Genomic DNA, 71893 nt, shown 5'->3' with positions numbered 1-71893 from the left:
ATAAACATTCTGACCAATTTTCATGCAGATCCCATGAAAAATATGACCTCCAGAGAGGTCACAAGGATTTTCTATTATTTAACCTACTGACCTAGTTTTTGATGGCACGTGACCCAGTTTCGAATCTGACCTAGATATCATCAAAGTGAACATTCAGACCAACTTTCATGAAGATCTTTTGAAAAATATGGCCTCTAGAGAGGCCACAAAGCTTTTCTATTTTTAGACCTACTGACCTAGTTTTTGACGGCACGTGATCCAGTTTCAAACTTGGCCTAGATATCATCAAGGTGAACATTCTGACCAACTTTCATAAAGATCCTCTCTATTGTTCTATCAGTCGCATAAAAAGAAAAAGGTCACATAAACAGAACGGAATGAATGACATCAAAGAGAAAGTACCGTTATGAAGTCACTTAACCATCATTTCGCGGGCACGGACGCACGCAGGCACGGACGACGGGCGACGGAAGCAGCGCGATCACAAAGGCTCACCTTGTCACTTTGTGACAGGTGAGCTAAAAAGGCACCTATAGTAACAAATCCAACGTTAGTAATTCGAAGGCAAAGAATAATTCCAGATAATGATTACATCATTACTGATTCAAACAACTTAGCAAGGATACCACCACAGAGTCTGGTGACCAAGCTGAGTGCAGAATTACTGCCCATGAAAAATTATGTATTGGTATGGGGTGGCTACGACATTTTCAATTGGAATGCGTTAAGTTCACTCAACAGTTTGTACGAAGAGCAAAATATATAGCGGCTAAGGAGGTGGAAAAAGAGTTTTTCTGGATAAGGAACCACAGTGTGAAGACAACAGCAATAAAACAGTTTATGTTCAAGGTGTGGCATGATACAGTCTCCAACAAAGACAGAGTCGATTCTGTGTAACAGATTACTGACAGATAGACTAATTCAAGAAGTACTGGATATTTGTAATGAGAAAACCAAAGCAGGTTATAGAAACCAGTTTATTATTCTTTGGAACACAGTACTGTGAAACGAAGGACAGAGTAATAATCGTCACAGGCAACGACTCAAATGTATATGTAACTCCTTTGACGGAAAAGTGTAGTCATTGGATTTACCTTTTTATAAACTGTGAAACAAATACCAAAAAAAAGTACAGCCATTTATCTTGGATGGGATATCCCAGCAGAGGAATATCAGTTCAGGCGTTGCATAAACCAGGTCAGTAATTATTGAAACATCAGTGTCCTGCAAACTGTAGCAACTATGCACCATTTCAGACCTGTGGACTTGTCTGCGGTTTTTCTGTACTCAGTCTGTGTATACTTAGTTTTAATCAAGTCTTGTGGGAGAAAACCAGTAAAAAATGAAAACTGTGAAATGTCTGACAAAAGCGTATTTTGTTTGATAAGTAATCCAGCAAGATTTTCCGATGAGCTCCGGATGACTATAATGTATTATCTTGAGCGAAAGGATATAGCTTTGGATGTTTTAACAGAATTTGCCGAAAATACGTCAACAAACTCCAGAAAACAAGTTCTGAGAAACCCTAGTTAACTATTATCCGAAACAATGTAAAAGAAGACTCAGGAAAGGAAGCATTAAAATTGATATGAAAGACCTAATACAGAGTGCATTAAAGCGTAAGTATGCTAAAGACAGTCATGAAAAGGAAAAGAAAGCAAAAATACGCCGAAGAAACAAAAAGTTACAAAAACTTTGCATGAAATTCCGAAAATGATGAAAACATCATAACACTTTCAAGAAATGAATACAGAATGCACTGACAGAAGAGTGAATTCAAAAGGAAACAATACAGACTCAGCTGAAGATAAATTAGAATATCCTGAAAAGTGTATTCATGAGACGTTCAAAGTAAATATATATGGAAAGGGCCAGCATGGAATTGTAAACTTACAAAAACTGAAAAGCAACAGAACTGAAAATAACAACCACACTATTGAAAAAGCAAACTGCATTAAATTAGTTTGAATAAAAGCTGTTAAAAGTTTTAAAGAGAAAGAAGGACAAGAAATGGCGACAAACTCCAAAAAAAAGGTAGAAAATTAAATCAAACTATAATTCTCTCTTTTTGTAAAGATGAAGGATTCTAAGGTGACATCTGTATCAGGCAAGAAAGATGCTGAACCAGTTACGGGCTTTGTGTACACGTAAGGATTGACTTTCAAGGGTATCTTTAAATGTTGTACATGAATACAGGGAGAAACCAAGGTAAAAATATTAAAAGAAATACAATCTGTATAAACAATCCCATTATTGAAGATGAAGGAAAAGTTGTTGAGTTCAGAAGGGTATCTAAATATACATACACTATCAGTGTTAAGTAGAGAAACAATAAGTCAGGTGGAGGAATTTATCGATGAAAATTACCGGCTTATTAACACTCACATAAGATGTGACTTTTGTTAGTCATTAAAAGAATTCAAGGCAAGACTTATGTCAAGTGAACTGATAGAGAAGCTAGACAAATATATAAAGAACAAATATACAAATGTATATAAATGGAACTGGCTACATAACCAATAGTCAACATGAAAATCTGTTGCCTATTATGAAACAGTTAGAGGATTTAAATCCCTCTGATACACATATAATAAAAGGGTTGATGGCCGACATAACTCATTCTGATTTCATGGCAAAATTAGAAGTCAGAACTCCAGTCAGGATACGTGAAAAGTACATATATTTTGAACTTAAATGTATTAAATACAAACAAATTGAACGATCCAGTCTTGTACGTAGTGCGAAATGATATAACAAACAACAGTCAGCATATTCAAAACGCCTTGTATGAGAAAGGCAAGAAGAGTTAAAAACGGTATTCGAAGGCAGAGGACGACTTCTTAAAAGTTAACAGTTCCCTGATCTGGCCGCGGACCTTGAATACTGCTTTAGTGAAATGAACATTAGAAATGCAGGCGGACTAGAATGCCATCCACGCTTTACAGATGGTGTTCTGTACAGAAGTTGTGAGAACAGTGCAACATTGAAGCAAGCAAGAAAAATTGTGATGACCGTTGCTCTAGACGACTTTAGAATTTCTCTTTCAACATGTTAAAATTACACAAAAAATTACCGTGCCAGAAGCCATCAAGCTACACAACATCATGCTGGGAAAAATGTCAATGCACAGAATTCTTTGAGTGCACCACCAACAAATGGCGTGACACAATTTGTTGTTAATTTGCACTGGTCAACAGCAAATGTAAATCTTATACTTGACGAGTCTCAAGAAAATCAGAGAACACATTTGTCGATTCCAAAGACTCAACATCAATTGTGTGTGACAATGTTGCACCAGTGCAGAAACCTGGAAAAAACTAGAAAGAGAAGGAATATCTTCATTATGACTGGGATCAAAGCAGAACGTACGCTTTCACTCCAAAGACTCATTTGATTTTAAAAATCTACAAAAAATGCTGAAGTAACATCAGGATCCACTGTTATTAGAACAAAAAGAACCGGAACTTGAATTTTTATACTCATTTTATTTTTCTTTGAGTCTGGAATTGCTTTCAAAAATCTCAGTGAAATATACCTGATGCTAATAAATCTTCTTCCGAAACTCAGTTACTGGTGAACTTAAGTAAACCTTTGTTTTTGTTGTTGACAATATTATGGGCCCTCTACTGTCCCAAACAAAAATTTAGTGAAATGTTTCTTCTATGTCTCTTCTTATTCTTGAACCTGAACAGTTTGTGCCATGAATCCTATATAGAATACCACAGTAAACGCAATCCTGTAGAGCCTGTCCATGCTGAAGAAAACAAAGCAATATCTAGGCATGGACCATTTGAAGTTGATACAAAACTTACGAAGATGGGGTCCACCGGCCATGAGACGGAAGTGGAAGATTTTTTTTATCTGGATTTAACGCCGTTATTCGACAGTATTTCAGAAAATGGAAGAGATGCTACAGGAAGTATCTAACTGTATTAGGTTTGGACAATGTAATAATCTTAATTACTTGAATCAGTCACCTCGACCAAATACCTTGGCGAGGATATGCCAAATAATCTGTCGTGGGACGCCAAAGAAAGCAAATCAAACGTTAGGGTTTGCGCAGAAACATTAAGGTAAAATCTTAACCTCTTAAGTCCATGGCTTACCAGACACGTGTTGGACCCCTGCTGGTATTTTTTAAATTTCAACACTTAACAAAATTATATACTTACAAACAACGCAAACCTCTCTAATGACATAAAACGACATTTTTCAGGTTATAACTTGCAGCTCATTCAACTGTTTTTAGATCCTTGTAAAAACTGATCTTTCAGTCTTGTTTTAACAACTGATTTGAAACTGTTGGTGCAACCAACAGACTGATTTAACCAGTTGTTAGACAAACCAATACACCTATTACTTAGATTATTGTATCACTAAGACCAGTCGTTAGACAAACCTATACACTTATTACTTAGATTATTGTATCACTAAGATTATAGGTAGTATATATTATATGATACCTTGCAACTTGCCTCCTTTTTTGCCTTCAACAATCTGTGCTTCAGTGTGAAAGAATTCTACACTTCGTTTGCATTGAAAACAGGGCAACCCCACGTTCACCGCAAACCATGCAACTTGCCGTACTTTTCTAAAGTTTACGAATAATCTTACACACATTACAGCAGGTATCACAATTTAAGAGTTGAAAGACAAATTATTTATTTCATCATAAAAGACAAATGTTGGTTATAAGAATAGAAATAATATCAATTCAACAATTAGTTAAATGAATAACAAAGAAAAGCAAGCACATGCACAGGAAATACCTGGAGTGGATAAAAGACTTAAATATAATACGTAGGAACTACCATTGCATTAAACATGTAGCAGTAGATCTAAAGGAAGCAACATTGTCCTTGCATATTTTTGATAACTGAAAATATAGCCTTCTCGGACTGTTTGTTTATTTGTTGATTGAAGAATATGTAATTGTACAGAATACATGTATTTGTAAATTCACAGACTATCTGTAAATATACCACTGTCTTAGACCTGAAAATGGCAGACAGAAATTATTTATATGGCGTCTCCTATGATATTATGCAGGGGTCTAACACGTGTCTGGTCAGCCATAGACTTAAGGGGTTCAGATTTGACCTTGATGTAAAATGTAAATGTATAGATAATGTTTTAAATGCCCCATCTGCATGGAAGTTGATTCATCCTATGTGTCAAAAGCTAGAAAATGTCCCTTAAAATCCTACATAACAAAGAAAAAAAAGTTAGACGATTCTACGGAAACTGCATGTGCCTTTGTAGCATTTACAAATATACCAGGTCCAGTTTAATTTACTTATAAAAAATATTTCTATTCAGATGTAGTGGAACCAGGTGGAGAGTATGGGAGAAGTAAAAAAAGGCACCTATAATAACAGATCCAACGTTAGTATTCCGAAAGCAAAGAATAATTCCAGATAATGATTACATCATCACTGATACAAACAACTTTGCAAGGATACCAGCACAGAATCTGGTGACAAAGCTAAGGGCATGAAAAGTCATACGTTGGTATGGGGTGGCTACTGCATTTTCGATTGGAATGCGTTAATATAAGCTCACCCAACAGTTTGTACGAAGAGCAAAATAGTGGCTAAGGAGGTGGAAAAAGAGTTTTTCAGGATAAGGAACCAAAGTATGGAGACAATAGCAATCAAACTCCAACACAGTGTTACTTCCCCTTATCGGTTCAGTAGATTGTTTGCCAATATTCCTGCGCGGAGTTTGATTGATTGTTTGATAATATTCCTGCGCGGAGGTTGAACAGCAATAAATCAGATTATGTTCAAGATGTGGCATGAAACAGTCTCCAACAAAGACAGATAGTCAATTCTGTGTAACAGACTACTGCCAGATGGACTTATTCAAGAAGTCCTGGATACTTGTAATGAGACAAGCAAAAATGCAGATGACAGAAACCAGTTTCATGTTCTGAACAATTTGAGAGATAGTATTGTGAAATGAAGGACAAAGTAATAAACATAACACGCAACGACTCAAATGTATAATACTAGTATGATACTCATGTGACGGAAAAGTGTAGTCATTGGACTAAACTTTGTATAAACTGTGAAACAAATACAGCCATTTATAATGATTCTCTTGAATGGAATTTCCCAGTGGACTTCAAAAAGAATATCAGGTATTATTAGTGGTGTCAGAGGAATGTCAATTACGGCGCTGAATGAACCAAGTCCATGTAGGTTCTGCAAACTGCAGCAAGTACGCACCATTTCAGACCTGTGGTAGGCATTTACCTACAGCATTTCATTTTCAAGGGAAATAATTGTGGTCTGACTGTATTATTTTGAAAATCACATTTGAGTTTTTTACGTGCGCTCCCGAGCAATTTTGTTAGGAAGCGAAAGTTGGTGGAAAATTGTGTCCTTCTAGAAACAAGAGCTGTCGGAGGACAGCAACGCTCGACTATTCAACAGCCTTGTCAATTGAATGAATACAAAAGTTGAAAAAGGGGCATAATTTTGTAAAATGCAAAGTAGAGGTATTGAACCTCTGTACTGCATGTCATATCATGACAGTGAACAAGTGTGTGAAGTTTCAATCCTTTCCAATTTGTGGATACTGAGATACCAGCTTACATACAAAAACTTAACAAAAAACTGCTAAGTCAAAGGGGCATAATTTTGTAAAAATGCCAAGTAGAGTTATGGGACCTTCACAGTGCATGTTAGATCATGACAGTGAACAAGTGTGTGAAGTTTCAATTCATTCTAATTAGTGGATACTGAGATATCAGATTACATACAAAAATTTAACCAAAAACTGCTAAGTCGAAAAAGGGGCATAATTTTGAAAAAAAAAGAGAGTAGAGTTATGGGACTTGCTTAGTGCATGTCAGATCATGATAGTGAACAAGTATGTGAAGTTTCAATCCATTCCCATTAGTAAGTACTGAGATACCAGCTTACATACAAAACCTTAACCAAAAATTTCTAAGTCAAAAAAGGGCATAATTTTGTAAAAAAGCAAAACAGAGTTATGGAACCTGTGCAATGTAGATCAGTTCATCACAGTGAATAAGTGTGTGAAGTTTCAATCCATTCCCACAAGTGGTTACTGAGTTACCAGCTTACATACAAAACCTTAACCAAAAATTTCTAAGTCGAAAAAGGGACATAATTTTGTAAAAAAGCAAAATAGAGTTATGGAACCTGTGCAATGTAAGTCAGTTTGTCACAGTGAATAAGTGTGTGAAGTTTCAATCCATTCCCACAAGTGGTTACTGAGATACCAGCTTACATACAAAACCTTAACCAAAATCGGGACGCGGACGCGGACGCAGACGCCGACGCCGACGCCGACGCCGACGCATGGGCGAGTGCAATAGCTCACTATTCTATGAATAGTCGAGCTAAAAAGGTAAGTTGACAGTTTTTGTTGAAATTTATATGTGATAGCTGACACAGGAAAATGTTTGGGTTTATATTTATCGTACAGATTTTGTGAAAATAAAGAGAAAGAGGGGGAATTCTGTAAATTTCTTCTTATATGCAAATGAGCTGAAAATGTCTTGAAATGACTAGGTCAGAAGTGTGTGCCTTTCCAGTAAGTTTTTCCCTACCTTTGACGATAGTTATTAAATAGTATAGGCAGCAACCTCTCTGCTGATATCAGTACCTGCAATTTTCAGTCTGTGATTAGCTGTGGAAATTTGGGACTTCCTTTTTTTAAAGATAAAAATAGATCTAAGCTATATTCAGACTAAAGTTTGTTTTAATATAACAGCAGCTAGGGAATCCTTACATACAGTCAAATATTCTTTAAATTGCAGGGAAATATAATGCATTTTCAAGTGCTTGTTGTTTCTTATGTTGTGCATACTTGATATAGGTCATTGTCAACTATCATTATACTGAGATTTGAAGGGTTTTTGTTTTGAAAAAATTACCTCCTTTTTTATATATTTTTTTCTTCATTTTTTTAATTTAATAATTACTTGCCTTTACTTTTTAGCAATAATATACCAGGTTGCATTTAATTAACTCCCTTTTTTTAACATGTAAAATTCTTTCTGTAATGATTATAAATGTTTATATATTTTACTTTCAGTTTCTGATACATGCAGTTGCAGCCTTTGGAAGCTGTTGAAATATCCACAAAGAGGCTACATTGATATAGTGGTATATTTTGTTATATTTCAAGTTCATGTTGGCATTCATGATTTCATTGAAGTGTTATAACATCTGAACAGTTACTATGTGACTATTTCATAATCAGGTTCATGATATTTTTAATGTATACAATAATTGCAGTCTTTTTAAATATTAAATGCAGTTTTCATGTTCATTAATGATTATAATATGAAACAAATTTCATTCATTTTATTATTTAAGGTTAATTAATGTAAAAATTCTATATCATATTATATAGTATATAAAATGTATGGTCCATCTTTTAGTGCAAAAATAAAGCAAGAAATGAATATTTTTAGTTTTTGTGATCGCTGGAGCCTCGTTACCGCCTAAACAGTTACCTTCCAGGCCGGAAATATCCATCTGCACCTATAACCAGTGAAAGAATCTTATAATCTTTATATCAAGAAAATAAAAGCAATTATATTTAAATGCTTTAATGTTGATTACCTAGAAAGTGTGTGAATTAATGTTTTACAATATTTCAGAACTTGTAGACAATAGTTAGTGGATTGAAGATAAAAGTAACAGATATAATAAAGGTAAGTTATAGTGTTGAAAAAACATTGCCAGTTTTGCACATCACAAAGGCAACATTTATATTTAAGTGTGCAACTTTTGTGTACTGTAAAGCTGATTTTGAAATATATAATTATGAAATGATGAGAAACAATTTTTTTTACTTTGATCATTTTTCACATAATTTCTTCAAGACTGACAATTTGTTCTTTGGTATAAAATGGTTAAAAGCGGTATTGTATTACATGAAAATATGTCTGCATAGTTGCCTAAAATTAAATGTAAAATTATGAACAAAGAAATTTAAAATAACATTGAAGTGACTTATTTTAAATTGACTATGGAGAAGTGTTTGTGTAGTTATAAGAAGCTGAATGTGTATATGATACTCTAGAATAGTGATGTTTGTTTCCTTCATAAAACAATAGTGTTTCTGTGTGAGCTTTGTCACATGCATTCTAGTTGTTTTGGTGGAGATTTACCCAGTTATTGAGAACTTATACTGTCTGTGAGTCATTTTTGTATGTTATAAATTTCATAATAATGCAAAATATATCAAGATTATGGTTAGGTGAAGTTATTTATAAAATGTAGATTAATGTTAAAGTTTTGACCACAACTTCATTGATATTTCATTCAAACAGATTTGGCACATTTGTTATCTCAAAGAACATTTACTTAATGTAGTGAAATCTAATCTAGAATGATGTTCCACAATTTTTCATTTATATTTTATATTGTTTGATGTCTCAGCATATAATAACTAACATCAACAAAACTTTAGTATTTTACAATTTGGTTGGTATAATGTTTGTTTAGTTTATATGTTTTGTTTATTTCTACCCAGAGTAATAAAGAAATTTACATTTTAAATTACCTCATTATTTAAAATAAGTACACTACATAATAAAAAAAATTAAGAAAATTCATGTTGATGGATTTTTTTGTATCAACATTTCAAAAAAACAACAAAAAAACTTGATGTATAGTCTTTGTAGTATTTACTTCTTTGGATATGTTTAAATGAGATGAGAATAACAAAATAATTTAATTTTTCTGTTTTCATAAACTGATATGGAAATCATTAACTTGAAAAAGATTTTATCTCACTGTTATGCCATCTAAGCTTTAATATTTTGAACATTGGCAACAAGGCTCAACATTATAATTGTGTATACCTTGCATTCATGTGTGATAAATGTTCTTTATGGTATTCTTAACTATAGTATATGTTTTTCATCTTACTTTGGATTAAAAGATATACATATTTATCTTTCTGAAAATAAAGGTCAACATACTGACAGATTAAAATGCAATCTGAGAAAGCTTAAGTGATAAGAAGAGAGGTAATTCCGTTATAAAATTGTGTTGACTATATATGGTACATATAATGAAGGTAGGTAATAAAATAGTGTGAAGTTCGTTGTCTTCATTTCTTTGATGAGTTAATTAATTGTTTTACTTGTTTATTTGTTACATATAATGATGACTTAAAATGTGTACCCATCTTGAAGAAACATAAAAACAGACGCTTGATATGCTTGTACTGTTAAGTACTTTCTGGATTTGTTTACATTCCATGTCTGTATGAAATAAAGAAACAGACTTTAAAGAGGGTATACCGGGAAAATACCCAAGTTTATTTTTATTTCAACAAATTTGATGAGATAGTCATTCAGGAGTTGTCTATCCTATTTCCAAAAATGTTATGGGGACCAAATTTTTCGGAGTAAATATCTCTCTTAAAAATAACACACAACATTTTTATATTGTGATTATATTATTTGATGCACTTAGCAGTATATATTTGGAGGCTAAATATTAAAAAATGCAGTTTCAATTTTTCAGTTACAGGGTCTACCTGTGGTAATGTCTGTGGTGCCTATTATGAAACAGTTAGAGGATATAACTCACAGCGAAGACACAGAAAATACAAAACTTGGAAGCATATATAGAATGCAACCAAAAAAAAAAAAAAAAGAATAATAGCAGACTCGGTTTGATTGAGCTGTTCATGAGAGGTAATAAAATGTGCAACAAGAATGGTGTTGAACCAGAAACGTTTACATTTGTTTTGGGTTTAACGCCGTTTTTCAACAGTATTTCAGTCATGTAATGGCGTGAGAAACGTTTACAGACTTTGTGTACATGAAAGGATTGACTTTCAAGGGTATCTCGAAAACGTTTTACATCATTATTGGCAGAAACATAGATAAAAGTATTAAAAGTAACACAAACCGTGTAAATAATCCCATTATTGATGGAGAAGAAGGAAAAGTTGTTGGACTGAAAAGACCGAGTTCAGAAGGGTAAATAAATATACATACACAATCAGTGTTAAGCAGAGAAACATAAAGTCAGGAATAGGAATTTATTAATGAAAATTGCCCACGTATGAAGACTCAAAGTGTATGTAACTTTTATCAGTCATTAAAAGAATCCAAGGCAAGACCTGTGTCAAATGAACTAATAGAGAAGCTTGGTAAATGCATGAATATTAAACAAATGTGTGTAAATGGAACTGGATTCATTAATAATGAATCATTATCAATGATCAACACAAAAAAACAGGATTTAACTCACAGCAAAATCAAGGATAATATGAAACATTTGATTGAAAACAAAATAAAAGACACATATGCAAATGCCCTAAGTTCTTTGAAAAATCCCTATGACATAAAAAACAAAAGAGTTGATGGCCAACATAATTAATCCTGACTTCATGGCAAAAGTAGAAGGAAAAAGACACCCAGGATACTTTGAGCTTAGACTTTAAGAAATACAAACAAATTAAACAATCCAGTATTGTAATGCCAAATGATATGATAAACTAACAGCAGTCAGGATATTCAAAACGCCTGGTATCAAGAAGAAAGGCAAAAGGGTTAAAAACAGAATTCGAAGGCAGAGGACGACTTCTCAAAAGTGAACAGTACCTTGATCTGACAGCAGTCCTTGAGTACTGCTTTAGTGAAATTATCATTAGAAATACAGACGGACTAGAATGCCACCCATGCTTTAATTGTGCCCTGTACAGAAGTTGTGAGAACAGTGCAACAATGAAGCAAGCAAGAGACATTGTGATGACCGTTGCTCCAAATGACTTTAAAATTTCTCTTTCAACATGTTATAATTACACAGAAGCCATCAAGCTATACAACATCACACTGGGAAAAATGTCAATGCACAGATTTCTTTGTACTGGCGTGACACAATTTGTTGTAGATTTGCACTGTTAAAGGCCTAGATTCACTACTATATAAATGTCCCCCCCCCCCAAATCCAATATACAACTCCCATCTTATCTGCTGCTTATCAGCGATTATGTAACCGTAACTGATTAGAGGGCAATTAGCACAGCAGGGACCCCAACTAGACCATGAAGATGTGTGCAGTGGACTTGAAAGAAATTAATTTTTCTTCAGTGAATGTGGAATGATAAAAAAAATATTAATTATTATTTTGATATTATATAGATGATAATAACTATTACTTTAATGTAATAATAATAATAATAATCATAATTATTATTATATTACATAAAGGATGATTATATAATTATACAGTAATAATATTGAAAATAATAATGGTAATAAAACACAAGTATAGTGAAAACTTCATGAGTTCTTTGTGCTGACAAACAATATTTTTCTAACTGTAAACTGGGTTCCTTGTATTCATGTAATCAACATTATTTGAACTTAAAATTATTGTGTTCCATCTATAATGAATTTTCAATTTCAGTATGTTGCCAAAAGTGACTTTTTTCATGCTTTGCTTTGTAACTTTGAGATGCACATACTGTTTTCAATTTTAGACAAATGATATTTACAGTATTCTGCTAGCTTTAGATGAGTGAAAGTCACATTTTTCTGAAATATCACAATTCTCCAGACAGACTTTGAAAAAATAAAAACTTGCATATTTCTTTAAGTAAGTTTATCATTATTTCATTATTGTGAAAATAAGTTTCTGATTATCTTATTACTGTGTTTGATCAACAAATATTTTTCTTTACTTAGAAATGCAAAAAAACAAAACAAACTAGTATAACTTTTAAAGTTATCAATTATATATCAGTTTAAAATAAATTACATTGTTTCTCCTTCTCACTAATAGATACACTTGTAAGGTAGACTGACTCTCTAATAAACATTGACCCTTGTTTATTGGAACCATACTGTGATGGTCATTAGCCCCCAACTGTGCTGGTGAAGACAGAAATCCCTTGGCCCACTGCCAAAATCTAGGCCTTTAAACAGCAACTGAAAATCTTATACTTGGCGAGTCTCATGAAAATCAAGAGAATACATTTGTCGATTCCAAAGACTCATAATCAGTTGTGTGTGGCAGTGTTGCATCAGTGCAGAAACCTAAAAAATCTGAAAACATAGGGAATGTCTTAATGAAGACTGGGATCAAAGCAGAACGTATGCAATCACTCTAATGACATTTGATTCTAAAACTGAAAAAAGTGCTGCAATAACATTAGGATCCACTATAATTAGAACAAACAAAACCAGAACTGGATTTTTTGTACTCAATTTATCTTTCTTTGAGTCTGAAATTGCTTTCAAAATTTCAGTGAAATTTACCTGATGCTAATAAATCAATAAAAACCAGAATTCTTCCGGAACCTAGTTAGTGATAAACTTAAGAAAGACTTCGTGTTTGATGTTGACAATGGGCCCTCTACTGCCCCAATCAATGATTTAGTGAGATATGCCTTCTATGTCTCTTCTTATTCTTGAACCTAAACAGTTTGTGCTATGTTTGTTTGTTTGTTTTGGGTTTAACGCCGTTGTTCAACATTATTTCAGTCATGTAACGGCGGGCAGTTAGCCTAACCAGTGTTTACAAGGGACTTGAAGACATACCTTCTGCAGGATAGCTGTAAAAGGCATACTTTACAGATCGAAGGTACAAATTAAATACTGCGTACAAGTGACTAATAGAATTATATCTAACAATGACTTTGACAAAAAAATGATATATAAAATTCAGAAGAAACATCTGGCAATAAGTACTTTTTTCATCAAGAAAGTGAGAAGCCAATACAAAGCCATATCTGTTAAGAACAACATAGTATAACTACTTGTCCCAGGCTACGAAAGTTTCAACCTTGAAAAACAAAAACAGTTTCTGCCTACAAAAAAGCAAAGGATGTCAGTTTGGTCCCAGTGTCTCATTCCTTACTCATTACATATTTAGATGAAACAGTTAACCGAGCCTCACTCGGGGCGTTGAATTCTTCATGTGAGGAAGCCATCCAGCTGGCTTACGGAAGGTCGGTGGTTCTACCCAGGTGCTCGCTCGTGATGAAATAACGCACGAAGGGGCACCTGGGGTCTTCCTCCACCATTAAAGCTGGAAAGTCGCCATATGACCTATCATGTGTTGGTGCGACGTTAAATCCAAAAAAAAAAAAAAGAAACAGTTAACGTTTTAAGCATAAAGCCGACCTCAAAGACAGTATGCAAGTACAGGTAGTATAATAGCTAAGAACAACTGAAAATAAAATCTAGAAATGTATACGGAAGAGGGTTACTTAGCAAGTATCATCAGTTCAAAGGTAGTACTTAAAAGATGGATTGTCAGTGGGTTAGGAGTATTAATTATTTTGTATATGAACACCTTGAATTCATTTTTCCTATTTTACAACTAAATTTACATGGTTCCCAGAGTGAATGAAAAGTCGGGTTTGAAGTCTGCGACCTCAACGACTCGGCCGAGGGGAATCCCAGACTGGTGTAAAATAATTAAAAGTAAAAGTATAAAAGCAGATACCAGGCAAATTAGCAAATCATGATCAATGCAGCAAATAGCTGCAGTGGAACTGCTCTGGGTTTGAGAGGTGTGCAATAGCAGGAGGGAGATAATTCCATGATATACTGTTCCGGGGAAGAAAGAATACTTCGAGTGGTCTGTAGTTGCCGTGAAGATCTTGTAACCGAGGGTAAGGAAGTGACGTGTTGGGCGGGTAAGGGGAACCAAGTAGCCTTTTATGTCGTGTTATTGGCACTGTTTAGTTTCTGAACATGAGCATTTCGGCCTGGGTGGTTCCAATACTCCCTCTTTTATAGCTTTGGGTATTGTATAATCACCCCTTGGATATGGCGCCTGCTTTTTAATTTTGTCTTTTGGCAGTTCCTGTGATATGCAGGCTCCATAACCTCAGATCCCTTTTCTAAATTCCAGTTTGTTTAGTTCTGCTCATTGTTTTCTCGTTTAGGACAAACCCATTATTTTAACTGGGGACCATACGCCGCTTTTCATGGAATTACACACTAGCGTAGCATTGAAGGTTCCATGTGCACCGCCGTATGAACACATCTGCGGATGTCTCTAAATTGTTTTTTGTACTTTTAACATGTGTAAATGTTGAGTTCTACTCAACCTGGGGCTAGAGGGCGTGGACGGTAGCATGCATTTCCACTATCGTCCATGAACAGGCCCAATCAAAGCGACCTGTGGAGTTTTCTCTTTTTCTATTTCTTAATTGATGGCAACTAGTTCATGACGGATTCCAGTTTGTTTAGTTCTTCCTATTGTTTTTTTTTTCGTTTAGGGCAAACACATTATTTTAACTGGGAACCATACGCCGCTTTCCATGGAATTACACGCTAGTGTATCATTGAAGGTTCCATGTGCACCGCCGTATGAACACATCTGCGGATGTCTCTAAATTGTTTTTTGTACTTGTTGCATGTGTAAATGTTGAGTTGTGCTCAGGGCGTGGACGGTAGCATCCATTTCTAATAACGTCCATGAACAGGCTCAATCAAACCGAGCCTGCAACATTTTCGTTTTTGTCGTGTTGAGCGACCTGTGGAATTTCAACTGTTTCTATTTTGTTATCACACCAGCGTTGTTTGTGCCGTGTGGTGGCCGTAAAAAGTATCCTGGTGCATTCAACCAGGGCTGTTATATTCCAATCTTCTCAGATCGCTCAGCACGACTTATGTCGTGTTATTGGTACTGTTTAGTTTCTCAGCTTGAACAAATTTGGCTGGGTGGTTCCAATATACCCGCTTTCATAGCTTTGGGTATTGTCTAATCACCCCATGGATATGGTGCCTGCTTTTTTTGTCTTTTGGCAGTTCATGTGATATGCAGGCTCCATAACCTCGGATCCCCTTTCTAATTTCCAGTTAGTATGGTTCTGCCCATTGTTTTCTCGTTTAGGGCAAACTTAAACTGGAGACCATACGCCGCTTTTCAAGTAATTACACGCTACTATACACGCTAGTAAAATCGTTGAAGGTTCCATGTGCACCGCCGTATGAACACATCTGCGGATGTCTCTAAAAAAATGTGTACTTGTAGCATGTGCAAATGCCGAGTTCTGCTCAACCCGGGGCTAGAGGCCGTGGACGATACCATCCATTTCCGGTACCGTCCATGAACAGGCTCAATCAAACCGAGCCTGCAACATTTTCGTTTTTGTCGTGTTGAGCGACCTGTGGAGTTTCCACTGTTTCTATTTTATACATAAGTGAAAGCCTATTATCAGTACGTCGAAGATCTACTCGACGAAGGTCAAGGGATTTTACCATGTCTGTGACTCTGGAGGATTGGCGGTAGACGAGCTGCCCGTCTCTGGACACCCTCTATCTGGTCTATGAAGGTTTTATCAAATCGTCACGGAAAACATACGCCTCGCCCTGGACTCGAACTCACGACCCCGAGATCCGTAAATCTGCGCTTTCCCTATGAGCTAAGCGGGCGGGCTCTGAGGGTTTGGGTATAGGGTGACCACAACTCAGAGCCATATTCCAGCAGGGGTCTAACAAGTGTCTGGTAACCCATGGACTTGTGTTCAGATTGGAACTTAATTTTTCTGCACAGAAACCATAATGTTTGATTTCCGTTCTTTAGCGTCCCATGACAGATTATTTGACATATCCTCGCCAAGGTATTTGGTCGAGGTGACTGATTCGAGTAGGGCTCCATGGAGGAAGTACTGGATGGGAATTGGATGTTTCCTTCTTGTGGCGTGGATGGTTTGCCATTTAACATTTGAGGTCATTTTGGAGGGTAACTGATTTGCGAATGACAATGTGAGGCAGATTGCTGTATCATTTGCAAAGAGGCGGACTTTGGAGTTGATATTTTGTGGGAGGTCATTATATAAGTTAAAAAGATCTCGAGCAGGGCCCCAAGAACGGAGCCCGGTGGAACAACAAATGAGACTAGAATGGTATCTGAACTTGTGTCAGTCAGGAGAACTGATTGGATTCGGTTATCAAGGAAACTCTTGTTATAATATTATTGATTTGTCCAGACCTAATACAGTTAGATACTTCCTGTAGGATCTCTTTTCTCTTCCATTTTCTGAAATACCGTTGAATAACGGCGTTAAACACACATAATAAAACTTCAATCTTCGTCTCATGGCCAGTGGACCCCACCTTCCTAAGTTTTGTTTGTTTTGTTATCCCCCGCCGATGAAATCGGGAGTGGGGTATTGAAATGGCGTTGTCCGTCCGTCACGTCCGTGCGTGCGTGCGTGTGTCCGTCCGCAGCCATTTCTCAGTAACTAGCAGGGAGAATTTCATGAAACTTGAAATAAACATGAACCAACATACTGCGATGATGCCCGTCAGGTTTTTTTTGGATTGGTCGATTTCCCTTAGAGTTATTGCCCTTGATTTAATGAAAAATGCCCAAAAATGTCCGTCCGCAGCCATTTCTCAGTAACTAGCAGGTGGAATTTCATGAAACTTGAAATAAATATGAACCAACATACTGCAGTGATGTCCATCAAGTTTTTTTTTTTGGATTGGTCAATTTCCCTTAGAGTTATTGCCCTTTATTTACTGAAAAATCCACGTCTGCAGCCATTTCTCAGTAACAAGCTGGTAGAATTTCATGAAACTTAAAATAAATATGAATCAACATACTTTGATGATGTATGTCATTTTTTTTTTCAATAAGTCAATTTTCCTAAGAGTTATCGCCCTTTAATTATTTGAAAATCTACAGATTTGTACATAACAAACCAACCAATTGGTAGAATTTCATAAAACTTCTTTCATTCTTTTCCGTGAACATTTATTATAAACATGTGAAGTTGTGTACCCACACCTGGTCACCACCTTGCTTTTGTCACCCCCCCCCCCCCGACCAACCCCCCCCCCCCCCCCCAAAAAAAAATTCTTTCCTTTTTATTATTTTTTTTTTTCAGACTTTCATGAATATTTATCAACATACAAAGTTGTACTGTTCCCCCACCTCACTCCTCCACCCAGTCATCCCCCCCCCCCCCCCCCCCCCCCCACATTTTTATTTTTTTTTTCATTTTTAATTTTCCATCCATATTTCAATATTTATAATCAACATCGATGATCAATGACAATAATCGATGTTTTGTACCCTCACCCAGTCACCCCCGCTGCCCCTCCTCCCCCAACCAAAAAATAGCATTCATTTTCTGTTAAATTGATTTTGACAAATGAAATTATTTGCTTCTTTTGCTTCTTAGTAACATCCTTAACTTTTTGCCGGATATATTTTTTTGCCATTCCTGACCACAAACCCTTTCGGCGGGGGATACCAATTCATCGAATTTGCTTGTTTGTTTTGGGTTTAACGCCGTTTTTCAACAGTATTCCAGTCATGTAACGGCGGGCAGTAAACCTAACCAGTGTTCCTGGATTCTGTACCAGTACAAACCTGTTCTCCGCAAGTAACTGCCAACTTCTTCACATGAATTATCAGAGATGGAGGACGAATGATTTCAGACACAATGTCTTTTATCAAATCGTCACGGAGAACATACGCCCCGCCCGAGAATCGAACTCGCGACCCCGTAGATCCGTAGACCAACGCTCTCCCTACTGAGCTAAGCGGGCGGGCTTCCTAAGTTTTGTACCAACTACAAACTGTCCATGATAGATAGTGCTTCGTTTCCTCCAGCATGGACATGCTCTACAGGATTGCGTTTACTGTGATATTCTATACTCAAACGCAAAAGAAAGTGTGCAGTTTTTAAATTTGAATATTCTCAGTTCTAAAAGAGGTATCCGTATACAATTGGCAACATACTTTGCTCGAAGCATGTATTATTGATTTTCTTCAATTTTACGATAAAAACAGGGTGGAGTCAAGATAACTAGCGATGGTGGACTTTTGCACGATTTGCACGTGCTGCCCACAGGAAATGTACATGTCTACAAAAACGTGTTTTGTGAGTTTTCTTATACCTTTGGTGAAAGGAAAAACACACTAGATTTCAAATCTGTGCTGTAATAAAATGCTACGACTTTGTGAAACTCAGCGAATTGAAGCATAAACAGGGCGACAACGTTATTTACGTCAGCAGAACGTTTGGGTGCCAAAGTAATGTCATATTTTTTCACCAGCAGTTTCAGCAAACTGGTCGAGTTGCTGTACGCCATAGATCCAGCAAACCTCGGATGACAACCGCTACTCAGGAATGGAATAGAATTCCTCGTGACGTCATTCTACTGTTACGTTAGGCCTAAGCGTTGCAATATCAATGCTTGAATAAATAGCAGAGTTGGTCACACACGATATTTTAAACAAAATGATGTTTGAGGAACAGGCAGCTTTTTAGCTCACCAGAGCACAAAGTGTTCAAGGTGAACTTGTGACCGGTCATTGTCCTGCGTCCGTCGGCGTCGTCGTGCGTCGTCCGTCGTGCGTCAACATTTGCCTTGTGAACACTCTAGAGGCCACATTTATGGCCTAATCTTTATGAAACATGGTCAGAATATTAATCTTGATGATCTCTAGGTCAAGTTCGAAACTGGGTCATGTTCGGTCAAAAACTATGTCAGTAAGCCAGATCAAAGGGAAAGCTTGTGAACACTCTAGAGGCCACATTTGTGACCCAATCTTAATGAAACTTGGTCAGAATGTTTGTCTTGATGATTTCTAGTCAAGTTTGAAACTGGGTTATGTGGGGTCAAAAATTAGGTCAGTAGGCTAGATCAAAGGAAAAACTTGTGAACACCCTAGAGGCCACATTTGTGAGCCAATCTTAATGAAACTTGGTCAGAATGTTGCCTTGATGATTTCTATGTCAAGTTTGAAACTGGGTCATGTGGGGTCAAAAACTAGGCCAGTAGGCAAGATCAAAGGAAAAGCTTGTGAATACTCTAGAGGTCACATTTATGACCCAATCTTTATGAATCTTAGTCAGAACGTTTGACTTGATGATCTTCAGGTCAAGTTCGAAACTGGGTCATGTGGGGTCAAAAACTAGGTTAGTAGGCCAGATCAAAGGAAAAGCTTGTGAACACTCTAGAGGCCACATTTATGACCCAGTCTTTATGAATCTTAGTCAAAATGTTTGACTTGATGATCTCTAGGTCAAGTTCGAAACTGGGTCATGTGGGGTAAAAAACTAGGTCAGTAGGCCAGATCAAAGGAAAAGCTTGTGAAACTCTAGAGGCCACATTTGTGACCCAATCTTTATGAAACTTGGTCAGAATGTCTTGATGATTTCTAGGTCAAGTTTGAAACTGGGACATACGGGGTCAAAGGAAAAGCTTGTGAATACTCTAGAAGCCAATGTTTTGACTCAATCTTTATGAAACTTGGTCAGAATGTTTGTTTTGATGATCTCTAGATTAAATTTGAAACGGGCTCATGTGGGGTAAAAAACTAGGTCAGTATGCCAGATCAACTCTGGTGAGCGATATATAGGGCCATCATGGCCCTCTTGTTTATCATCTGACAAGAAAGAGATTTACAACTTCCGTTTTCGACCCCAGTTGGCTTTGAATAGCCAAGAATCCGCATTTTGAAAATAATTGAAACACATCAAATTTGCCATAAACTGCACTAAATTTTGGTACCAAACATGACATACTTTACATAATCTACTTTGGACAACAAAATCTACTTCAGTTGACGAAACCTGAGTGCACTCTTTCTTTTGCGTTTGAGTATATATAGGACTCGTGGCACAAACATTTATGTGGGGAAGTTGGCATTTACTTGCAGAGAACAGGTTTGTACTGGTACAGAATCCAGAAACTATAAAGAAATGAGCACCATTTACAAACCAGTCCTCAGCACATCAGTTTAGGACAGTGATGAATGTAATTTAGAAACAGACATTTATATCAGTTATTTATGTGTTTCGATTATTTTCTAAATTTTGATTCTTGGCTATTCAAAGCCAACAGGGGTCGAAACCGGAAGTTGTAAATCTCTTTTTTGTCAGATGGTATTGATTCTAAGTCAGCGACCTTAATCACGGAGGCCCCTAACTGCTTAGGAAATGTTGTTTTGTAAATGTATAAGAAATAAGCTTGAAATTATAATTGTATATTGTGAAGTATGATTTTGTCTAAAACAGTGAATACTGCTGTGGTGTGGTATTTTTCGTTGGACAGCCGTGTTAATTGTGACTGTTGTTAATAGATTTTGAAATAATTATTACTGAACAGTTGGAAAGTAATCTATGATGTTCCAGTTTATAAATCTATGAACCCTTTGGAAAATGTTTAAATAATACATTGTTTATTGTATGTCTATGTTGTACTGTTTGGCAATCGTTAACGATTATGACTAGCAGGCGCGTTGTCAGTGATAGATTTAAAAAATAGTAAAAATACAGAAAGTATGTACATCACAAAGATAGAGTAAAAGACCTATTTTACAGGCTATGTTAAATGCAGGAAGTTTAATTAGAACTGATAGAAAGGAGGCAGCTGCCTAGCAAATATTTCTAACTTGAGACTAGCTTGCAGAAACACATGGAGACTGTTCCACAGACGTATACTTCTAGGAAAAATGGAGTTTGCATGATAGTGTGTCTTTGAATACTGTAGCAAACAGTACAGGTTTCTAGTTCTTCTATTTAAAGGGGTCTATGGTCAACAAAAATAAGGCGGTGATGGATCTAATACAGCACTGTAACTGCACTGATCTTACAGTGTTGTTCTACTGGTGTAACTGTAGTCATTATAGACATATCTTGCTGCTGATCTTTAGACTTGCTTTATTTTGAGGGAGATGGGGGCTCTGTGGCCGAGTGGTTAAGGTCGCTGACTTCAAATCACTAACCCCTCATCGATGTGGGTTCGAGCCTCATTCGGGCCTTTGAATTCTTCATGTGAGGAAACCGTCCAGCTGGCTTACGGAAGGTCGGTGGTTCTACCCAGGTGCCCGCTCGTGATGAAATAATGCACGGAGGGGCACCTTGGGTCTTCCTCCACCATCAAAGCTAGAAAGTCGCATATGACCTATAATTGTGTCGATGCGACGTTAAACCCAACAAAATAAATAAATAAATTATTTTGAGGGTTAGACATTTTTGTCACGGATGCCACATGGTGGAACAGTACTCTAACCGGGGTCTAACATAAGTTTTATATTCAACCTCTTTGACTCTTTTATTTGGGGTTTTGACATTTCGCTTAAGGAATCTAAGGAATATTTTGCTTTGGATTTTATGATGTTAATATTGTTGGTCCATGATATGTCTTTGCTGATGGTTACCCCTAGATATTTGGCAGAATCAGCCGATTTTAATTCGATGTCATGCAGCGTATAGGGGAATATTAAATGATTTCTTTTGCAACTGATTCTGAGGACTTCACACTTGTCTTGATTGAATTACATGGTCCAATCAGACTCACATGTTTCAAGGCTTAATAGGTATTCCTGTAGATCTTGGGCATCACTGTTGGATTTGACAGTAATATAGACTATCGTATCATCTGCGAACAGCATTACTTTGCCCTTAACACTGTCAGGCAGATCATTTATGTAGGAAAGAAAAAGGCAAGGTCCAAGGACCGAGCCTTGAGGGACACCAGAGAGGACGGGGAGTTTGTCAAAATTGTGACCTTCAACTACAAGATGGAAGGACTTGACCCAAAAAGTGACCTGTGGGTTGACACCTATTTTTTGTAACTTATGGACTAGTTTATGATGATCTACCTTATCGAAAGCTTTGCAGAAGTCCATGACTATAATATCTGTTTGTTGACCTAGTTCTAAGTTGTCATGTACTTCTTGGGAGAAACTTATTAGCTTGGTTTCGCAGCTATGCTTTGACCTGAAACCATGTTGATAAAGACTAAGATATTAAACTTATCAAAGAATGACATATTGCTGGAGACCAGAATATGTTCCTTTAGCTTTGAGGCGATACATGTTAGGGAAATGGGGCGATAATTGGAGGGTTTGCACTTTGGATCTTTTTTATATGCAGGAGCAATAACTGTATGCTTCCATTTATTGGGGACAAATACCAGTATTGAGGGAGATTTGGAATATGTGAGTAAGGACAGGGATTATTTCTAAGTGCAATTATTTTAATAACCTGGGTGACAGTTCAGCTGGACCAGATCTCGAGGTTTTGCTAGGATCTAGATTTTTGAGGAGCTTTTCCTACCCGGCCTGGGATATGTTGACCTCGGGCATGACTGGCTGATTTACAGGAGTCAGCAACTGTTTGCAGATGTAATAGGAGCGGAAAAATGTGCAGCCCGATACAGGACTCGAACCTGCGACCGTCTGCTTGCAAGTCAGATGCTCTACCAACTGAGCTAATCGGACAATCGATATCATAGACTAATCATATATATTATATACACACTGCTACATTCCTCCCTCCTTTTTTTCAAAGACAAACTCAGACTCTTTTGACTAATCCAGCCATTGCTACACCCTAGCTCTAGGATTCCAAGACTAGTCACCACACTCACGGCACCAATGTAATAGGAGCGGAAAAATGTGCAGCCCGATACAGGACTCGGCGAACCTGCGACCGTCTGCTTGCAAGTCAGATGCTCTACCAACTGAGCTAATCGGACAATCGATATCATAGATTAATTATATACATTATATACACACTGCTACACAGAATTGGGAGAGGCTAAGGGGCTGGGGCCGAGAGAAAACTGACTCAAATTGCCGACTGAGTATATTATATCAAAAGAAGTATATTTTTATACCTCTTTGATTATATTGACTATAACAATTGTAAGTTATTTTCTGCTTAATAAAATTCATAGTCATATTTGTATAATCATTACAGCAAATGTTGATTGTGCTGAGAAAAAGAGAATCCCTTCTCAAATGTTCGTGAACACCTTATTAATTACTGGTGATTAATAGATTTTTATGACACCTGGTACTAGTATTTGGCCTTAATATAGGAGAGATCGCCATGACGTCACGCATAAATACCTGTTTATCTGGTGGTGGGTAAAACAAATGTTTTTACATCGTTTGTGTATGGGATCTGAATTTTTAATTTTTAATAACTTTTTTGCTCATTTATGGATTTTAAAAATTCAAAAAGTTTTGAAATGCTTACGATTTTCATATTTTCCCATTTAAATACCTTTTTAAAATGAATAACCGTTTTAAATGACATAAGATTTTAATAGCGGCGTAGCGATCCTCCAAACTTTTAGATAAAACACTGTAAGTTAAGCTTTCATAATTAATCCATTTAATTTCGAAATTATAATCAAAAGTAATCAATAAATTGCTTGTTTTATACACTTTCCATTGATGAAAAAAATATTGATATTATTTGTGTTTTAAGAAAGTTTAAGCCGTTAGAAAAACATCACTGTTTACAAAAAAACATGGACGCTCGGCGTCTGCCCACACGGTCTTTGTCTTATCAGTTCTAAAAATAGAAAATACAATGGATTTGTTTACAAACACGATCTCTCCTATACAGAGCTCTCAATTAATGCACGTCTATATGAACTTTAAAGGTGTTGATTAAATCAATCAAGGTGTTGATAAATGATTGATTTTGAGTAATACAGGATCCAGAAGTATTTGATATTACTATAGACAGAATTTTAAAAAAGAAAGATATAAAAACATAATAGGGAGGTGTTTTATGGGGGGGGGGGACCAAATTCTAAACCAACCAAAAGGGGAACGTTTCGTCTAAATAGGGAAGTAGTCCAAAATGTAGTTCCATGCTTTGGATGAAATCTGGTATAATGAATGACATGAGGAGGTGACAGTTAAATATTTGACTTATTTTTATTGCTTATTGTATTGGGAAAAGATCTAGACCATTTTCATTGTGAATTTCCTGGAATAAGTTTTATTCTTTGCGAAAAATGTCTACCTACGCGTAATTGCTAAACGACTGTTTTCATGGGGGCATTTTTAGAGGGTGATATTTCTCAGAACAGATTATTTTTCTTATATATGTTACGCGCATATAGCCAGTCTGCGCATTTGGTAAATCGCGCAGCGCAAATAACCAATTTGTTATCTGCGCAACGATTTGTAAATCGGGCAATCTTATATATTTCTTATATGCGCAGGGTAACTGGCTTGCGCGTTTGGTAAACGAGTCTGCGCTTTTAACATATGGATGATATCTCCCGATAAAATTGAATAACATTAGAGGGTTAGACTTCTAGGCCTACACTAAACTGTTTAATTTTAAAACTGACGGTGATCAGGCACGCGTAAAGGTGTGAATTGACTGTGCTTAATTTGTAAAGAACAAGAAAAACATCTTTTTAAGTAAATGAGCGTATTTATGCGGTAATTTAAATAAGATCCTCACGTCCCTGGTAGTTTATGGACTAAAAATTACTGTTGACGACGGTATTAACAGTCATTTGTCATAGATGTTAAAAAACTTTAAAATGATACAAAATATCCAAAGTATATTTAATAACACAAGTTTTTTTATTTATTTTTTTTTCTTAACTTTTGTTGCTGCGCAAGATGTGTCCTGCGCTAACAGAAAATCTGGAAATTACACCGATAATATGAATAACTGCCATAAACCATGCTAACTTTTACATTGTTTAACAATTACAGATTGATATTGCAAATCTTGGTTTTAAAAATGTGTCATAAATTTATTTCAACATTAGTAAATTCATGGGAGTCGGTCACCAGGTTTCAATATCTGCAATATGATACAATATGCAATAAAACTCAAACATGCGTGAAGTTGTGATTTCCTTCGGATAGCCACATCGCCCTCTCTATTCTTTTTATAACTAAAGTATTTTTACTTCATTCGATCACACGCAGTCATTTTATACCGGATATAGAACATAAATAAGACTTACATAAAAGACTGAATTGCCACACACTTACCGCAATTCACCATATCGCTTTTTTTTTCATCATATTGAAAAAGCGCAATTCTTTTTTACCAACGTGAGCATATCTCTTGACATGGCCAAGATTAAAAATAAAACAAAAATAAGCAGAATTAAAAGACGATTCTTACAGATTTTTTATACTTTCATTTTTTAATGTTTTATAGTGATGGACGATAAATAACATCAATTTAATTCGAATATTTCGGTTTTGCATAGTCGCATATTTTCTCGAATAAACGTTGATTTTATTGAAACTTTAAAATTTACTTATTATCGTTATTGGATAAAACTAAAATGTAACTTTGTAAAGCGTGGATAAATGTTAAATCGTAGGCCGAATGTTGTTCCCGCGTATAACGATTGAGATTTCAAACCGCCTCCCCTTAGCTCTTTTATTTGTCACGATTCGTGTATTGTATAAATCATGAACAATTTAAGTAATTCAGTAGCTAATTAGCTTAAAATGAATAAAAACAAATCAAAATTGAATTATAATTTAGACATGTCGAACAATTATTAAAAATGAGGTCGTCCATTAAACACGTAAGCGTTTTGTACCGGCAATTTTTGTAAAAATTGATAATCGGAAGTAAAAATGATCTTGTAAAACTTGAGTAAGGCAACTTAACCTCCTCACATGAATTGTGCCAGCGTATCGATTTTCCGATCTTTTATTAACTATCGAAAGTTAATTCGAAACGTCCGATAGAGTGATTAGAAACCGATACTTCATTTTTTAAACTCTATCAATATTGGAAAAGATCGAAATCTACACTTGGATGATTTTTCGAAAAATAAATTCTACCAATCTTGTTACACATTATATCACACCAATAAAATAAACTGACGACAGAATTAAAAAAGTACATCGTTTATTAATACAAAATGATTTAACTAGCAAACAGGTAAATTTCTTTTGAATATTCTGACAATTGGAATCTTTTGACATGCATGTGAAGACTTTTCCTGTTGCAAACTGTTTAATAAGGTAACGATGGCCCTGCAATGAGCATTGCTGGGTTAATTCCCTTGTTTAATTTAGGACATCTTATTGTACCTATATACCTATAAATGAATGGGTTAATTTGATAATTACATAACTCCATATTGCCACAAAATCAATGATACGAGATTCAATAAGAGAGAAAATACACGATTAATATTATGAGCGTTTCAATTTGAATGAAAATTTCACGATCGCTATTGAACCTGATTTTCGATATGTAATATCATATTATTTCCTCTCCTATATTTTATAGTGAGCAGATAGAATATACATAATTTTAAACAAATGTGAGAACAAATTTTACATTTTCAGTAGTGTGTGCATGTGTTGTGTCGTGGTTAATAGAACTCTGAAAAATCACTCTAAATTAATTGAAATTTTGTTTTTATAAATTTAATTTTATTCGTTTTTTTCGATAAAACTCTAAAATGTAATTTTGAAAATCAGAAATAAAGATTATTTCGGTAAGATGGCGGGATTTGTTAAGGTCTCTAATAGAATTCAGATTTAATCAACTTCACTTCATCTTAACGTCTCGCAATAACTATAGTTGGGGGTTGAAATCTAACTCTAACAAATCGAATGCGCCGTATTTATATTTCAATCAAATCAGTTATGACTCTAAAGTTTTCAAGTAAAATCACGTAAGCTAAGAACTTCGATTTTCGTCTATGGACGAAAATTAAAAAGCTTAGTTTCAGATTTTTCTGCGTTATTAAGTTATTTGATTATCCATATATATAATTAGACTAAATTTGATGCGAAACACTATCAATAGGTATAAGAATAATGAAGTTTTGTATGGCTAATGATTTTAAGTAAACACATTGAATTGAACCTGGAAGTATAAGTTATCAACTGATCTTGATAAACTTTGAGATTTTGTTCAAACTTTAACTTCTACGGCATATTTGTGTCCCCAGGCGGTATCGATTATACCAGATGGGCCTTTTTATCGTATGAAGTGAAGTTTTGAACGTCCGAAGATGTGATATCACGAAAGTCGAAACTTCATTCTTTTTACATCTACTCTATCCACATACTCGGCATCAAAGACTGAAATCTGGATGGAGGCACATGGCATGACATTCATTTTACTTGAAAAATAAATAATTAGGCGCGATTATCATTTGGTGGAACATTTTATTTTCACATCCAAATAAAATCAATCTGTTTCTGTCGGACACTTAATACGACAATTGCGTTTTAATTATAAACATAAAATGATACTAGCAAGACGGAAAATTCTTTTGAAGTATCAGACAATTTTAGATTTATGATATCATGATGAGAGACTTTTCCTGTTAGCCGTTTTGGATAACTCCGTTTTTTAAATACACGGAACCAGAGCCTGGCAGAGAGACATTGTGGGTTAATTCCCCCTTTGATTCTTACATTTTACAAAGAAAGTCAGTCTTGAAACTCGGTGTGACCCTACCCTACCCCTACCCTATCAAAGTGTAAAAGTAAACAAAATGTTGCATAAATTACAAATTAAACAAATACACAATAGCAACAAAAATCTAAAGAAACGAGATTCGCAATGGACGGACCGTCAGGGGAGGTAACTAGAGTCACGGATTGGGACTAGTCCGATATGAAAGCGTTCAACGTCATGATATGGAAAAATATTGCACGATCGCGGTCCATTGAAACCCAATGGAAAATAATTTTAGGTATGTAATAATCATTTTTATTTCCTCTCGAGTATGATTTACAATCGTGCATTGTATACTGACTATACTGACATAATTTTATATAAAACCTAAATGTTTGGAGCAACACTAACGAGTTTTTACATTGTTCACATTGTTTTATCGTTTTTTTTTGTTGTTGTTGTTGTTGTTTTTTGTTTTTTTGTTGGTTTTTTAGGTAATCGCTCTAATATCCACGCGATGATTATATTAATTGAAATGTTTTTGTTTTTTTTTATTTAATTTTCATTCTTTTCATTTTTAAAACCTCTTGTAAAATTCCTGCCCTTTCTGACAATTGGTATCAAAATGCACGAAAAAAAAAACGATCATAATTACGGATAAATTGAATGGGCGGATTAAAAGAAGTAAGGTTCATTCTAATGTTTGAAATCTCAAGGAATTTTAATCGAACTTCAACTTCATACGTTAACTTCGCAAGAGACGTTGAAGTGGAAGGCGAAGGTTGAAATCTCAAACTCTCTAATAGCAAATTCTGAACTGACGCCGATATTTCAAACATATTTCAATTCTTAAAGATACTATTTATGTAACTTCATAAAAAATGTTTTCGGAGTAGAAAAAAAAGAAAGAAGCGTGATTTCCGTCATAATGAGAACGAAATATTACAATTGTTATCGCAAGATGTGTTTGCCCTGCGCTAATAAAAAATCTCGAAATAATCCTGATAACTTGGATATCTTTCATAAACCATGCTATCTTTATCATTGTTTTGTGATTACAGGCTGAAATTGTAGCTTTTGCCAAATGAATATTTTGTTACATCTGTATCCTGCGCGGGATGTCGGTCCTGCGCTAATAGCAAATCCTGAAATGACGTCGATATTTCTAACATATTTCAATTCTAAAAGATACTATTTATGTAACTTCTTAAAAAAATGTTTCCAGAGTAGAAAATAATTAGAAAGAACAGGGGTTTTCGTCATAACGAGAACGAAATATTACATTTGTTATCTGCGCAAGATGTGTTTGCCCTGCGCTAATAAAAAATCTGGAAATGATCCTGATTACTTGAATATCTTTCATTAACCATGCTAAATTTAACTTTGATTTATGGTTACAGACTAAATTTGTAGCTTTTGCAAAGACAAATGTAATTTTAATTTTTAATTCTGTAACCCGTGCGGGATGTTAGTCTACGCTAATAGCAAATGCTGAATTCAAATATATTTAATTTATAAAACATATCATTTATGTACATTTTAAAAATGTAGTAGAAATAGATAGAAACAATAGTGATTTCCGTCATAACGAGAACGAAAAATTATATGCTTAACATTACTCCGATAATTTCATACGCTATGTCCACTTTAATTTTGTTATTTCAATTACAGACTAAAATTGTAGCTAGTCTACATAATTCGCGGGATGACGGTCCTGCACTAATCGCAATTCCTGAAATGTCAACAATATACCAAATATATGTCATCTCTTACAATTCTAACTGATATTTTTTCATGCTTTTATAATGCAAAATAAATAGAAAAACGAGTAAATTCCACCAAACGTGCACGAAAGTTTACATTTTGTAGCTTCGCAAAATGTGTGTCCTGCTCTAATAAAAAAAAACAACTGAAAATTACTCTGTTTACTAGAATATCTTTCATAAACCATGTAAATTTTACCATTGTTTTACGGGCTGAAAGTCTAGCTTTTGCCAAAATGAATATCTTGTTACATCTGTAACCGGCGCGGGATATCGGTTCTGCGCTAATAGCAAATCCTGAAATGATGCCGAAATTTCAAATATTATATAATTTCATTTCTAAAGCATTCTATTTATGTACTTTTTTCTAAGAAAAAAAAGGAGAAGAAACCAACTGTTTTTGTGGTAGAAAATAAATAGAAAAAGGAGTGAGTTCTGTCATGAATAGTACGAAATATTACTTTTTTCTCTGCGCAAGATATGTGTCCTGCGATAATGGAAAATCCGGATATTACTCGATAGCTTTAACTTTGCTTTACGAGTCCAGACTAAAATTATAGTTTCTGCAAAGCAGAATATAACGTTACATCTGTAACCTGCGCGGGATGTCAGTCTTGCGCTTATAGCTAGTTTGATTCTTATCATGCTGGACACGATTAATTCCGCCTTTGCTACTCGTTCAGTTGGTCGGCCTACACGTGGTTAAACAGTTAAAATTATGTGTGGCAATTGGTCTGCTGATGCGTCAAGTGTGGTGTGCTGTGTGTTATGTGTTGTGTGCTTGTCACCTTCCGCTTTCAGCCTCCACCGCTGGCTAGCCTTCTGGTGAAAAAGGAGCCGAGTGAGTAATTTGCAGAGTTTCCAGATTTATTATTAGCGCAGACACACATCTTGCGCAGATAAAAAATGTAATATTTCGTTCTCGTAATGACAGAAATCACTCTTTTTCTAATCATTTTTTACAGTATTCATTTGAAAGTTACATAAATAGTATGTTTTATGAATGAACTATATTTGAAATACAGTGTAATTTCAAACTTTGCTATTAGCGCAGGACCGACCTCCCACGCAAGTTACTGGTGTAACATTATAGATCCATTTAGATTCGTAAAAAAACTATAGTTTTAGTCTGTAATCGTAAATCAAAGTAAAAATTAATATGATTTATAAAAGATATTCAAGTTATCAGAGTAATTTCCAGATTTATTATTAGCGCAGACACACATCTTGCGCAGATAAAAAATGTAATATTTCGTTCTCGTTATGACGGAAATCACTCTTTTTCTAATCATTCTTTTACAGTATTCATTCGAAAGTTACATAAATAGTATGTTTTATGAATGAAATATATTTGAGATACAGTGTCATTTCAAACTTTGCTATAAGCGCAGGACCGACCTCCCACGCAAGTTACAGGTGTAACATTATAGATCCATTTAGATGTGTAAAAAGACTATAGTTTTAGTCTGTAATCGTAAATCTAAGTAAAAGTTAATATGATTTATAAAAGATATTCAAGTTATCAGAGTAATTTCCAGATTTTCATTTAGCGCAGGGCACCGAACACATCTTGTGCAGCTACAAAATATAAAATTTCGTTTACGTTTTGATGAAAATTAGGCCTACTCTTTATTCAATCGATTTTGTACTATAAAATAATAATAATAATATAGATAAAAACCGTAAGAATTTTCTTTTAATTCTGTGACTTTTTTATTTCATCTTTTATCTTAGACATGTTGAGAGATATGCTCAATTATTATTGTGAAATTTCAAGATATTTCAATATAATAAAAACGATATTTTGCTAAGTGTGTGCTCGGGTGAAGTAGAAAATTATAAAAATAGCCTAAAACATACCAGAGGACGACGTGTGCATGCTGGAGGAAATCACACCTTCACGCATGTTTGGGTTTTATTGCATCTTGTATAAGATCGGAGGTATTGAAACCTGGTGACCGACTGTCGTGAATTTACTGATGTAGAAACAAATTTATGACACATAATTTAAGTACCAAGATATTCAGCATTTGACATCTATATTTATTAATAAAGTGACCAACTGCATGATTTATCAAACACGAAATGCAAATTTCTGATATATAAAGTTACATTTGTTATTTGCGCTGCGCATTTGGTAAATCGCGCAGGTTAAATTTATCCTGCGCAACGATTGGTAAATCGTTGCGCATATAACCAACGTACAAAAATTTGTTATATGCGCTGCGCGTTTGGTAAAGGCTGAACACCACTAAATCCAGCTGTTCTTTATTTCATATAAAATTCACTCACTTTATAACGGTTTTTCGACATTTTCTAGCATATCAGATTTTCAGAGACTTATATTCCCATAAAGACCTAGATCGCTACTTTAGAAAAACAAAAAGAAAAGGGGGTGTTAACTTTTATATAAGAAAACTACAGTTCGTTAAATACAACCCGCTGAATTTACTACTTTTCGCTTCTTTCAATTTCTCTTTTCGTGACATTAAATTCTTACACCACCATTTGTATCTAGCATGCGATAGGAACATGCCGATTTCAATAGAATGCAAAGTGATACATACTGAAACGCGGTAGGGTAAAAGTAAGCACGTTACTGCCGAGAAAATGCACTAGGAAAGGAAAAAAGATTAGTACTACTTATATTTGGACTACTTGTAACTAGACCTGCGGAGGCTTACATTCTATTTGGTAGTGATCAGCCTATAAAACCAAATAGCGCAGATTGGTTATTTGCGCTCAACATATACAATGTTGAGCGCAAATAACCAATCTGCGCTATTTACCAAACGCGCAGCGCATATAACAAATATTTGTACGTTGGATATATGCGCAACGATTTACCAATCGTTGCGCAGGATAAATTTAACCTGCGCGATTTACCAAATGCGCAGCGCAAATAACAAATGTAACTTTATATAAATATATATCAGAAATTTGCATTTCGTGTTTGATAAATCATGCAGTTGGTCAATTTATTAATAAATATAGATATCACATGCTGAATACCTTTGTACTTTAATTATGTGTCATAAATTTGTTTCTACATCAGTAAATTCACGGCAGCCGGTCACCAGATTTCAATACCTCCGATCTTATACAAGATGCAATAAAACCCAAACATGCGTGAAGGTGTGATTTCCTCCAGCTTGCACAGGTCGTCCTCTGGTATGTTTTAGACTACTTTTATAATTTTCTACCCGAGCACACACTTAGCAAAATATCGTTTTTATTATATTGAAATATCTTGAAATTTCACAATAATATTCTTTTTACCAATGGGAGCATATCTCTCAACATGTCTAAGATAAAAGATGAAATAATAAAGTCACAGAATTAAAAGAAAATTCTTACAGATCTTATCTATATTATTATTATTATTTTATGGTACAAAATCGATTGAAAAAGAGTACACCTAATTTTCTTCAAAACGTAATCGAAATTTTATATTTTGTAGCTGCACAAGATATGTGTTCGGTGCCCTGCGCTAAATGAAAATCTGGAGATTACTCTGATAACTTGAATATCTTTTATAAATCATATTAACTTTTACTTTGATTAACGATTACAGACTAAAACTATAGTTGTTTTTAACAAATCTAAATGGATCTATAATGTTACACCTGTAACTTGCGTGGGGGGTCGGTCCTGCGCTAATAGCAAAGTTTGAAATTACACTGTATTTCAAATATATTTCATTCAAAAAACATACTATTTATGTAACTTTCAAATGAATACTGTAAAAAAATGAATAGAAAAAGAGTGATTTCTGTCATAACAAGAACAAAATATTACATTTTTTTATCTGCGCAAGATGTGTGTCTGCGCTAATAATAAATCTGGAAATTACTCTGATAACTTGAATATCTTTTATAAATCATATTAATTTTTACTTTGATTTACGATTACAGACTAAAACTATAGTTGTTTTTTGAAAATCTAAATGGATCTATAATGTTACACCTGTAACTTGCGTGGGAGGTCGGTCCTGCGCTAATAGCAAAGTTTGAAATTATACTGTATTTCAAACATATTTCATTCATAAAACATACTATTTATGTAACTTTCAAATGAATACTGTAAAAAATGAATAAAAAAAGTGTGATTTCTGTCATAACGAGAACGAAATATTACATTTTTTATCTGCGCAAGATGTGTGTCTGCGCTAATGATAAATCTGGATATTACTCTGATAACTTGAATATCTTTTATAAATCATATTAACTTTTACTTTGATTTACGATTACAGACTAAAACTATTGTTGTTTTTTTTACAAATCTAAATGGATCTATAATGTTACACCTGTAACTTGCGTGGGGGTCGGTCCTGCGCTAATAGCAAAGTTTGAAATGACACTGTATTTCAAATATATTTCATTCATAAAACATACTATTTATGTAACTTTCAAATGAATACTGTAAAAAAATGAATAGAAAAAGAGTGATTTCTGTCATAACGAGAACGAAATATTACATTTTTTATCTGCGCAAGATGTGTGTCTGCGCTAATAATAAATCTGGAAATTACTCTGATAACTTGAATATCTTTTATAAATCATATTAACATTTACTTTGATTTACGATTACAGACTAAAACTATAGTTGTTTTTTACAAATCTAAATGGATCTATAAAATTACACCTGTAACTTACGTGGGAGGTCGGTCCTGCGCTAAAAGCAAAGTTTGAAATTACACTGTATTTCAAATATATTTCATTCATAAAACACACTATTTATGTAACTTTCAAATGAATACTGTAAAAATGAATAGAAAAAGAGTGATTTCTGTCATAACGAGAACGAAATTTTACATTTGTTATCTGCGCAGATATATGTCTATGTATGTGTATGCACGACGGGCGGTTATACGTCGGGCGTAATATCATGAGGGCGCATCCCGAGTGATTTTTTTGTACGACGTATGAACGCCCGAGTGTTTAAAGAGTGTTAAAACATGGTTTTGCTATAAATTATTTCGATTCCAATACTAGTATGCCCTTAATCTAAAACAGTAGATAAATATACAAGCGCTTTTTCTTTGTCGCAACAAAATCTTTGACGTCAACGCACGTTAACGTTACGTCATTCTATCGCGAGTGTTTTAACAGAGGCAGGCATATTAGAATGAAACATATAAAGTGACAAAAAATTGCACAAATAACACACCCTGATATAGAACAGTTGATTTCCATGTTTACTTGTTTACTATCACTGCTTGAAAATATTAAACTTAATTACATCAGACTTAAGCATACCAGTATTGCATTTAGAAGCAACTTTCATCTGGATTGTAATGAGATGCATTATCAGTTGTACAGGTTACTGAATAAATTCAACAAAACAGGAATATTTCTTTGCTATCTGGTCATTTGGACGTACGGGGCTACAATAGAAAAATGTAAAAGTGATCTTTTCTAAACTTTATTCTATTTACTATCTTTCACAACTATCATGTATTGCTTAATGCTTTGAAAGGTTAAGGAAATAAACACTATTTTCTAATACTGAACATTCACAGGAATTCGCTACAGAGGATTTATCATCAAAGCAAGATAATATATACGTTTTCATAGATCGCCTGTCCATATAGTTTGCGCTTAAATATATGATCATCCTTTTCATAATCAGTAAATTTATTATAATTTTATCATATAGTCAGACCTGATGTAATACTATATGTTATGCAAATGTCTATATTTTTGATGTATTATGTACAAAGCTAATAAAAGATATGTTCTGTTCTCTTCTGTTTATCACGAGTTTATAGCCAACAAATGTTTATTGTAGTATTACGTCACCAATTAAAAAAAAAAAAAAAAAAAAAAAAAAAAACATTGAAAATTAATTTATCCCTTAATGTGAAATATAACACTGATTGGATCACAAGTTCACGATTAATCAACTATATGCGCAAAGGAAATGCCATATTTTTTCTTTCTACGAGTAGCAAAGGCGAAATCAATCGTGGCCAGCATGATAAGGGTGAAACTAGCTATAAGCGCAGGACTGACATCCCGCGCAGGTTACAGATGTAACGTTATAATCTTTGCAGAAACTATCATTTTAGTTTAGACTCGTAAAGCAAAGTTAAAGCTATCGGAGTAATATCCGGATTTTCCATTAGCGCATGACACATATCTTGTGCAGAGAAAAAAGTAATATTTCATACTATTCATGACAGAACTCACTCCTTTTTCTATTTCTTTTCTACCACAAAAAAACAGTTGGTTTCTTCTTTTTTTTTCTTAGAAAAAGTACATAAATAGAATGCTTTAGAAATAAAATTATATATTTGAAGTTTCGGCATCATTTCAGGATTTGCTATTAGCGCAGGACCGATATCCGCGCCGGTTACATATGTAACAAGATATTCATTTTGGCAAAAGCTAGACTTTCAGCCCGTAAAACAATGGTAAAATTTATATGGTTTATGAAAGATATTCTAGTAAACAGAGTAATTTTCAGATTTTTTATTAGAGCAGGACACACACTTTGCGCAGCTACAAAATGTAAACTTTGGTGCACGTTTTGATGGAATTTACTCGTTATTCTATTTATTTTGCATTATAAAAGCATGAAAAAAATATATCAGTTAGAATTGTAAGAAATGACATATATTTGGTATATTGTTGACATTTCAGGAATTGCGATTAGTGCAGGACCGTCATCCCGCGAATTATGTAGAAGTAACTTTATATTCTAGCTATAATTTCAGTTTGTAATTGTAATAACAAAATTAAAGTTGACATAGCGTATGAAATTATCGGAGTAATGTTAAAACTTTCTACTAGCGCAGGACATACGTCTTGCACAGATAAAACATATAATTTTTCGTTCTCGTTATGACGGAAACCACTCTTGTTTCTATCTATTTCTACTACATTTTAAACGGTACATAAATGATATGTTTTATAAATTAAATATATTTAAATTCAGGATTTGCTATTAGCGCAGAACTGACATCCCGCGCGGGTTACAGAATTAAAATTACATTTGTCTTTGCAAAAGCTACAACTTTAGTCTGTAACCATAAAACAAAGCTAAATTTAGCATGGTTTATGAAAGATATTTAAGTTATCAGGATCATTTCCAGAATTTTTATTAGCGCAGGGCCGACATCCCGCGCAAGATACAGATGTAACAAAATATTCATTTGGCAAAAGCAACAATTACAGCCTCTAATCACAAAACAATGATAAATTTAGCATGGTTTATGAAAGATATTTAAGTTATCAGGATTATTTCCAAAAAATTTTTATTAGCGCAGGTCAAACACATCTTGCGCAGATAACAAATGTAATATTTCGTTCTCGTTATGACGGAAATCACGCTTCTTTTTATTTTTTTTCTACTCCGAAAACATTTTTTATGAAGTTACATACTTTTAGAATTGAAATAATTATGTTTGAAATATCGGCGTCAGTTCAGAATTTGCTATTAGCGCAGGAACAACATCCCGCGCAGGCTACGGATGAAACATTATATTCAGATTTTCAAAAGTTACATTTTTAGATTGTAATCGAAAAACGAAGTAAAAGTTAAAATGGTTTATAAAAGATATTCAAGTTATTGCAGTAATTTTCAGAGTTCTATTAACGCAGGACACACATCTTGCGCACCTACAAAATGTAAAATTTCGTTCACATTTTGACGAAACTTATTACTTATTCTATCTGCCTCACTATAAAACATTAAAAAATGATATAAGTATAAAAGATCTGTAAGAATCGTCTTTTAATTCTGCTTATTTTTGTTTTATTTTTAATCTTGGCCATGTCAAGAGATATGCTCACGTTGGTAAAAAAATAGTTGCGCTGTTTTAATATGATGAAAAAAGCGATATGGTGAATTGTGGTAAGTGTGTGGCAATTCAGTCTTTTATGTAAGTCTCCTTTATGTTCTATATCCGGTATAAAATGACTGCATGTGATCGAATGAAGTAAAACTACTTTAGTTATAAAAAGAATAGAGAGGACGATGTGGCTATCCGAAGGAAATCACACCTTCACGCATGTTTGAGTTTTATTGCATATTGTATCATACTGAAGATATCGAAACCTGGTGACCGACTCCCCTGAATTTACTGATGTTGAAATAAATTTATGACACATTTTTAAAACCAAGATTTGCAGTATCAGTCTGTAATTGTTAAACAATGTAAAAGTTAGCATGGTTTATGGCAGTTATTCATATTATCAGAGTAATTTCCAGATTTTCTATTAGCGCAGGACACATCTTGCGCAGCAACAAAAATTCGTTCACGTTCTGGCGAAAATTACTCTTTTGCACTACAAAACATTAAAAAATATCAATACGATCTGTAAGAAATTATCAATATATATTTGAAATATAGGTGTCATTTCAGGATTTGATATTAGCGCTGGATCGACATCCCGCACAGGCTACGGCGTTTTAAAGTTAAAATAATAATAATATAAAAAACCTTGTGTTATTAAATATCCTTTGGATATTTTGTATCAATTTAAAGTTTTTTAACACCTATGACAAATGACTGTTAATACCGTCGTCAACAGAAATTTTTAGTCCGTAAACTACCAGGGACGTGAGCATCTCATTGAAATTACCGCATAAATACGCTCATTTACTTTTAAAAAACTGTTCTTTACAAATTAAGCACAGTCAATTCACACCTTTACGCGTGCCTGATCACCGTCAGTTTTAAAATTGAACAGTTTTATGTAGGCCTACAAGTCTAACCCTCTAATGATATTCAAATATATGATATCATCCATATGTTAAAAGCGCAGACTCATTTACCAAACGCGCACGACAGTTACCCTGCGCATATAAGAAATATATAAGGTTGCCCGATTTACAAATCGTTGCGCAGATAACAAATTGGTTATTTGCGCTGCGCGATTTACCAAATGCGCAGATTGGCTATATGCGCGTAACAACAACATAACATGTCAATATTTTTCTATTTTTTATAAGAAGACATGTCATACTAAATGACCATATATGGTTTCCATATCATTGAAATGCTTTAATGTGCTGAAAATGAGGTCTGAATATTTTATTGTTAATATGAAATAAATAAGGAACTGAATTGGTAGAGTGTAACCTCTAACATAGATAGCCGCGCATTTTCATGTAGGACGTAGTGTAAACGTTTTTTCTGATCAAGGGAGCAAACTCTAATTTTGTTTAGGTAGATTTTGCCGGTCGGGTGTATTTTATTATCTCAAAGTAATTGCGTTTTATCTTACATCTTACATTAGACATACGCTTGTCCACTTACTCAGCTGCGGGCCAGGTTAAAATAAGTAAAAATATTTGAAATACTAGAACGTTTTGACAAAAAAATCAGTTCATTGAACAGTATTCGGATATATCCTGTGTAATTTTCACCATGAGGCCAGAATAAATTGAACGTGTGTAGGCGTCTTGTAACAGGGGCGGCAAATTCAATCGTCCGTATTGCCCAAGTTGTCCCAAAGCTTGCACGGACAAGTGAAATTTGACCAGAATTTACTATATAACTATCCTAAGGACAAGTAAAAAAATTATAGCAAATGACAAGAACGGACAAGCAAGTCAAAATCAGATTTCGCCGGCCCTGCACCGGACAAAGTTGTCTGTTAGATGTACGGTAGCAATGCGCTGATATGCGTTTTGTTCGTTACTCGTAAGTCATATTCTGTACTTGACCGGTTTGCATCCGTTCTTGTCCGGTTTGCATGCGTTCTTGTTGTAGACTTGATTCCGGCCAGACTACTACCGGACATGCAACGGATGTAACATATGTTAAACAAACGATAACTGAAAAGAACGCTTTGTCAGTTTCTCATGTGTTACGCTTACGTTTCCGTTACTAGTACGGTGATATCCGTTAGTTGAACGTTGTTCGTCCTATATATATATGTGTTAATCTTGCGGTCATTGTGTGTTTTATGCGCCCCATACACCGATCGCGATAGCACTGAGCAGCAGCGGGGGATGCCTTTTGTCACCGGATAACTTTTTGCCGCAATTTTTCTATTCGTTTGACGTCTGTTAACGCTATACGGAGTAGTGTGACTGACACATTGGCTACTAACAGATTATTTGTTATACACACAAGAATTAGCTGATTTTATCATTTGAAAAGCGCTTGCAACTGGGTAATGGGGGTAAAATGTTGAAATTATAAAGCTTGAGTTTATATTTAACAGTTGATAAGTTTAAAGTACATATTCCTCTGTGGTGTATTATTCAAGACAGCAGGAAAATTGTTATTGCCACAGGCGGCCCAGGTTCAATTCCAGACTTAGGCATGTTTTTTTGTTTATTTGACATTTTACAGATGTTTTTATTTTCATAATATTATGACTAAACTTCAGTTTTAAAGAAAGGTGATTTTTGTACCCCCTGAACAACGAAGTTGTAAGGGGTGTGTATACTGTTTTCAGGTTGTCTGTCTGTTCTTCTGTCTGTCTGTCAGTAGACACAATCTTGTGTGCACCAACTCTCCTCATCCCCTTGACACAATTTACTGAAACTTCACACAAGTAATCAGTAACAATAGTAGTTGTGCATGGTGCATGTTAGGTTCTTTCAGAATAATTTTTTGCAGATTTAGGGGACTTTGTTTTTTGTTACTTAGTCCAAATAGTAGGATGTTTCAAGACAACACAATAACTTTTGACTGTTGCTGTCTCGTCACATCCAAACTTAATCTGCATGTTTCTGTTATGAAATCACCAATGAAATCTGTTGGGAACGTTTTCTGGTACATGTACAAAGTATTTGTAACGATTACATCTCTGAAAATGAATGTTCAGGGGTTCCATTTGACCTGGGACCTCGGGTCCGGACCCAGGAGATTTTCAAAAGACGCTCAAAGGACCCGGCATGATACTTGCCTGTGCGTCACTCGGGACCTGGGGGCATTTTTCTTTGATAATCCTTTCTCTTATCATTTATTTCCTACAGTAGAACTGTGTCCACAATAAACACGTGTATTCAAAATGAACACTCGCGGTCAAAGAAAGCACACATGCGAATCTCCAGTACACTAATATTGATATGCGTGACGTAAGCAGTAAGGTATGGAATGCGGAGTTAAATCCCCGTTGACAGCTAGGCGATTGCAATGCCCTCCTGCCTTTGATCTTCTACTAAATCCCACCCTTTATCCTGTAAACAGACCTCGCAGCAAGTTATGTCACGGCAAGTGCACATAGATAACGAGAATAAATAAGTGTTAAAATTAATTGATGAAGCGTATTGATCCTCTGTACTGTCAAAAAGGCGCCAATTAGCAAATTATCCGTAAGCGACCAGCTGATAACCGAGTATCTGAAAAGTGCCCTGTAAGATTTCTTCATGCAAACTTTAAATTAGACCATTGTTTAGTGATTGTAACGTAATTTCAACTAGAAATTCCACAAATTTTAATGAATTTCGAAAGCAAAAATAAGTTTAGGATGTCCGTACTTGATTCTAATTACACGTGATGTCATTAGTCAAAATAATTCGAAGTTCAGATTGTTTTATATTTGTGACTGGCAATCTAAATGAGTGGGGATATTGCCCATATGAAAAAATTATCTCAATATTTCCTAGAATCACATCAAATTAGTTGGACTATCAATGTCATATGCAACTTTTCCAAAATTCCTTTAAAAACTGACTTTCAATGCAATTTTTATGATGAGTAACATCAAAATTTGAGGAACTGTCTTTGGTTGACCCTAGTGGGTCAAGTCAGCTGAGCAAAAACCACTTTCAGACGACATTCCAAAAGTGTACCTGTAACCGACATTCCAAAAGTGTACCTGTATCCAGATAGTACATTTTGGATACATTTTTTACAGAGTGTTATAGCACTTTTCTGTTATTAAATGAAATAATGAAGCAAAACTTAATCAATATAACATGAATTTTGATAAATATTAGTTTACAATATGACCTGAAACAAGACATTTATATTTTGTTGTAACATGATCTTGGTTTTATTGTATTACTATAGCTATGTATTACTATATAAGAAAAAAATTAGTCAACGTGTTGGGACAGGACTCCTGTATTTTGGAAAAGGACCTTTCAAAATTTAGACCCAAGGGTCCTGGGACTCTTGGGTTTTCAGTTCTAGTGGAACCCCTGACATATGATCAATTTTTTAGTTAAAAAACTGCTGCTTATAGATGAAGTTACTGTTACAGTTTCAAAGAGTTCTAGTGCTGTTGTTGTGGTAGATGTGCTGACAATATTGACCATATTCAACAAAATATGAAAAATCGTCTGTTGTGACTACAAATATTTAACAGATATGCATAAATGAAGTGTCAGTTTTTTTTAAAACATTACCTTTGCAAAATATGTTTTTTAACTTTGATTACTAATTTCTTTGTTTTAATCTTTTCGCCATTGTAAAATTTACCACATATATGTTTTTACTTGTTGAAATACAGTTGTTAAACTATCGTGATTAAGGTTTGAATTCAGCTTAGCATTTGTTTACATGTAAATATATTGCTGTCATAGGCAAACAGAAATGATGAATTTAATTAATTTATTATTTACACTACCAGTATCCATTAACAAATTGATTACCTGACGCCTTCACTTGTAATTACACTATTCATAAACAAATTGATTACCGGACTTCTTCACTTATTTCATACAACTTTGCGTGTTATTCTAGTTTCTGAAACAAGTTTGCCTTTGACCTTACAGGACTTTAATTTTATGTTCCTTGTGGGATAAATCATGACAATTGCATCTTTGTGGTACATCATTCCTGAAAACCATTAGTGAAATATTATATGTTTCTTAAAGCCAAATTTACTGAGTGTGTCACAGTGTGGGTATTATGCTGTAGTCGGAAAAACAGAAGGTATATAAAAATTGTGTTGAATTATACGGTGCATGGAAATACTTTAAAAAGGAGATGATTTGCATCAAATAAATGACATGTACATAAAGATTTTTTTTTTGAGATTGTTCTGTTGTTTCTTCAGGTAAAAGATGGGTTTGTTGTCGAATCCAAAGTCTAGACAGAAGATCATAGGAGCTGTGACCAAATATAACAACATTCTGAGTGCAGCTTGCTACATTGTTGGAGTGATCTGGTTTATAGCTCTAGCTTATCCGCCTCTAAATGCTAAAACCTACTTCTCAGAGAATGCTCTACTACCAGGTAATCATTCATTGTCCCATTACATTGCTTGCTGAACATGATATCAGTGTTTTTTCCACTGATTTGTGAATGGGATGGGGCCTTTACAATTGGGAAAAATGCGTTGTAAAACATATAAATTGGGAATCATTAAAAAAGTCTAATTTTTATTAAAATGTTACATTTGAGAAAAGAACGGTCATGAAAGCATTTAGTTAGCATATATATTTTTTTTAAACTTTGGAAATTTTATCCTTGAAATTGGGAAAAAACATACTATTTGCCATTGGAGGGATTGGTGCCAAAATTCAGCCCAAAATTGGCTTTAAAAAAAAAGTGGATATTGTCAAAACAACACATGTAATGTAAATTTTGTATATGAAACTAGTTTGCTTTCCTCTGTCAGTGGACTTGTGAAATGTCAATACTGAAAGGAAATTTTTCAGATGTTGCTTTGTTTTTGTAGGTGTTGTGGAAAGTGGATTTTATTTTGAAGACAGTCCAGATGGATATATAACAGAGATTAAAGAAGAGCTGAAGAAAGACAGGAGGTAAGCGTTGATATTATGATGCTTAGGCAGTTGAAAATTAAATAGTGGATTCTCATCTCCATCCCCCTCTTGAAAAACATCCTGTCATGCAAATTTTCTCTTCATGAAAGAAGTTTGTCTCTGAGAATGAAAAAAGTTTGTTAGTATGAATACATTTACTGTAAATTGTACAATCCATGTCTGACAAGACTCTTTTAATTTTGTTACGTAGGTGTGTACTAAGCCTTTGACAAATTATAAAGTCAGGAAAAATCAAAAGGACTAATAGAAATTCTTCTTCTTTTTCGTATGCAACTAATAGAAATTCAAAAGAAAAACATTTATGCATTACATTCTTACTTAAAAATTTTGTAAGTTTTGTAATGCTACTTAATTAAATTAGTTAGGTGTATTGCAATTTCTACCTGATCTACATAAAATGTAGTTGGAATATTTATCTTCATGAAATCAAACGAAAGTTTGAATCTGAGTGATTTGGGTAAAAAACTATGTCACCAGACAGAATCAGCAAAAGGTCTTGTTAACACTCAAGAAACCACATTTGTAAAATCTAGACACAGTTTGAAATTGGGCGATCTTGCATTTTAAACTTTGTTGCTATGTCAGATCATTGAAAAACTTAAACATTTCAGAGGCCACATTTTCTACCCAGTCTTCATAAAATCTGGTCACAATGTCTGTCATTGAAACTTTGTTTAATTCTGAAACTGTAATATCTAAGGGCAAAAGACTAGGTCAAATCATAAACACTTAGTGCAGAGGACATGTTTTTTGCCAGATCCTGAAAGGCCAATGAAACCTTGTTAGAATGTTTGTCAGTGAAATCTAGGATAGTTTTGAAACCTGGCTACCTAGGGTAAATTTTTGTTCAGCTAAGGAACACAGGGTCTTCATGGTCATCTTGTTCCAGACAAAATCTCTTCATCTCATGCTGCAAATTTTACATGCAGTTAAATAACTAATTCCTTATTTTAATGTCATAATATACAGTCAGAAATTGGGAGGAATGGTTCCATTCTACACTGGTATCACAACATACGCTGAATTACTTTTGCAGTCTGTAACTTGGCTGTTTGTCTTGTAGTGCATGTTACCAATGAAAGAGTCATTTCAACTTCACTCTGACATTTATTTCCAAAATTTTCTGTCATTATATTAAGGTAAGTACAGTTGAAACCCCCTTAGCTGCCATCTGTATTAAACAGCCAGTTGCCTAAAGCAGCCAGAAGCAGCTAGTCGGCTAACTTCCAAAATTGACCTTGTTTTAATTTCAACTTGACTTCACAAGATTGATTAGTGCACTCTTAATGTCTATTGAAACTTACAACATACACAGCTGACAGATAATGTTTTATCTCCACGCAATGTCTATTTGGGATCCTGATATTCATCAGAATATTTGTCCCTTTGCCCCCCTGACCATCCCAGTGAAAAAGTATTTTAAATGTTAGATAGAGCATTTACTCCCAGGTGCTAATTTCTAAGATCTGTTGCTTTACTGTTGTAGAAATGTTCCTCGGGACTGGCTTTTTGAGAAGTTTAGAGATCTTGGACTGGATACATATATACAGAACTACACAGTAAAATATCCACTGCAGATTGTCAGGGGTCAGGTAAGTACTTTCACTTGCAGCATACCAGTAGGTACAGGATTTTAACTACGACAGAACTGTCAAGTGTATGGTTTAACCCTTATCATGCTGGACGTGACTGAGTCTGCCTTTGCGACCAGTGTAGATCATGATCAGTCTGCACATCCGTGCAGTCTGATCATGATCTGCACTGTTCGCCATTCAGTCAGTATCATTTTGGTAAGCACCCCTTTTAACAGTTAATGGTACTGTCCAAACTGAAAGATGGACAAGTTCATTATAGAAATTTAGCAGGGTAAGGGTTAAACGACTAGTCTGTATCTGTTGTGTTATCAACCATATTCTGTATAATTGGCTTAATTTGTGACATGGAGATGTTTGCAAGTTTTGGGATGGTAAATATTCCCAAAATTACAAACTAGCATTATTTTGCACCAAACATTACCATGAAATAAAATCACTAGTGTATCAGTCAGTTTCTCACACTTGTATTTAATAATGATTATACATGTAGTAGAAGTAATTCAGGGCCTTCACTGGGCCTTAGAAAGTTGTAGCCACTTTTTGAGAGAAACTGCCAAATTTAAGCTGAATTGCTAAAATTTGGCCACATTTTAATAAAAAATCTTGTCGCCACTTTCAAAAATCTGTAGCCAGTTCTTTGAATTTGTAGCATTTGGTTACATTGGCGAATGGCAGAGTAGGCCCTGTAATTATTGTGAAATAATTTTTATCCTCAAGGGACTATTTTTTCTTCTCTGAATCTGCAGGCAAGTTTTCAAAGTAATTAGGCAGAAATGTTCCCTGTTATACCTGTCTGAGCTTTGAAACTCTGCTGTGTGATATACAGGGTCATTGTGGCCCTCTTGTTAGTATGTTGATAGATGACTCCCCACATGAATGATCATATCTCTTTTGATAATTATGCCCCCCTTTGAAAAAGGAGGGGTATATTGTTTTGCAGATGTCGGTCGGTCGGTTGGTCTGTCGGTCGGTCGGTCGGAAGGAATGTAGACCTATCTGTTTCCGGATGATAACTCAAGAACGCTTGGGCCTAGGATCATGAAAGTTGATAGGGAGGTTGGTCATCACCAGCAGATGACCCCTATTGATTTTGAGGTCTGTATGTCAAAGGTCAAGGTCACAGTGACCCTGAATAGTAAAACGGTTTCCAGATGATAACTCAAGAACACTTGGGCCTAGGATCATGAAAGTTAATAGGGAGTTGGTAATGACCAGCAGATGACCCCTATTGATTTTGAGGTCAGTATGTTAAAGGTCAAGGTCACAGTGACCCTGAACAGTAAAACAGTTTTCGGATGATAACTCAAGAACGCTTAGGCCTAGGGTCACGAAAGTTGATAGGGAGGTTGGTCATGACCAGCAGGTGACCCCTATTGATTTTTGAGGTCAGTATATCAAAGGTCAAGGTCACAGTGACCAGGAACAGTAAAATGGTTTCCAGGCAATAACTCAAGAACGCTTGGGCCTAGTGTCAGGAAAATTGATAGTTAGGTTGGCCATGACCAGCAGATGACCACTATTGATTTTGAGGTCATTAGGTCAAAGGTCAATGTCACATTGGCCAGGAACAGTTAAACGGTTTCTGATCTTCTTGTCCAAAACCGTAGGGCCTAGGGCTTTGATATTTGATATGTAGCAAAATCTAGTGGTCCTCTAGCAAGATTGTTCAGATTATTTCCCTGGGGTCAAATATGGCCCCACCCCTAGGGTCACATGGTTTATATAGACTTATATAGGAAAAAACTTTGAAAAACCTCTTGTCCAAAACCACAGGGCCTAGCGCTTTGATATTTTGTATATGACATGATCTTGTGATCCTCTACTAAGATTATTCAAATTATTCCCCTAGGGTCAAATATGGCTCCGCCCTGGGGGTCACATGGTTTACATTTACTTATATAGGGAAAAACTTTGAAAATCTTCTTGTCCAAACCACAAAGTCTATGGCTTTGGTATTTTGTAATGTAGCATCATTTAGTGGTTCTCTACCAAGTTTGTTCAAGTTATCCCTTTCGGGTCAAATATGGCCCTGCCTCAGAGGTCAAATGGTTCATATAGACTTATATAGGGAAAAACTTAGAATCTTCATGTTCATAACTTACATCATTCAAATTTGGACCACATGTATAGTTTTGAGTGGCAAGATGAACCTTGACATGAGTTGACCTTGATCTTGACCTAGTGACCTACTTTCACATTTCTGTACCTACACCCTTCAAATTTGGACCACATGCATAGGTTTGTGTACTGAAAAGAACTTTGACCTTGTTATTGACCTAGTGACCTACTTTCACATTTTTGAAGGTACAGGCTTCAAATTTGGACCACATGCATAGTTATTTGTTCCAAAATAAAGTTTGACCTTGATTTTGACCTAGTGACCTACTTTCACATTTCTCAAGCTACAGCCGTCAAATTTGAACCACAAGCGTAGTTTTGTGTACTGAAATGAACTTTGATCTTGAGATTGACCTAGTGACCTACTTTCACATTTCTCAAGCTACAGCCTTCAAATTTGAACCACATGCATAGTTTTGTGTACCGAAATGAACTTTGATCTTGAGATTGACCTAGTGACCTACTTTCACATTTTTGAAGGTACAGGCTTCAAATTTAGACTGCTTGCATATTTTTGTGTTCTGAATTGAAATTTTACATTGATTTTTATCTATTACCTATTTTCACATTTCTCAAGCTACAGCCTCCAAATTTGAAGCACATGCATAGTTCTGTCTACCGAAATGAACTTTACCTTGAAATTGATCTAGTGACCTGCTTTCACATTTCTCAAGCCACCGCTTTCAAATTTGGACCACATACACATTGTTTTGTACCTAAATGAAATTTGACCTTGAGCTAGTCTTGAAATTTGGAACATTCAAAAATGGCTCAGTGGATGGCGCCAAGATCAATCTGTAATCTCTTGTTAGTTTAATAGGTTAAAGGTCAAGGTCAGATTAAACCAGAATGGTAAAACTTTTGTTTACAGTGAGCATATAATTTCTGTTCCTTGTGCAATTACTGAATGCATCAAGGGGGGCATTTCGTGTTCGACGAGCTCATGTTTTGTTAGATGTTTCCTTGCTCCATTATGTATGCAAATATTCCCTTTTTAGTGGATTAAACCTAACATTCTTTATTGCATTGTTAGCTGGTTCCTGGCCAGAATGTGTATGCCATCTTACGAGCAAGACGAGCAGCGAGCACTGAGGCTGTAGTCCTGTCGGTACCATTCCGAGCAAAATCCTCGGATTTATCACAGACTTATGGTGGTATTGTAGTAATGCTTGGTCTTGCAAAGTACTTTATGCGTAAGTTTATTATCTATTATATCCATTTATTGTCGGAGATAGTTCTGATATTTTGTGTAACAATTATACATGTCTTTTGAGTCAGGGGCAATGTTTGATGTTTTTCTATCCCCATATATAGAACGCATCGGTTCTTCGAGACCAGAATCTCGGTAAAAAATGTGCGTGTTATATTCGTAGGATGATGGTATATCTTTGTATATTATGATAAAAAAGTAGACATATATTAAAAGTACAGTTTCTTCCTATCTGTATAAATTTTCAAAAGCTGTTGCCTGATTCATGTACATGTATTTTAAATAATTATTGACATTCCTTAGGCCTATCCATTTTGAATGTCTAAGAAAATACATTTCTAATTTCATTTAACTTACTTGGAATGGCACATTTACAGTTGCTACAGTAAGTTGTTTTAGAACAGAAACATGGGGCCTCCGTGACCGAGTGGTTAAGGTCGCTGACTTCAGATCACTTGCCCCTCATCGATGTGGGTTCGAGCCTCACTCGGGGCATTGAATTCTTCATATGAGAAAGCCATCCAGCTGGCTTACGGAAGGTCGGTGGTTCTACCCAGGTACCCGCTCGTGATGAAATAATGCATGGAGGGGCACCTAGGGTCTTCCTCCACCATTAAAGCTGGAAAGTCATATGACCTATCATATGTCAGTGCGATGTTAAATCCAAAAAAGAAAAAAAAAAAAAAAAAAAGGAACAGAAACATGACTCATGACTTGAAAAGACATTAAATGGTGTTACAGTTTGTTTAGATCAGTTTTGTTGTACTGATGACTTAAGACATTTCTGAATGTTTTATTTTAAGGTCAGCCGTACTGGAGTAAAGATATAATATTTTTGGTGACGGATCATGAACAGATTGGTATGCAGGCATGGCTTGATGGATATCACCAAGTGGAGTCAGAATGTAAGTTTCATACCAGTTGTCAGCACTATATGCCAATTTGTTTGGTGGAATCTTTGACAGAAAATGTTTATGTGTTTGAATCATGTTACATGAATAATGTCTACTGAGTTGCTACTAAATCATACTATCAAGCATGTGTAATAATGTCCTTTATTTAAAATCAGCCTATGAAAGAAGCAAATAACTGACTCATGGGTGGGGCCAGAACACATACTGGCCTTAAGTAGTGATCTGGTGTAATAACAAGGAAAGTCATACTCCGTTTAACTCTGTTAAACTAGGAAAAATACCAAACCTGTTTTGGTTTGATCAAACTCCTTTACAAGTAATCTTGAAATGGTATGTTTTAACTCTTATCATGCTGGACACGATTGATTCTGCCTTTGCGACCAGTGTAGATCATGATCTGCACTGTTCGCTATTCAGTCAGTATCTTTTTGGTAAGCATCCCCTTTAACAGTTAATGATACTGTACAAATTGAAAGATGGACAAGTTCATTATAGAAATTTAGCAGGGTAAAGGTTAAAGGCTGATACAACTGTTACCTTTCAGATTTGGTCAATATGTAGAATTATCAACCTGATAAAAGTGATAGAGATATCTGCCAAGTTGATAAATCCACATAGCAGCTGGACTAAAAGGAAATAATCGTATAATAATGATCTGGCCCCGTGTTCACAAAACATTTTTCGGTCTCAGCTAAGTTTGAGTTTGAAATTTCAATAACAATTTTACTAAAGCTTCAAGACTTAATTCCAAATCGACTGACCATCAATGCTGAAAAGTCACTTGAAAATTTTTATTAACTTAAAATTTAGCTTTGAAATTGTTATTTAGATATAAATGACAAATAAAGTTTCATTATCAAACTCAGCTGAGACTGAAAATGTTTTGTGAACACGGGGCCTGAGCATCAGTGTTGAAACTACCTCTCTGCTTATCTTTTGTTCAAGCTATCTTTACCAGTTTAGTTATTTTCCTCTCTTGATTTTAAAGATATTCGTTCTGGAGAGTTGCCTGGTAGGAGTGGTCAGATACAAGCTGCGATTAATCTTGAAGTGCCAGACTCAAATATCAAGTATTTCAATGTGAAGATAGAAGGATTGAATGGCCAGCTACCCAACCTGGACCTGGTGAACTTGGTGGTCAGGCTGTGCCACAAGAATAATGTAGAAGTCATGTTGCATAATAGTGTAAGTATCTAAATTAAAGAATAAATCTAGCAATAGTGGAGACTCAGTTGCCGAGTTGTTAAGGTCGCTGACTTCAAACGACTTATCCCTCACCGATTTGGGTTCGAGAGACTCATTTTGGGTTGTAGAATTCTTCATGTGAGGTGGCCATCCAACTTGGTTACGGAAGGTAGGTGGTTCTACCCAGGTGCCCACCAATGATGAAATAATGCCCAGAGGGGCACCTGGGGTCTTCCTTCACCATGAAATGCTAGAAAGATGCCATATGGCTTATAATTGTGTTGGTGTGTTATCAAACCCAACAAAAAACATAAAACAAAACAAAAACCAGACAATAAGACAGCATCATATAGCAAATTTGATGGTTCTGCTTCAAAGCAGTATTAATGATTGTATACTGCACCAAGTCCTACGACTTGGGCTTTCTTTATCAATCCGAGTTAGTCTGTCTCGTTAGTTGTTTGGTGGAGTCTGTCTCATTACTTATTTGATGGAGAAAATATCTAAAGTTCAGTCCACATTTAAATCTTTTAATACTTTGATTTAGGAAATGTGTGAGTTTGTATAGAGCCCTGTCTACAGATTTTAAAGAATATTTACTGTTTTCTGCCATTTTACAGAGAGATGCCCCACAGTGGGAGGCAGAAACAGTCACTGGTTTCCAGCAGTCAGCAAAAATTATGTTGAAGATGATGTGGGCTCAAGCTTCAGGGTTACCATCTGGCAATCATGGGCTCTTCCATAGGTAAAAACTCTGAAACACCCTCTTAGTTAAATACTGAAATATCTAAACAATGAACTGTGGTAAATCAGATGTTAAACCACAATAAAACCTTGTTAATTTCTTTATAACATGCACCTTGAAATATTTTGATAAAAATTATTCTGAACTTCAGTCATCCAGGTAGTAATGAAATGAAGGTTGTGCAGCAGTTTGACAGTATAATTGATGTTATAATGTCCTCCCACTGGTCTGCATGTCAGCTGTTGTTTGTGACAGAATATTCAATGCCTGACTTCCTTCTATGTTTAAATGACAAACAAGTAGAGCCATGTTAAGATTAAGTTCAGTCATTACAAGTTTATTAACCCTTACCCTGCTAAATTTCTAAAATGGACTGGTCCATCATTAAATTTGGGCAATACCATTTAATATTCGAAGGGGTGTTCACTGAAAATTTACTGACTGAATAGCGAACAGTGCAGACCATGATCAGACTGCACGGATGTGCAGGCTGATCTTGGTCTGCACTGGTCGCATAGGCAGAATCACTTGCCGCCAGCAGGCTAAGGGTTAACAAACTCTTTTTGGAACTTTTTCATAAATGAATGTCTTCAGGTAGTTGATTTTGTCAAATCCAATTAATGTCTATACATAAGTTTGTTGAAGTCTGAAAATGATCAGCCATGGCAGCTCGACGACTGTGTACCAGAAGATCATAAATGTATAGTAAAAAAATGTATACCTGTGTAATGGTTTACTGATGTGTACTGCAGGTATCATATTGAGGCAGTTACTCTAGAGGGTATCAGAAGAAGAAAAACTGGCAGGATAAGTCTGGATGCTACAGGAAGGTAGGAATTTCCTCTATTTACTCCACTTTCTCACAGCACATATTCCTACCTGTTTTTTTTATGCAAGAAATATAGACTTAGACAGAAAGACGATGACAAATTTTCTGATGGCTCGGTTTTTGCAAAAAATGTTACGGATTCTATTAATAATCAGTAGAAAGTCTAGATCTTGTAATTAATTCTATTTCTGTAAGTTTTGAATAGTGTAAGTTTAGTGTGAAACAAAACACAGGAACTGATTTAATTTTTGTATTCTGAGTCCTTTGGATGTTTTGCCTAAACATTATTGGTTGCCAGCCAGGCATGAATATACATCTCTGTGACTAAAGCAGAATATTTGTGATTTGTTAAGAGTGTTTAATTATTAACTCCATATACTATTTTTTCAAAACTTTAAGGAATTTGACAATAGATTACAGACAATATTAAAATATTTATAAACAAGGACAGTTACATGAAATTAATACATTTTACAAAGGAACATAAAAATGATAATGCCTTTTCAATCCCACTGACAAGTTTTGTAAATGTTTTTTCTTACTTAGAAAAGATACAATTAGCCATAAATGGGCAATAATGATATGGAGTTCTAGATCTAATTTACTTTATATTTATATAATAGACTTGTGTTATATTTTACAGGGTTGTTGAAGGCATTTTCCGTAGCTTGAACAATTTATTGGAACGTTTCCACCAGTCTTTCTTCTTCTACATTCTACCTGGTACAGAGAGATATGTGTCTATAGGTCTATATATGATTCCATTTGGAATTATATGTGCCTCATGCCTTGTCAAAATATCCTTTCTTATAAATATGCTGTCTGTTAGATTACATTGACACAAATTAAAAAGAAGGGTATTTTTTGTATAACATTAATGATTAGGGGCTGAAAACATTATTAAGCATAATGAGAGAGAGCTGTCCTTACAAAATAAAACTCAGTAGAAACATCGTAATTGTGGGAAATGTTTTAAGTCCATTAACTGTATGATGAAAATAGTGAAACTTGTGGAAGTGGTCACCTGTATTAAGCAGCCTCTTTGACTTAATCAGCCAGTCAGCTAACTTCCAGCATTGACATTTTGATTTACTTTCTACCTGAATTATGCATATTTTGTCACTCCCTTGGCTGACTGCTTTTTACAGGTTTAAGTGTAGTATGTTTGTGATTTATTGATAGGTAGCAGGTTTTTCATGTTTTAAAAGAATGGGTGTCGGGTGTATGTGCAGTTACAAACAGCAAAGCACATACGATTTTGGTAGTTAAAACTCTATTGTTTTCAATTGAAACCGGATTATCAAGATGAAAACAGAATTATCACAACAGATTTATACAAACCTGAAAGACCTAGCCTTAATCTTTTTTAATTGCTGCATGATAAAAGATATAAGAGAGATACCCTTAACTTTAAAGTAAGCTGTAGCACTTTGGGTCCATCTTAGTCAAGAAGAAAATTCCAAATCAGAGAAGAGTGATGGAGAGAAAGAAGGAAAGACAGAATCAGTTGATGATGGAGAGAAGAATGAAGATGCTGGAGAGAAGTTGGATAAAGCTTCTTTGAACAAACTTGTGGAGGAGGATCTAGATTTTGATCTGGTAAAAATGAGTAGGAATTATTTATTCCAGTTGAGGATAAAAGTTTTTGAAGCATGTCATGTGGTTTTGATTCTCAGAAGCCTAGAATCTGTCTATCTTTTGTAGGAAAATTGAACCAATGCATTTTTTTCTGTTGTAAAACAGTGTTTTTCAAATTGAGTTCTTTATACATGATAATGTCATGTATTTACAATGAAAGTTTGAAACTGACATGGTTGGTAAATTTGTCTTGTTCTTTAATACCGTTACAGTTTGCTGATTAGCTCAGTATGGAGGGTAGAGGACATCCGTTATGTATGTGCATGTCAGTGCTGTTTTGATTCATGGAAAACTTGCACATTGACTGATCACAGTATGAAAATGAAATAAATTCTAATTCCAAGAAAATAAATATATCCTGTCCTTACTGAAATAATAATTTTATATTTTGATAGTGTTTGTTGTCAAGATGCCTGATGATTCAGGTAGGCTGTTCGAATGTTACTGTGAAATCATTTTTATTCACGTAGGACGAATTTTCGCATATTTCGCGCTAGGACCGAAGCGCGAATTAAAGACCGCGCCATTATTATTTTTAACTTTATTTTTCATTTCTAAAATAGAAAATGCGCGAATTAAAGCCCGCGCGAAACAGTCCTTTTTCTCATTTGCGCGAAATTTCATGCCAGCGAATTTAAATGATTTCACAGTATTCTTTTACTTAAATGTGTTTCATTTATTTACAGGAAGATCGGCCAGTAGGGGTGACCACTATTTTACCGCTGTTGCTCAGCAGTTTCATTATGGCTTTACTGTGTTATACCGGCCCAGATATACTTTCCAACATGGCAGTACCCTTCAAAATGAATATTGAAGACGGGATATTCTTTGGATTTCTAGCCTTATTTACAGCATCAATGTTATTTCCTAGAATGGTGGCCAGGTATGTTTTAAAATAGTTTTAGTCTCCTATTGGTGAAACTAAATTGAACAAATGGTTTGCTCACTATCTATTCAGTCAGTCCATCTCTTGGTCTGTCAGTCTGTCACACAAAATGGGATCTTGCAATATCTTTTAAAAGTACAAGTTATTACTTCATGAAACGTAATACTTGGATAGATGGCAGTGTGGAGAATATGCTTTTCTCTTTGTTTTGTTGCTATGGCAAAACACAGTCTCAAATTTTGACAAAAAAATGGACCCTGCAATAATACAAAAAGAACAAGAGATACTGTTCATGAAAGTTGATATATAAGCAGGAGAAAACACGGAAAACATACACATTATTTCATTTTCCGTCTGTTTATCCGTCTGCCTGTTCATCGTTGGATCACAAATGGTAGATTAAAGTGTAACTTGAAAAGTACTGGAGAATTTTTCATTTTGATCCTTCTATCCATCTGTTCATCCATCCTTCAATCACAAAAGATAGATTGTACATAAATTTGAAGAGTACAAAAGATTTTTTCAGTAAACCAAGTTTATAGATGAATACAAAATGTAGTTATTTGGAGAATATGCAGGTCCTAAAGTTTAGTTTCCGTACAGAATTTGGAGGTTCTTATAGCAACATAATGACAAATGCCCCTTCCAGTAGGGGTCTTTTTTCGCTTGGCAGTAGTCATGTTTGTAAGTAGTTTTGGGGTCATTGAGTAAAGACATATGTAAATCTTATCCTTTCTGTAAAAAACACTGAGAATATGTGTATTGCAGGCTGTCTGCCAATTCTTATATTTTAAAGTTGCACAGATTTGACAGTTTAATAATTATTTAAACCATTTACCACTTTTTACCATTGCTCCTGTAAAGTTAACAATTCATTCAGTAGAAACTTACATTATGTGTAAAATGTTCCGAGCAAACACATATTCATTTTGAAGAAGTAACTCGTAACTTAATCTCAGCAGCTCAAAAAGAGAGAAATTAAAGTTCCAACAAGATACTTATTTATATCATGAACTTCCTGTTTTACTTTTCAGGCGCACAGCAGAAGATAAGAGACTGTTATTTGACTGGGTCCTTTTAAAGGCTGTCACTCTGATATTTCAATCTCTGGTTTTGTTTTCACTGGCTTTGATGAACATATCATTGGCTTTCTTTCTTGCCGTCCTATTTGTGCCTGCCTCTATCATCGTGCATCCGTCCAAAAGGTGGTAAGTAGTTTTTTCAAGTGTTTTATCCGAATGAAAAAGTCTTAACTGAGCTAGTGGTGGTTCTGATTCAGTTAAAGATAGCCAATTAAGGACAGTTGCGGCAGTTTTGGGTAAAAAAATTCCGAATAATAGAATTTGTTCAAACTTTGTATATGGACACAGTGTCATGTTAGAAAGAAATTATGAAAAATAAATCGGTCATGCTTGTTCCAAGAGTTATCTGCGCTTGAATTTGAAAATTTGAAGAAAAATCCAGTTTTAAGGGCAAATAACTCCTAAACAAGCACGGTGACCTATGATTGTTTTTGCATTTTTCTGTTTCTAACATGAAACTGTTCATATATAAAGTTTGAACAAATGCTATTATTGGAAAATTTTTGCCACATCTCTCATACAAGAAACTTCAGCATCTTTAATAATAATAGAAATGTTAGAGTTTTATTACTTGTTGGCATATGGATACTAGTAGAGTTTTTAAGAAGCATTGCCCAAAAATTTGTTTACTACATGCTTCAAAAATAGAACTAAACAAATGTTTTAGCAATCCACTGACATTTCCGACTTCTGTTAAATTTTAAGTGAACTATGTTCTGAAATCTGAATTGTTAAAAAGTGCATGTTGAGGATCCTGCCTGTGTTTGACCATTTGTATAGGAAATTTGATTCTGTAACTAGTTTGATTTTGTTTTAGAATATGTACCCAGTTAATTTAAAGTCTGTTTTTACACCTTCTTTATATAATGTTGGGTTGAAAGATTATTAAAAGTGATGTTTAATGTAGCAGAATGTTTGAAGGATTACTGATGGTTTAAGTACAGTCTTGTAATATCTTCAATGAGGTATGAAGTTTTTCAGAGTGGGAATACTGTAAAATCATTTAATTTCGTGGGCATGAAATTTTGTGGTTTGGTCAAAACAGCAATTTCGTGGGGACATGAATTCGTGGATTTCAACTTTTGAACATAAAATGAATGGGAATTTTACTTGTTTGTTGGGATTAAATTTCGTGGATTGACTCAACCACGAAATCCACGAAAATATATCCCCCACGATTATAAATGATTTCACAGTATCTTTTTAGCTCATCTGATTTTTTGAAAAAAAATGATGAGTTATTGTCATCACTTGAGCGGTTGTCGGCGTCGGCGTCGGCGTCGGCGTCGGCGTCTGCGTCGGCGTTGCCTGGTTAAGTTTTATGTTTAGGTCAGCTTTTCTCCTAAACTATCAAAGCTATTGCTTTGAAACTTGGAATACTTGTTCACCATCATAAGCTGACCCTGTATAGCAAGAAACATAACTCCATCTTGCTTTTTGCAAGATTTATGGCCCCTTTTGTACTTAGAAAATATCAGATTTCTTGGTTAAGTTTTATGTTTAGGTCAACTTTTCTCCCAAACTGTCAAAGCTATTGCTTTGAAACTTGGAATACTTATTCACCATCATAAGCTGACCCTGTACAGCAAGAAACATAACTCCATCTTGCTTTTTGCAAGATTTATTGCCCCTTTTGGACTTAGAAAATCAGTTTTCTTGGTTAAGTTTTATGTTTAGGTCAGCTTTTATCCTAAACTATCAAAGCTATTGCTTTAAAACTTGCAACACTTGTTCACCATCATAAGTTGACCCAGTACAGCAAGAAACATAACTCCATCCTGCTTTTTGCAAGATTTATGGCCCCTTTTGGACTTAGAAAATATCAGATTTCTTGGTTAAGTTTTATGTTTAGGTCAACTTTTTCTCTTAAACTATCAAAGCTATTGCTTTGAAACTTGCAACACTTGTTCACCATCATAAGCTGACCCTGTGCAGCAAGCAGCGTAACTCCATCCTGATTTTTGCAATAATTATTGCCCCTTTTGGACTTAGAAAATCATTTTCTTGGTTGAGTATTATGTTTAAGTCAACTTTTCTCATAAACTATCAAAGCTATTGCTTTAAAACTTGCAACAGTTTTTCACCATCATAAGTGGACACTGTACATCAAGAAACATAACTCTATCCTGCTTTTTGCAAGAATGATGGCCCTTTTTAGACTTAGAAAATCATGGGTAGGACAATATTTCTATTACACAAAAAAAATCAGATGAGCGTCAGCACCCGCAAGGCGGTGCTCTTGTTTGTATTGCCTACAGTATAAAAATTCTCTTCCTATATCTGTCAGTCAAACATGGCCATTACAGATGAAGAGTATTAGTTAAATGTGTAGTAATGAACAGGTGAGCCGTGCCATGAGAAAACCAACATAGTTGGTTTGCGACCAGCATGGATCCAGACCAGCCTGCGCATCCACGCAGTCTGGTCAGGATCCATGCTGTTCACTTTTAAAGCTTATTGGAATTGGAGAAACTGTTAGCGAACAGCATGGATCCTGACCAGACTGCGCAGATGCGCAGGCTGGTCTGGATCCATGCTGGTCGCAAACCCACTATGTTGGTTTTCTCATGGCATGGCTCAGGTAATGTTTCATAATGTGATTATCCAGTTTCCTCTAAAATATTTTTTTTTTAATGAGGGCTTGTAGGTTTGAGCATTACATTCTTTTATACATTGCAGGTATTCAAGATGGGGTCAGAAACTGTTGCTTCTCCTGATTTCACCACTGAGTATCCTCTACACAGCTGCCGTAATTTCTAGTCTTAACAGCGAGTACAGAAATATACTCGAACTGCTGTACATCTCCTGGAACAACCTCAGTCAGGGTCTCCTGCTCTCAATGGTGGATAAATATTTCTTTGGCAGCTGGCTGTTTACATTGTTCAGTTTTGCGATTTTACCAAACTGGCTAACACTCTGGGGTATTTCATTTTGTGAGGCTGTCTGATTGCTCACTTAAACTAGTCCACATGGATCAATTAAAAAACACTGGTGATAAATCTGAAGAAAATTTCTATGTTTACACCAAGTTATGGCGGACTTAAGCTGCATAAAATAGCCATATAGACACAGGGAATAGGTCTGCATTTATTGTCCCCTCGTGTAGAAGCACAAATACTTCTACAAACAGCAATCCATGTGATCAAGATAATACAGTATTGCTCACAATATATCACATTCCTATCTAAATATAACTGAACATGCTTGTATAATTTAGCTCACCTGAATCAAAGGTTTTAGTGACCCTTAGGTAGTCAGGAATATTTTCTATGGAACGACTACACCTTCTCACATTATTGCTCTGTGCTTATCGTAATGTATTAGTTTTTATCCAGTGTGATTTGATAGATTTTCACATACATCAAAATCTTCAAGATTTAAAGGTTTGGTGGACCCAATTAAACCGCACGAGTAGACCAGTGATTAAATAGTGTTGTTTTGTTTTTGTCGTGCTCCTAGAGTAATTTATTGTATCCAGTTGTTGTGCAATATGTTGTAGAACTCTTCAATCATAATGTAACAATCTCCATGGTTTTCCAGTCTGTATATGCATTTAGGTCAGAGACCACCAATTCAAAAAAGTACAGGGAACTTACTGGGAATGAGGTAAGTGTATACCTGGGAATAAGGTAGCATCTGTGCGTTCTGATTGGTCAGTCGTGTAAACAAACCCAAGAAGCGATTATTTTTTTCAAAATGGAATATTTTTACTGCATTTACAGTATTTCATTATACATTTTGACAAAATTTGCTACATTTTATGTGTATTGAAAAAAAGTTTCATCAAATGAATTTCTCCCGCCATGACAACGATGTAAACAGGGGGTCATCTCATTCACACGAAAATTACTTAAATAAAGTATCACTATTCATATGTTTTTCGTCCGATATTTTGGTGGAACTAAGATAGTTCTTGAAGAAAATGTGATTGGATATACATGTTTCGATATATGGAAGGCCGTACACGCCATAATGTTATAATGGAAGTCTATGGGAAAACAATTGGTGTTCTCTACCCTATATTAGAGCTAAAACGTGACTTTTGTCGAAAGTGATCACAGGTAATGTTAATGGTCACAAATCTGTTGCAGATGATGTAGAAAGACGTAAGCGTGAATTTTGAATATTTTTTAAATTTTGGCCTCTTTGTTTGACAGGTGTGCCCATTTTTATCTGAGGTTTTGGGTCCAGAAAGGCTCATTTTTATGTCTGTAATGTCGGAGAATGATCAAAATTGGTAGACTTTATTTCTATTTCTTACGGAATGAATCATATTTCAGCTTCCAAACAAAATCCTATGCCAATAACTTAAATTTTCGCGAAAAAATGCAATAAAATGACAACAGTGTCTAAATCTGGGCCTGTAAATCGACAGGGGGTGACCTTAGTAAACTGTCTATATCTTTCTTAAAACTGAACATTTCTTGATGAAACTTTGTGAAACAATTGGTATTTGATTGTACTTAACAATAAAACTGTAAAATGGGAAAAAGTGGAACGAAACATTCATCTATAGGTCAGAGACCACCAATTCAAAAAAGTACAGGGAACTTACTGGGAATGAGGTAAGTGTATACCTGGGAATAAGGTAGCATCTGTACGTTCTGATTGGTCAGTCATGTAAACAAACCCAAGAAGTGATTATTTTTTTCAAAATGGAATATTTTTACTGCATTTACAGTATTTCATTATACATTTTGACAAAATTTGCTACATTTTATGTGTATTGAAAAAAAGTTTCATCAAATGAATTTCTCCCGCCATGACAACGATGTAAACAGGGGGTCATCTCATTCACACGAAAATTACTTAAATAAAGTATCACTATTCATATGTTTTTCGTCCGATATTTTGGTGGAACTAAGATAGTTCTTGAAGAAAATGTGATTGGATATACATGTTTCGATATATGGAAGGCCGTACACGCCATAATGTTATAATGGAAGTCTATGGGAAAACAATTGGTGTTCTCTACCCTTTAGGCACTTTCTAAGTTTCTATTCACTAAAGAAAAAGGTCATTGTAATTGCCAGCTGTCACTCTCATTGACACTAAATACTGTTGTTGATATCGATCTTGTTACTTATTGCAATAAGTGCCGACTCCGGAGAAATCTTTTTTGCTAGATTTGCTTTAGCTCCTCAAATGGTGACTGCAAATCGCTAATTGAGATCCAATACTTTGCTGATTATCTACTGAAAAAAGGTGTGAAATGACTGTAATTTAGGGTCAAAATGTGCAGTTGGGAGATAATCAGCTGACAGTGGAAGGCATGACCCTTTAATGGAAGTCATTTATAAAATAAAATTGGTCAAGGCAGGGGAAGGGATTTCAAGCATTTTATGACAGATGGCCACTTATTCAAGGTGATCATTAAGGCAGGTAGGATTGTACTCCTACTGTTTCCATTCATTCAGTGAAAATTGGTATTCATCATCATCAAGGGGACATACACAATAAACAAGCATTTCATGTGTGACTGTTATTTTTTGAGTTACAGTACTTTCTAGGAGGTATGTTTTCTATAGTGTTGACATGCTATTTTGGTTACATTACACTTGTACTCTTTTTAGCATTTCAGATGCTTTCTAGAATATATAAAGCATGTCATGTAACTAAATGCATAAACACGAGTTATATGAGTTTTGAATTTCTAAACTTTTTCAAACACTTGTTATTTACAGTGTTACTGGTAACTTATGAATTATCTTATTCTGATTTTTGCTGGCAGGTAAAAGAAACCATGAAGAAATTATTGTTTTGCGGCTGTTGTAGTATAACTTGTGTTTTGATTTGATTACATAAAGATTACTGTTTTAATGGTTAAAACAGGTATTGATATAATAACCTATTTACATAATTAGTGACTTATTATATGCCCGAAGGGACGTATTATGTTATGATGCCAGTGTCCGTCCGCATGTCCGTCCATTAGCAATTTCATGTCCACTCTTGAACCCCTTGAAGGATTTTGAAGAAACTTGACACAAATGTTCACCACATCAAGATGACGTGCAGAGCGCATGTTTTGGATGGCTCACTTCAAGGTCAAGGTCACACTTAGGGGTCAAAGGTCATATGACTTTGTTTCGTGTCCGCTCTGTAACTCTTGAACTGCTTGAAGGATTTTAAAGAAACTTGGCATAAATGTTCACCACATCAAGACGACATGCAGAGCCATGTTTCAGATGGCTTGCTTCAAGGTCACACTTAGGGGTCAAAGGTCATACCTTCAGGCATATATTGCTCGGCATTGCGATGCTCTTGTTTTCATTATGATCAACCTTTGTTTTATTTTGAGGATGAGCTAGAGCTGTACACTTAAAAACGTTCCATTTAATTGTAACATGTATTTGAAGTTTGTGCTGGAGTGAAATCTGCCTTTATTGTTATTTCCTTACATTTTATTTCTTTGCTATCAACTTTTTGTATATCTTTGTACGCGTTTAGAAATAAAACAAAATTCACTGACTAATTGTTTATTATTAAAAACCCTGGTTTATTTAGAAGTTGTATTGTAAGTCTAAGAGTATCACATAAAGGTTTTGCTACCTCCGAATTTTTCTATACAATGAAACCCCAGTTGCTGGAGAATTTTGGTGCATGTAAGCAGTTCATATGGTCCCTGACTCTTGATATTTTCAATTTTTGGATTGCTCCAAACCCTGTATAATTTTATTTTGCTCAACACCATCTGACATTGAGCAGTTTATCTTTGACCATAGTACAAATCTCCCAATTGATCAGAAAATTCTGGGTTAAAAAAAAATAAAGTTGACATTTGGAACATCATAAATGCAGTTGTGCCATTTCTTCAGTTTTGTTCCAAGTAACACTGGCATTTACAGTCTCTAATAATGTGACTTAAAGTATGGCTGAATATCTAAATGTCTAGTACACAGTCCAATTATGTTAAATGTAATGGAGTTGGTGTATTTTCAGTTGAAAATAGTTTTGTAACTTATAAATTTAATTTTTGTGGTGGAAATAGCCAGTTGTTCAGCATGGAGGCTGAGCAACAAGTCTCCAAAAAACTTAAATGCAGACATCACAGAAGCAGCCATCAGTTGTTTGGCAGAGACAGTTTAATAAGTCATTTTAATAGCAATTCATCAAGACTTCAGGTCTCAGTTTTTAAAATGCCTCCGCTACCAAAAATAGGGAGGCATATAGTGTTATCCCAGTCTATGTGCATGTGTGTCTGTCTGCCCAGTGTGTATGTGTTTAATATTTTTCTGCCTGCCATCACATTTCTGGGGTTTCCGTATTGTATGGACACGTTTCTAGTTTACTAGAAATCCTCAACTATTATATAATTATATATATTCTCTATGCACTATAAGATTGGAAATAATTCTGTTTGAATTGGAACGTTTGCAATTGCAAGATTTGACTATTTTAAACAGTCATATCATCACAGTTCCAAATTTTACAAATTTTGTTTCATTTCCAAGTTACTATTTATAATATATAAATTCTACACACATATAATAGACATGTACTTTAAGTGCTGAGCTAGTCCAAACTTAGATAATGACGAGCCCTCTAGATTTGTTGTCTAACCAGATTTATTAATAAGGCTCTGATCTTGCTGTTTTTACAACTTGTAAGTTAGGCCAGGTGTTGGTGGTAAATTCTTGTCAGGATGACTCTGTTAAGAAATAGGGTTTGTCAGACAAGATTCATCGAACACAATTTCACAATATTCTACAGTATATTTTACTGACGTTTTAGAGCTCTGTCTTTTTCAAGATAATACCAAACAAGTAAAACAGTAGTTACTTTTATATCAACATGGCATTATATAAGTTTTATACAAGCACAGTACATACATAACATTTTATACATGATGGAATAAGTTTTAAATTTAATGAAACAAAATTAAAAGGTAAATAATATTGTAATATTTGGTCCAAGATATAATAATCCTTGGTCACCATTCATAGCTGTTAATGTTGATTTAGGTATTGACAAGGCTGAAAATAAAACTAGTTGAGAGAAATATTCATGATATAAAACACTTAAAAAATTCTTCTCCAATGTCACTCCACTCTTATCAGAAATCCTAGATACATCCCTGATTTTACATTTTTAAAAAAAAATAAAATGAAAGATAGAGTGCATCATGATTAAGTGCATTTAATGCCCTTGAAACAACTATAAATGGAATGAGTTTACTAATGGAAAAACAATTACATCCTTAATATGGTACCCATAGCTGAAATATTTTTGTGAATTTATGAACATTATGAATCCCTGTGATTTTTGAAACAGCTTTTGAAATATTTATCTTGAAACACATTAAATATTCCACCCTCTAAACATGTGATTCTTTTCCTCTAAAGGTGTGTCTACGCTGAAGTCTTCCAGGGGTGTGTCTTACTTCTGACATCACTGATGTCTTTTTAAGCAACTCTGTGAGCTCTTTATTTTCCAGTTTCAGTTTTTCGATATCTTGACGTCTCTCCAGCTGGATGTCCATTAGAGATTGGACTTTCAATTCCAGACGAGAATTTTCAGATTTAAGTGCATCCATCTGACTCTGAAGGCCCGCCTCTCTTTGTATCATGTGATTTCTTTGTGTGTCAAGCCGTAATTCAATATCTTGCCTCTGATCATCAAACTTGCATGCAAACTCTAATCGCAAAACCTCAATGCACGTTTTCAGTTCTTGAATACAGTTATGATCTGCATCTGAAGGCCTTGCCAGTAATAGTCCACAACCCTTTGGACATTCTTTTCGACTGAATTCGCATCTTTTCACATGATCGTCAATTTCCTGTCGTGCAGCATAGTAGGTACATCTTTCATTTGGACACTTCTTCCTCTCAAAAATACAATCCCGTTCATGCGCTTCAATAAATTCAAGTGTGATAATGCTTTCACACCCGTAAGCTCTGTTTTTGCATTTGATTTGTAGTCTGTTAAGATCATTTTTCATGTATCGGAAAAGTGGACGCAAACCCGAATACGACAACGGTCTTCTGTCTTCCGGACATGTTGTTTCATGCACTAGCCAAGCTTCAATACAGGAACGACAGTAGGCGTGTTCACACGGAGCCTGAACGGGATCTTCCAACACGTCACGGCATATGCAACACGTGAGAGCATCATTTATCGTAGAGCTGAATCTGTCTGTGTCATACCCCATTTCAAATTAAAATTCTGAAGTATAAAATAGAAGTGCAGCTCAAAATAAACTATATTTGTATATCCAACTGATTTAAAAACAACTCTTTTTCCTCACATATTTTGATTACAATGCCTTTGGTATTAATACACAGTAAATATCTGTAGTATGAATTACCAGTAATTTCAAATATGTGTAAATTGTGAAATATTACCAAACTTTAATCTGTTTTGTTCATTTAAATAATTATTTAAATAATTTTACTTTAATTCCAGCTTTCAAATATTGTTAAAAATATACCAAGTTTCTATTTGACATAATTCAATGGTCCTTTTAGATGATATTTCAATTTCGATTACAATATAAGAATCAAACCTTTTCGTAATCAATATTTAAAGCAACGAAATGGTACACCTTTATTGTTAAAAGTTCAAAAGACCAATAATGGGCAAAGGACAATACTGATTAAATATATCCACATTTTAAATGCAGATGTCAATACAATATAAGGTTTCTCTTCTGAAGCTAAACTGAATACAAGCTAGGTTTGATTAAATTTTAGTTTTCTAACGACTTTATCCACAAACGAAAAAGTATGCCTTAAATTGTCGACATTTTACTCCAACCAATACAGCTGCTCATTTCAAGATATCAAAAGATAAAATTTCTATAAAATATTTATAAATAACTTGTACTACACCAATAATTTGACAACCTCCCCACAGATGGAAAGAAGGACTGAAGATGTACAAAAAGATATTGTCTCTGGTTAAGCGAGTAGAAAACAAACTTTTCCACATTTAACCCTACTTCTGATTGATAGTCCAAATTCAAGTTTCTTTTGCAGTAACATAAATTGTTCGATATTAAATAGCAGCACAATATTATTATATAATAAAATTTCATCTGTTTAGACTTTTTAATCTTCATTATTATTTTATCAAAAAATAATTACCTTGCATGAAAAGCGATCACAAAATAAATCTCATTGTAGAATAGAAAAGGCTTTTAATTTAAAAGGCAAATTTTAAAACTGAGGCCAAATATTTGTTGTATATATAGGTAATCTGTTTGAAATTCAGCCAGAAATATTAAAAGTGAAAACAAAGAGTTATAACTAACAGTGATCAATATTTACTTAAAGCAGTTAAGCATTCTTGTCATGTTACGTGAACCCAGTTTTCGCATGAATGAGTTTTGGGTACAATAATAGTGGGCTTAAAACAAGGAGGCATTATGTGGTCTACTTTCATTTTTTTTGTCTTAAACAAGTGCAGTTTGATAATGACGTAAATTAAATACGCAATGTTAACCCACACATTTTATAATTTTGAAATATTTATCATAAAACATTAGTAATTGCTCTTAAGAAGAGAAAATGCATTAAAAATTACGCATAGTTTTTCTATTAAACATCAAAATTATTTTTTTCTTGTTTATAATGTTCACAATGAAAGGAGCATAAATATGTAACAAGATTTAAATTTCTTTGATATGTACACCCTCTTGAAATTAAATGGGGAAGCTCTGTTAATTCATCCATTTTTCTTAGCTATAAAATCATAGGCAATAAAATTACAGTTCAGAATAACATGATTACTGAAAAATCATTTAATTTCATGGGCATGAAATTTCGTGGTTTTGGTCAAAATGGCAATTTCGTGGGGATATGAATTTGTGGATTTCAACTTTTGAACAAAAAATGAATGGGAATTTTACTTGTTCATTGGCATTGGGATTAAATTTCCTGGATTGACTCGAGCACGAAATCCACGAAAATTAGTCCACCACGAATATTAATGATTTCACAGTATGTGGAATAAATTAATGTTTGGGAGTATATCAAAACACAGAAATATTTGATAAACAAACAACATCTTTAGTCTGTAAATTAAATGTTCTGCTGTACTGTCCCATATGATGAAAACCAAGTTCCACCTAGTTAGGTAAAATTTCAGCAGTGGGACATTATTGCAAATGCATCAAAACAAAGATATGTAACAGTTCTTTGAAAATGGCAAGTTTTTAAAGGTGCTGAACTGTCCGAAAGTGTGGCCCCTTTATGTAGCCCTTCTCTGGAATTCAATGTATATATATCAGTAGACATTTGTTTTGTAGAGTAATATACATCTTTTATATGCTGTTCAATTCTCATTTTAAACAACCCTTTCTTTCTATGATTTGGTGTTTGATGTTTTTTTCTCCAAATGCATTTAGATCTCTGTATATTTCTACAGATTTTATGAATTTCATTACAAAGTTGTGACCCAAAAAAAAAATTTATTTTACATTAATTAGTTTCTTGTTTTCTAATCTTCTGTAATACAGAACTGTAGAAATGCACTGGTTTTACAGAAATCATGAATTACCTTATATCGCATCATTCATGTGGTAATTGCATGGACAAACTGTTATGGTTAACTTTTGCAGGCTGATCATGATCTACACTGTTCACTATTCTGTCACTCGATGAACACTCCTTTTAATGAGAAGTGGTACTGCACAAACTGAATGATGGACCAGTCCATTTTATAAATTAAGCAGGGTAAAGGTTAAAAACACCACCTGGAATTGACGGAACAACTTGCTTCTAGTCGAGCGTAAGACTGATGTCATATTTACCTACCAAGCATACAGGATAGACCAATACTGCTAGAAACCATACCAATTTAAGTTGCATCCAGCATTGGACACTAGCCGGGATGCCCAGCCAGCCATAACCAGGTGTTAGAATCTTGATCACTAGCGCTAAAGGCTAGTCCAGGCTGCTAACCATTACTCCCTATAACAACAGAACAAGAGGTCCATAATGGCCCTATATCGCTCACCTGTTATCATTGCACTTAAGGACAAGAAGGTAAAAAAATCATAATCAAGATGAATCAAAAGAATTATGAGAAAATATAGTTGAAATTTTCTTAAAGTTACTTCAAATAAAATTATTTTCAAATCAGGCCAGTAGTTTTATACATGAAGCCCAAAGGACAGGAACAACAAAGGGAAGAAATTAAAATTAAATCTAAATCCTCAGAAAAAATATCTAAGTCCAAAGGACAGGAACAACAAAGGGAAGAAATTTAACCAAAAAGAAAAAAAATTCTTACAAGGAACAGATATGTCAAATTTCAGATCAGTATCTTCATTAGTTACGGAGATATACCCATTTTAATTTGGAATAAAGGGAGGTAATTTAATATAAATTCAGTCCATAGTTATCTACCCTGATTGTCTCAGTCCAACTAATGACAATAATGAAATTTCAAATAAGTCCTATAGGACTTACTGATATAAATCCATTTTGATTACAATCAGGGCAGGTAATCAGATATAAAATAACTGTAGAACCCAAGATTTATTGTTGTTGGAGATATTTTGGAAGTTTGTATCAAATCAAACCATAAATGAAGTCGATATGGCTGCAAAAGCCAAAATAGCAAATTTTGGACCTTTAAGGGGCCATAACTCTGGAACCCATGACAGAATCTGGCCAGTTTAAGGAAGGAACCAAGATCTTGTGGTGATACAAGTTGTGTGCAAGTTTGGTTAAAATAAAATCAACAAGAGCTGTCGGAGGACAGCAACGCTTGACTATTCAACAGCCTTGTCGACTGAATGAATACGGAAGTCAAAAAAGGGACATAATTTAGTAAAAAAGCAAAATAGGGTTATGGAACCTACATAGTGTTTATCAGCTCATGACAGTGGACAAGTGTGTGAAGTTTCAATCCATTCCCATTAGTGGGTACTGAGATACCAGCTTACATATAGGAATTTAACCAAAAACTCCTAAGTTGAAAAGGGGCATAATTTTGTAAAATGCAAAGTTGAGTTATTGACCCTTTGCACTGCATGTCATATCATGACAGTGAACAAGTGTGTGAAATTTCAATCCTTTCCCATTAGTGGATACTGAGATACCAGCTTACATACAAAAACTTAACCAAAAATGTCTATGTTGAAAAAGGGGCATAATTTTGAAAAAAAGCAAAATAAAGTTACGGCTTTGTGCATGTCAGATCATGACAGTGAATAAGTGTGTGAAGTTTCAATTCATTCCAGTTAGTGAGTACTGAGATACCAGCTTACATACAAAACCTTAACCAAAAATTTTTAAGTCGAAAAAGGGGCATAATTTGGTAAAAAAGCAAAATAAAGTTATGGAACCTGTGCAATGTAAGTCAGTTTATCACAGTAAATAAGTGTGTGAAGTTTCAATCCATTCCCACAAGTGGTTACTGAGATACCAGCTTACATACAAAACCTTAACCAAAAATTTCTAAGTCGAAAAAGGGGCATAATTTTGTACAAAAGCAAAATAGAGTTATGGAACCTGTGCAATGTAGGTCAGTTTATCACAGTGAATAAGTGTGTGAAGTTTCAATCCATTCCCACAAGTGGTTGCTGAGATACCAGCTTACATACAAAAACTTAACCAAATCGGGACGTGGACGCGGACACCGACGCATGGGCGAGTTCAATAGCTCTACTATTCTATGAATAGTCGAGCTAAAAATGAAGCTGCTATTGTGCAGACAAGGTAAAAATAGCTAATTTTGGCCCTTTCAGGGGCCATAACTCTGGAACCCATTATGGGATCTGGCCGGTTCAAGAAAGGAATCAAGATCTTATGGTGACACAAGTTTTGTGCAAGTTTGATTAAATTTAAATCATAAATGAAGCTGCTATTGTGCAGACAGGGTCAAATTAGCTAATTCTGGCCCTATCAGGGGCCATAACTCTGGAACCCATAACGGAATCTGGCCAGTTCAAGAAACGAACCAAGATCTTGTGGTGATACAAGTTGTGTGCAAGTTTGGTTAAAATAAAATTATAAATGAAGCTGCTATTGTGCAGACATGGTCAAAATAGCTAATTTTGGCCCTTTCAGGGGCCATAATGGAACCCATTATGGGATCTGGTCGGTTCAAGAAAGGAACTGAGATCTTGTGGTGACACAAGTTTTGTGCAAGTTTGATTAAATTCAAATCATAAATGAAGCTGCTATTGTTCAGACAAGGTTAAAATAGCTAATTCTGGCCATTTCAGGGGCCATAACTCTGGAACCCATAATGGGATCTGGCCAGTTCAAGAAAGGAATCGAGATCTTATGGTGATACAAGTTGTGTGCAAGTTTGGTTTAAATAAAACCATAAATGAAACCACTATCGTGCAGACAAGAAATTGTTGACGCACACGCTGACGACGGACGAAGGGTGATCACAAAAGTTCACCTTGTCACTGTGACAGGTGAGCTAAAAATACAATTTCAATTTATTGAAGTACATTAAACAGAACCCTATTAGCACAGCTTGCTAACTGTTAAAGTTTAAAGGACGTTTAGAGTAAAACTTGCTACACAATGGGTGTTTAAGTTATTGAAAAACTGTAATATTTATTTTCTTTTAGAATACTTTTACACAGAAATTATGCAAAGTTTTTGTTTGTGCCAAATATGATAATGTATATTTAGTACTTTTTGAGAAAATTACGACTATAATTCAATGTCAATAAGTGAGGCGTGACTTATCCGCTATTCTCGGTATTTACCGCAGAATTGTTACGAGCTAAAAAAGCAGACACGCCCCGATGCATAAAGTTGACCTATACAAACTGCTAAACCGTAGGTATCTATTTTCTCAATTTTTCTTTAAGAAAGGCCTACAGCAGGAAAAGTTAGTTTTCCTAATCTTTACTAAATATGCACTACTCTTCCACACAACTTCTGGTCAGTCACTATATAATTATACCCTTTCTCCCATACTATCTTGTGCAGCACACTATCTTTGTACAAGTACTTTACCTGAATAAAGTCTGCATAACTGTAAAATTTAATGTAGATGCAATGACCTGGCAATTTCTGCACTATACTAATCTATTGTAATGAAAGTTAAATGCTTATTTAAATCATTCCCAATCTGCTTTCTGGTACTAGCGTAGGTGTGATAGTGAACCCAGTGGGGCTTGAAGCCAACCTTTAGGTTTGTAACCTGTATGTCTGGCTACTGACTAGATTTTTTTTTTTTTTAGAAAAAAAATAATTCTGTTATATATTCTGAATTCATCAGTCTTGGCTCTGATTACTGTAAAAGCAGAAATTTTTCCGAGGGTTTAATTTTCGCTATATTCGTGAGGCCCTACATCTCGCGAAAATTAATCCTAGTGTAAATATTCCCCATTAGTATAATCCTAATTCAAGTAGGATACCACTTTTACAATTTCGTGAATATTGAAACTTGCGAACATACTCAACATTTCAAATTAGCGGACTTTGACCCAGCAAAAATATGTGCTTTTACAGTATCTAGTTCGTTTTGAGAAGACAAAGAACATAATTATACAAAATTTGAACAGCCTCAGGAGTTATCTCCTGTGAAAAAAACACAGGGTCTGAACACAATAAGGGCCCTAAAGGGGTATTTCACCACATATTTCACATCAATACCACAAGTATTTGACAGTGATTTTTGTGTTAAGTGTTCAGAAAACTGAGGTTCAAGTGCACTAGTATATCGGGATAAATTGTGACTGCAGTCTGTTAGACTAAATGTTTCGGATAGTAGATAAACTAGGTAACAGATCAACCAGTTTACTCTGGAAGCCTAGCAGCATATAGACTTAACTAGGCATATTTTGCAGACTTTATTATGGACAGTGAAATAATGAGTCACAATGCAGATTTCCTCAAATAATATTTTACTACAACACCACATTAGCACTACTCTTAAACTTGTCAATATAGCTCACCCTTATCTCAGTGATCTGCATATTTACTCACAGATTAAAACACACTGCAAATGTTAAAAATTGTGTCTAAAGCCCATTATGGTTGTAAGGTCAGGTCTGGCTGTGTATTTAAGTACCCTACCGCTGGAACACCGTAGGGGACTATAGGAATGCCCTCCATCCGTCCTTCTGTCTGCAAACCTGGATCCTGCAAATACTCAAAGTATTCAAGCT

General features: G+C 34.9%; 2 protein-coding genes across 2 annotated transcripts; one reads left to right on the top strand and one right to left on the bottom strand.

The window, feature by feature from the left end:
• The first annotated feature begins 39676 nt into the window (after positions 1-39676).
• LOC123550624 (glycosylphosphatidylinositol anchor attachment 1 protein-like) lies at positions 39677-62277 on the top strand. Its single transcript, XM_053545384.1, has 14 exons — positions 39677-40183; positions 42875-43053; positions 43499-43583; positions 45091-45196; positions 48351-48510; positions 49331-49432; positions 50430-50626; positions 51247-51371; positions 52124-52201; positions 52844-52997; positions 53620-53799; positions 54525-54721; positions 55759-55932; positions 58486-62277. Exons 2-14 carry the CDS (start codon positions 42882-42884, stop codon positions 58751-58753), a joined length of 1998 nt encoding a protein of 665 aa, XP_053401359.1. The 5' UTR covers positions 39677-40183; positions 42875-42881; the 3' UTR covers positions 58754-62277.
• Positions 62278-63108: 831 nt separating this feature from the next.
• On the bottom strand, positions 63109-66103 carry LOC123550264 (RING finger protein 151-like). The gene is made up of 2 exons (XM_045338691.2): positions 65892-66103; positions 63109-64971 (listed from the first exon to the last, which is right to left on the bottom strand). Exon 2 carries the CDS (start codon positions 64955-64957, stop codon positions 64124-64126), a length of 834 nt encoding a protein of 277 aa, XP_045194626.2. The 5' UTR covers positions 64958-64971; positions 65892-66103; the 3' UTR covers positions 63109-64123.
• Positions 66104-71893: the final 5790 nt, after the last annotated feature.

The sequence above is a fragment of the Mercenaria mercenaria genome, chromosome 6 (genome assembly GCF_021730395.1).
Source record: "Mercenaria mercenaria strain notata chromosome 6, MADL_Memer_1, whole genome shotgun sequence".
Taxonomy (NCBI): Eukaryota; Metazoa; Mollusca; class Bivalvia; order Venerida; family Veneridae; genus Mercenaria; species Mercenaria mercenaria.
The sequence above is the reverse complement of the archived record's forward strand: the minus strand, read 5'-3'. Positions and strand labels throughout refer to the sequence as shown.

Bases quoted from the DNA above. Each gene is read 5' to 3' on its own strand.
- LOC123550624 (XM_053545384.1), top strand. From the start codon at position 42,882: ATGGGTTTGTTGTCGAATCCAAAGTCTAGACAGAAGATCATAGGAGCT. The intron at 53,800-54,524 runs GTAAAAATGAGT...ATTTATTTACAG, and splicing joins AGGATCTAGATTTTGATCTG to GAAGATCGGCCAGTAGGGGT. The intron at 54,722-55,758 runs GTATGTTTTAAA...TTTACTTTTCAG, and splicing joins TTTCCTAGAATGGTGGCCAG to GCGCACAGCAGAAGATAAGA.
- LOC123550264 (XM_045338691.2), bottom strand. From the start codon at position 64,957: ATGGGGTATGACACAGACAGATTCAGCTCTACGATAAATGATGCTCTC.